This window comes from Rutidosis leptorrhynchoides, chromosome 6, assembly GCF_046630445.1.
Source record: "Rutidosis leptorrhynchoides isolate AG116_Rl617_1_P2 chromosome 6, CSIRO_AGI_Rlap_v1, whole genome shotgun sequence".
Taxonomy (NCBI): Eukaryota; Viridiplantae; Streptophyta; class Magnoliopsida; order Asterales; family Asteraceae; genus Rutidosis; species Rutidosis leptorrhynchoides.
Genome location: NC_092338.1, coordinates 337016211 through 337088299, shown reverse-complemented (window position 1 = coordinate 337088299; position 72089 = coordinate 337016211). Strand labels below are relative to the sequence as shown.

Genomic DNA, 72089 nt, shown 5'->3' with positions numbered 1-72089 from the left:
ATGTTCGAAAATCCGGAACCGGGACTAGAGTCAACTCTCAACGCTCGACGCAACGGACTAAAAATTACAAGTTAACTATGTATATAAATATAATATAATATATAATTAATTATATATATTATATATATATTATATTTATATAATAAACCGTCGGCAGACTAAGATCCAAATTGGAGTGAGCTGGAATTTCAAACTCCGCGACTCGCGGAGTTTGAAGAGCAAAAATGCCGCGAGTTGCGGAGCAGCCAAATTCGAAAATCCCTATAAAACCCAACGAATTCTGATCGTTTTTAATATCCATAATCTATCTCTCTCTCAATATATACGTAAATATATATATATATATATATAATTTATATTTTAATTTTAATTTTAATTTTAATTCTAATAATAAGGGTATGTTAGCGAATGTTGTAAGGGTGTAAGTCGAAATTCTGTCCGTGTAACGCTACGCTATTTTTAATCATTGTAAGTTATGTTTATATTATTTTCATTAATGTCTCGTAGCTAAGCCGTTATTATGCTTATTTAAGATGAAGTAATCATGATGTTGGGCTAATTACTAAAATTGGGTAATTGGGCTTTGTACCATAATTGGGGTTTGGATAAAAGAACGACACTTGTGGAAATTAGACTATGGGCTATTAATGGGTTTTATATTAACTAAACAATACCTTGTTAATTTAATATACAAACTTATAATTTGACGTATTTATATATAACCACATACGCTTGACTGGGTACGGTGGGCGGGATATCTATAAATACCAATAATTATTCATTTTACCGGACACGGAACTGGATTACTAGTTAATAGACTTGTTGAAACAGGGGTGAATTACATTCAAGGGTAATTGGTGTAATTGTTAACAAAGTAGTAAAACCTTGGTTTACACGCAGTCGATAACCTGGTGTATTCATTAAACAAAGTATTAAAACCTTGTTACAATTCGAATCCCCAATTAGTTGGAATATTTGACTTCGGGAATAAGAATAATTTGACGAAGGCTTTCGCTCTTTATATTTATGATTGATGGACTACTATGGACAAATCCGTATGGACATATTAAATAATCCAGGACAAAGAACAACTAACCCATGGGAATAAAACTAAAATCAACACGTCAAACATCATGATTACGGAAGTTTAAATAAGCATAATTCTTTTATTTCATATTTAATTTCCTTTATTTTATATTTAATTGCACTTCTAATTATCGCACTTTTATTTATTATCATTGTATTTAATTGTACTTTTAATTATCGCAATTTTTAATTATCGCAATTTTATTTTATCGCACTTTTATTTATCGCAATTTCATTATCGTTATTTACTTTACGCTTTAAATTAAGTTGTATTTATTTTTAATATTTTACATTAGGTTTTAACTGCGACTAAAGTTTTTAAAATCGACAAACCGGTCATTAAACGGTAAAAACCCTCCTTTATAATAATAATATTACTTATATATTTGTATTTTTATAAAATAAAACTAATATAGCGTTAAGCTTTGTTTAAAGATTTTTTTTTCCTGTGGAACGAACCGGACTTACTAAAAACTACACTACCGTACGATTAGGTACACTGCCTATAAGTGTTGTAGTAAGGTTTAAGTATATCCATTCTATAAATAAATAAATATCTTGTGTAAAATTGTATCGTATTTAATAGTATTTCGTTGTAAAATTTAATAGTATTTTATACCCCTTAGCTTTAACTATTTCCTAGTAAAATATAAGCTATTTCATATACCCCTTAGCGAAAACATCATACTCACTTAGCTTCGTGCTAATTCCCTCCATCTCCTCCCTGCAGGTTGGTAACTTTTGTAGATAGTGCTTTTTGGGAGAAGACGGGCATGGTGATGTTATGTTTGACAGGATTAACTCTGATGTGCTCTTTTATAGTTTAAATTGTGTTCTTTTGAAAACAGATTGTAACTACATCTTCTCCGTATAAACATGTATTTTGTAATGACACGTGACACTGGTTGTCTTAGTAATAGTTAATATTTATTTTGTAATTAATAAAAAAATGCTTCCGCCACGTAGTTATTATAAAAAAAACAAAAAATATAGCGGTGTCACATATATACACTCCAATGATCAGCTCTTAGAAGCCCATGTGAGTCACCTAACACATGTGGGAACCATCATTTGGCAACTAGCATGAAATATCTCATACAATTACAAAAATATTAGTAATCATTCATGACTTATTTACATGTAAACAAAATTACACATCCTTTATATCTAATCCATATACCAACGACCAAAAACACCTACAAACACTTTCATTCATCAATTTTCTTCATCTAATTGATCTCTCTCAAGTTCTATCTTCAAGTTCTAAGTGTTCTTCATAAATTCTATAAGTTCTAGTTTCATAAAATCAAGAATACTTCCAAGTTTGCTAGCTTACTTCCAATCTTGTAAAGTGATCATCCAACCTCAAGAAATCTTTCTTATTTACAGTAAGATATCTTTCTAATAGAAGGTAATACTCATATTTAAACTTTGATTCAATTTCTATAACTATAACAATCTTATTTCGAGTGAAAATCTTACTTGAACTTGTTTTCGTGTCATGATTCTGCTTCAAGAACTTTCAAGCCATCCAAGGATCCTTTGAAGCTAGATCTATTTTTCTCATTTCCAGTAGGTTTATCCACAAAACCTGAGGTAGTAATGATGTTCATAACATCATTCGATTCATATATATAAAACTACCTTATTCGAAGGTTTAAACTTGAAATCACTAGAACATAGTTTAGTTAATTCTAAACTTGTTCGCAAACAAAAGTTAATCCTTCTAACTTGACTTTTAAAATCAACTAAACACATGTTCTATATCTATATGATATGCTAAATTAATGATTTAAAACCTGGAAACACGAAAAACACCGTAAAACCGGACATACGCCGTAGTAGTAACACCGCGGGCTGTTTTGGGTTTGATAATTAAAAACTATGATAAACTTTGATTTAAAAGTTGTTCTTCTGGGAAAATAATTTTTCTTATGAACATGAAACTATATCCAAAAATCATGGTTAAACTCAAAGTGGAAGTATGTTTTTCAAAATGGTCATCAAGAAGTCGTTCTTTCGACTGAAATGACTAACTCTTACAAAAACAACTTGTAACTTATATTTCCTATTATAAACCTATACTTTTTCTGTTTAGATTCATAAAATAGAGTTCAATATGAAACCATAGCAATTTGATTCACTCAAAACGGATTTAAAACGAAGAAGTTATGGGTAAAACAAGATTGGATATTTTTTGATTGTTGTAGCTACGGAAAATATTGTAACAATTCTATATAAATCATATCCTAGCTAACTTATATTGTATTATACATGTATTCTTATATATTATGTAATCTTGGGATACCATAGACACGTATGCAAATATTTTGACATATCATATCGACCCATGTATATATATTATTTGAAACAACCATAGACACTCTATATGCAGTAATGTTTGAGTTAGCTATACAGGGATGAGGTTGATTCCAAAAATATATATACTTTGAGTTGTGATCTAGCCTGAGACGTGTATACACTGGGTCGTGGATTGATTCAAGATAATATATATCAATTTATTTCTGTACATCTAACTATGGACAACTAGTTGTAGGTTACTAACGAGGACAGCTGACTTAATAAACTTAAAACATCAAAATGTATTAAAAATGTTGTAAATATATTTTGAACATACTTTGATATATATATGTATATATTTGTTAGAGGTTCGTGAATCGACCAGTGGCCAAGTCTTACTCCCGACGAAGTAAAAATCTGTGAAAGTGAGTTATAGTCCCACTTTTAAAATCTAATATTTTGGGATGAGAATACATGCAGTTTTATAAATGTTTTACGAAATAGACACAAGTAAATGAAACTACATTATATGGGTGAATGATCGAAGTCGAATATGCCCCTTTTTGCTTGGTAGCCTAAGAATTAGTAAACCGATCTACTAATTGACGCGAATCCTAAAGATAGATCTATTGGGCCTAACGAACCTCATCCAAAGTACCGGATGCTTTAGTACTTCGAATTAGTTTTTATCATGTCCGAAGAATTTTTCGGAATGATAGGGGATATTCTTATATGCATCTTGTTAATGTCGGTTACCAGGTGTTCACCATATGAATGATTTTTATCTCTATGTATGGGATGTATATTGAAATATGAAATCTTGTGGTCTATTATTATGATTTGATAATATATAGGTTAAACCTATAACTCACCAACATTTTTGTTGACGTTTTAAGCATGTTTATTCTCAGGTGATTATTAAGAGCTTCCGCTGTTGCATACTAAAATAAGGACAAGATTTGGAGTCCATGCTTGTATGATATTATGTAAAAACTGCATTCAAGAAACTTCTTTTTTTTTTTGAAAGGCAAGCTTGCATCAGCGTATCATTTATTTCAATGACACTTATCATTTGCACACATACACGCGCTTTCGGGCAGGAAACCCGAACCACACTCTGAGGATCCGACCCTTAAACCAACCCGAGGGGCAGGCGGGCCGGACCTTAGTCTCGGAGCGGGTCTGTAAAACCTTCCCTTTGGGCCACCTTCAAGGAATATATTTCAATTCCTAGAGCGGGTGATGAGGTTCGAACCCGAGACCTCTAGCCCTGCGAGTACACAAGTGTAACCGCGGTACCGCTGGACCGAAGATCCGTTGGTAAGAAACTTATTTTTGATGTAATATATTCTTATTGTAAACCATTATGTAATGGTCGTGTGTAAACGGTATATTTTAGATTATCATTATTTGATAATCTACGTAATACTTTTTAAACCTTTATAGATAAAATAAAGGTTATGGTTGTTTTAAAAATGAATGCAGTCTTTGAAAAACGTCTCATATAGAGGTCAAAGCCTCGCAACGAAATCAATTAATATGGAACGTTTATAATCAATATGAACGAGACATTTCACTAATGAAAGGAAAAAACAAAATCAATCGGTTAATACATACCTTATTGTGTATATGTTGATGAAACATATGAATCCAAGTTGTGATTCATCCCAGAAATTGAATCGAACACGAGAATGAAGTAATGTTTCTGAAACGATTGAATCGAATCTAATGATGTAGACGGTTTTATGAAACCGTTTTTATCCAATAAACTGATATATATTTGCTTCTCAAAACTGCGAATTGGTTTAATGATTTAATGGAATTGAGAAGAAAAAAAAAGAAACGCAGGTAAATTTTGAGAGATGGAGAAAGATAGGGTTAGAAAGAAAGAAAGGGTTTAAGAGAAAGATACGGTTTTTGTGAATTAGTTTTAAAAGGGACGAATGGAAGTGTGACAGATGGCATATTTTGAGTGTATTGCAAAAAAAAATTAGACCCGAATGTAGGGCAATTTGTAGACTGACACGTCAGCACAGGCACCTGCTTTATTAGACCATTCTCAACCGTGAGTGTGACGTCACAGGCAGTTTGGCTAAAAAATGCAAACAAAGTGCAAACTGACGGTGATTAGGAACTGACATTTTTTAACCGGTGTGTCAGTTTTTTGTGTCAAATATTGATTATGGTGATGTGGCAAAATCTGATTGGAAATGAGGTTGGAAAAAATAAATTAATTATAAAAAATATATATTAATTAAATATGGAAAATCATTGATTGGTGGAATATGCAAACTGACGAAAAAAATTTACGTTGAGGGCTCGACTAGCGCCCCTAACTGACGAAAACTGACGCCCGTTAATAGCCGTCAGTTTTCGTCAGTTAGTGCCAACAGGGACTGACGGAGTAAACTGACGCTCCGTTGGGGGTGGTCTTATATGTTATAGATTGGATCAGTTATCGATTCTAAGTTTTGACGTAACTTAATTAGTTACTTTCAATTATGTAATTCGATAGTTCAAATCACGCTCAAAAGTTGTGAAAACTTATGTAACATAAACAATCCCCATAAACAATGGTATTATATATTATATTATATACCTATATCTAAAAGGTAAAGTGAACATGAATAGTACTATTCATGTTCCACTTTCCCCAAACTTAACCCCTTAACTTTTATTAACATACAAATCGAACCCCCCACTTTATACGTATATTTTTCTCAAAACTTCACAAGCTTAACCCCTAACTTTTATTAAAATAAAATCGAACCCCACTTTACTAACTTTTTTTTTTTTTTACTAATATTCAATTTTCACAAACTTAACTCCCTAACTTTTATTAAAATACAAATCGAACCCCCACTTTATACGTAAATTTTTTTCAAATTTCACAAACTTAACCCACTAACTTTTATTAAAATACAAATCGAACCCCCACTTTACTAACTTTTTTTTTTTTAAATAAAACCCGAACGCTAAAAGCAGCAACTTTCACAAAAGGAACAACCCTTCAATGTTATGTCGAAAAAAATTCTTTTTTACAAAATAGATCAAGACTTTTTTTTTAACTCGCATTCAAAACGGAGCCCCCGGCGCGAAGCGAGGGCTCCACAACTAGTTAGAAACTAACTGATGCATACTTTTGCTAAAAAAAAAATGTACTGTATATGTAACCACCGTACTAATGCTCAACAACACACATAAAAAATGCAAATAAAAAAAAAAAAAAAAAGGCACGCGCGGCTGCTAACAAATCTTGTTTCTATCAATATAGTGTTTTTATGTTAAAATAATTATTTCGAAGATGCAACAACTATAAACAAACTTTCATCTTTCTATTGTTAATTTTTAATTATCTTGACTTTCGTGATGTCTAAGTAAGATAATACTTAAGTTGATTATTGATACGGTTAGGCAAATTAGTCATTAAATTAACAACTTAAATTTTAGTTTAGTCAAAGTTATGTACAAAGATAGAAGCAATCGTGGTACAACACTTTAAGCATGATAATTGATTTCCCAAAAATTCCCATTTCAATATATTTTTTTAAAACAAAAATGAAGGTACCATTTACATGCATACCTAATCCATAGAAATATTAGCTTTAACTTTATTTTTGGGTCCAATAACTTCTATTGGCCAATCATTGGTTTTATAATAAAAAGGCATAATTGGGTAAAGGTCAAAATACTTATAAAGTGGTTGATGAAAACAACATAATATATTTTTTACACACCTCTTGTTGATTGGGAGAGTGAGAATGGTCCATTACCTTTAACATACTTTTCATACCATTATTTAAATAGAAATAACAAACAATAAAACAATCTCATGATATGTACAAATTTTTTTTTTTTTAAAAGGCAAGTAAATTTTATTAAAAAAAAATAAACAGTACACGAAAACTAGCAAGGAGCTAGACAATAAACACAACAACACACAACCGCAAAATTAAGGCGCGCACACACACTTAATCTCGAAACTATAGAAGGCGCACAATCACGAGGGCATTAGAGGCGAGGCGACACGACAATAAGCAAAACTATGATTCCGAGTTCGATGACGCGCAAGAAGAGAATCATGAGCAGCAACCAATATCCCCATCCGAGTCATTCATCACATCCTCGATAAAGTATCTATCATGCCAACGAAAATTGTCACGAAGTCGGTTACGCTTCATATTACACCTACCTCACACATGTTTAATAAAATGACTTTTGATTAAAGGAGGAGATTTTTTCTTTTTAACGCGAAAACGAGCTACCGCGGAATATGCTCGACATTCAATTTTTTCTGGGCTAAGGTCACCCATGTTTCTTTCACCTGAGCCCAGCTCCAGCCCAATTGGGGCCTGATTGTCCATATTAGAGGCACTTGTATAATCTGGCCCAGTAGGAGATATAGGCCCGGGTTGCTTTTGACAACAATACGCCATGGGTTCCTGATGAAAAGTATCTTTGACATTAAAACAATTAAATAACTTTGTCTCCTCGAAAACTGGTTTACAAGCTTCTTCATTTGTTTGAAATTCAAAAGGACAGTCATTTTTATTGAAAACATCACAATCACTTTTGCTTTTTGTATCGAGACCATCACAATCACAATCACTTTAAACGTTTGTCTCGAGACCTTCACAATCACGTTTGAGATCCGAAAAGGTAGAACCAGAATCAGACCTTCGAGATTCACATCATCCTCAACTTTCACCTATTCGGCGTCACCTTTGGCCGGAACGTTTTCCGGCGAAAATGGAACTTGATTCTCGAGCACTACAGCGCCCACATTGGAAGACGCATTCTGTTCCCTCGACAATTGCACCTCATCTGACATCTGTTCAACCACTTCCGGTGAAGATACCGGCGCCGGAGGATCGACGGACGAAGCACAAAATTCGATTTCACCATCCTCCACCTCGTCGACGTTCACTTCAAATACACAATCCCTTTGTTCTACCATATCAACGACAACTTCGGGTAAGGATACCGGTGTCGGAGAAGCGACAGACGGAACCCTAGACCCATTGTAGTCAGGCGACCTAAACTCACCTTCTTCCACCTCATCAACGTCTTCAGCAGGTACACACTTACTTTGTTCATCAACAGGGATTCCATTATTATCAACAACAGAGGATCGGTTAAGCTCACCCATATTTAATGATACCGTATTCTCACTTGACGATTCCTTATTCTCACCCGACAGTTCATTGTTACCCACTAATTTGTCACAGGCCAGTTCAGGTTGCAACCCGCCATTAGTGAAATCGACACTCTGTCTGTTCACTTCAACCAGAGTCCAATAAAGCCGTTCATTGTTGAAATTAAAAACGAGGTTATGATTGCTTACCGAATCAGGGAGATCGAAAATTATCCACTTACCCCCGAATTTTATGTCGATGTGGTTAGAATTAGGAATCTGCGATACCTTGGGGTTACGATTAATCCCTGCAAGTGATTCACCAAAAGTTTTTCCTTCCCATCTTGACGGCTTCAATGTTCCCTGATTCCAGGGAGCTTGTGGGAACTCGTCTAGCCCATCAATATTTAGTTTGAAATCACGATTTTTACTCGATGAATGTTTAGCTTCATTCCTCTCCAAAGCTTTGTAAGCACGAATCCATCTTCCATTGACTTGAATGGTGTTTAGCAATCTTGCAAAAGAATCGATATCCTAATTGCCTTCAAAACGGACATACCCGAATCGTTGGTGTGATGACCCGGAAATTTCTGACCAAATTTAAACTTATTCTTTGTATGATTAACATTTCCGACACGATAAGCAAAGTCTGTAAAACTGAATCTCAAAATTTTTGAACTATTCAAATACCTTTCGGTTGTTCTCGACGATTCGCGAACAATTATATGTATATAGATACATATATATATATATATACTATAACTTGAAAACGTAACAATGTATTAATTGTTTAATACCGTACATTAAACTTATTGGTTTAAATATTTATTTGAATATATATGATAAGTTGAAATATTAATTGTATGAATAACTTGCGACGTATATTTAAAACGTGTTTATGAATGTTGAAAATATATATTAACTTGGTCATAAAACGATTTGTTATTATATATATATCAACAAATCGCGAGACAATGATTTATAGAAGTAAATGACCAAAACACTCGAAAGTTTAAGATACACTTTGAATGATATAGTTTATTGATAATTTAAGACTATATTTTGACAAAGGTACGAGTCACAAAACGTAAATTGCGAGTTTTCTAAGCGTACGAAAATGCGTTCGAGAGACCGAAACCGGGACATAAGTCGAGTGACAACATACGAGTCATCAGAACGAAAATTACAAGTCAACTACGCACATGAATTTAATATAATATATAATTAATTATTTAATTTATATATATTATATATATTATATATAATTATGTCGAGAAACAAGAAAACAAAAAATATGTGAGCTGGATCTGACGGCCATGCGATCGCATGGGAAATAGGCATAAAACCCATGCGAGTGCATGAGCTCATGCAAGTGCATGAGATTTGCACTAAAATCCCATGCACTCGCATGTGCATCAGAATCAGGAATTATGCCTATAAAAGGCCAGTTTCTGCTCGATTTGTTTTACACAAATATCTTCTACTCTCTCTGTATTATTATTATTATTATTATTATTATTATTATTATTATTATTATTATTATTATTATTATTATTAAGATTATTATTATTTATTTTATTATTATTAGTATTATTATTATTATTATTATTATTATTATTATTAATTATATCACTTAAAATACTACGACGAGGTCATGAGCATGTCACTTTCAAAATGGGTTTTCAAGCGGGATAGAGCTAAGGAAACTATGGGTTATTACTAAGGAGGTTATGGGTATTGTTAGAGGGTATTGTTCGCAAGTCAAACCTAGTATTTATCATCTCTGTTGCGTCTACGTATTTTCCTGCAATATTGAATCTCAATATTGATACGTGAGCATTCATATCTTATCTTTTATATATTAATAGTGTATACATGTCTAGTGCTCGAGTATATATTTATACATGCTTGTATGCTAAATTTCGTCGTTAAACAGTTTATAATGAATCACGAATTAAATACATATATTACTGGTAAAAGGTATATGATATACATGTTTTCGGAAAGCTGGCGAAAAATCAATAACTTTTCATTTAGTAATCGCGTAATTTCGATTAACGAATCAAAATATATGGTCAACTGAATTATAATTGACGTTAATTGGAATTGCTTTTGAATCTGCAATTAATATTTAAACAACCTGTTTATGAGATTGATAAAATACTACTAGCCAAGTAAATGAATCCTTATATAAGGCACGTCTCGTTTTGTTGAACAATTGTCAAAATTGACTTTTTGAAATGACTTTTGATAACTTTTGTATGTCGATCTCGAGCATTAGGATTGTGATACACTATAACCCAACCTAGTTTATTAGACATGTATTGACCAACATATGTTCTCTAGGTTGAGATCTACGGTTAATTTTGCATTCCGAGTTTCGGTCACTTTTTGGTGAATGACCTTATGTGCTGCTAAGGTGAGTTTCATATGCTCCCTTTTTAATTGCTTTTACAATCTATATTTTTGGGCTGAGAATACATACACTTTATTTTAAACGCAATGGATACAAGTACATACTAAATTCTACACCGAGTTTGAACCGAAAATCCCTTAGCTTTGGTAACTAATAACTGCCAGTTATAAGAACTGGTGGGCGCGAATAGTGGTATATGGATCCATAGGGCTTGACATCCCCGTCCGAGCTAGAGCACTACCCTTTTAATGAACGTATGCTATTTGAGAAGCGTATACGTTGGTTTGCGTGTATTATTGAGATTATTATACAAAGGGTACTTATTATATAGACGTTAAAGTTTAGTTACCAGGGTGCTCTGTTACGTAGAATCTTTTGATAAACGTTTCTGGATGAAACAACTGAAATCTTGTGATCCACCTTTATATACAGATTATGCGCAACATTAAAACTATGAACTCACCAACCTTTGTGTTGACACTTTTAAACATGTTTATTCTCAGGTTCCTAGAAGTCTTCCGCTGTTTGCTTATACGTTATACAAGCTATGTGCATGGAGTCATACATGCTTTATTCAAGAAAACTTTGCATTCACAAAATCATCACCGTGTATCTTATTTTGACTGCTTTGTCAACGGATGTAGTATTGTAAACTATTATATACGGTAATTGTCTATACGTGGAAATTATCAGACGTTGAAAACCTTGGATTTATATATTCATTTATGGTGTGCCTTTTTAAAAGAATGCAATATTTACAAAACGTATCATATAGAGGTCAAAACCTCACTATGAAATCAATGAATGATGTATTCGTCCAAAGGGATTTGGAAGGATCGTCACAGTTGGCCAATCGACAATCTCTTACGTGAAAAGTACACGTCTTTGAGAGTCCCATAGTTCTCGAAAACCTTCCGGCAATCATCACGAGACCATGTATCCGAAAAATTGAAGATTAAAAATGAATTAACTCGATTATCACTCGACTTTGTAAACGAAAAGCCGTTTGGCTTCGACATTGAGATTACATCATCGACCGCCAGAAGATCTACCGAGGAAGATGACGGATTGTGTTTTCTTAAAACAAATTAAAACGAGAGAAGATGAACTTCCTTAGGAAAAGAGAGATAGACTCAATATATAAAAAATGATATGTACAAATTTTTAAAAAAATTTATAGCAGATCTTGATTAGATCGCACACAAATGAGTCAAAAACAAATTTGACTTCCATAAGTAACATGAATGAAAAACTCATGTGTTAACCCATTATTACTGTTTCTATTATACTTAATAAAATTATTTTTTTTCTAGAGAAAAAAACTTTTTTTTATTCCTATTTCTATTCCTATCTCTATCAAATTAGAATAGTAAATGTGAATCGGTGATACGGATAAATATAATAGTTCTTCAATTTTTTGTTTACAAATAACTAACCATATAATATAATTATTAGAAATGAAGATTGTTGGGTTGTGAATCTGAAACCGGATTGAAACTAGAATCGTGTGAACACTTTCTCAATAAAGTATTTTATAAAGGAAGTCAAAGTGAAAGTCAACAGAAGTCTCAAGTTAAAAACAGAAGAAAGTAAAGTACAGGGTCCTGAATTGTAAATATGTATTTATGAAGGACTTGAGTAGAACATGGTGTAACGTTTTCTGTTAGTAGTTGTTAAGTTGTTAGGGTTAGATGGTTGAGTACATATAGAAGGGGTTATCTGTATTCTAGTGAGTTTGTTAAAAATTCAATATTCAGATTGTAAATTGAGGTGATTACAAATTGTTTCAATGAATCAATGGTTCACAATTGTGTTGTTCTCATGGTATCAGAGCGTATGAACTTCACATTCAACCATTCATTGTTCGTCATTTCAATTTACGTTTCGTAGATTGATTTCTTTTTGATTCCGATGATTCGTTGCTGTATTTTGATCTCAAATTGCTGTTTTTCGCTTTCGCAAGTCTCAATTTCATGGATCCACAGGTGTTTCAAAATCCGTTGTTCGTGCATCCTTCCGATGGACCTGGATCGTTGTCGATTCAGGAAAAGTTAATCGGAGCTCAAAACTACCGGTCATGGCGTAGGTCAGTTGAGATCGGACTGTCAACAAAGAGAAAGTTAGGGTTTGTTACTGGCAGTGTGATCAGATCTACAACAAATGCTGTTGAAGCTGAGCAGTGGGACACGTGTAACAATATGGTGATAAGCTGGATCATGAATTCAGTTTCTGAATCGATTGTTAAATCAATAATGTTTGTAGGAACTGCATCTGAAATTTGGAAACAGCTTGAAAAGAGATTTGCACTTAGTAATGGATCGAGGAAGTACAAGTTGTACAAAGATATGTATTCTAGTGAACAACTAGGATCTACTGTTAGTGAGTACTATACAAGAATGAAGTGTATTTGGGAGGAAATTGATTCAATGAGTGAATTGCCAAGAATTGAGAATGTAACACCTGAGATTGTTGCTTTCTTGGCTGCCTTGAATTTGCAGAAAGAGGAACAACATCTTTTCCAGTTTCTGAATGGATTGGATGAACATTTTGGTGCTCTCAGAAGTCAGTTGTTGCTTATGACTCCTCTTCCTAATGTTGAGATGGCGTGTTCCATGCTTCAGCAGGAAGAGTCACAGAGAGAGATGTTTTCACATTCAAGTGTTGAGACTACTGCACTGTATAGCAAGTCTAGTTCTGGTGAAAAGTTCAGTGATAAGTGTGCTATTTGTGGACACAAATGGCATGCACCTGATAAGTGTTGGGAAAGAATTGGCTATTCAGCGTGGCACTACAAAAGTAAACTTGCTGCAAAACAGTCTAAGGCTAAAACTACTTTTCCAAGTAAGTCAAAGAAAGTGGCTGCAAATGTTACTCAAGGAAACAATGTTGTTTTCACATCAGAACAGTTTGAACAGTTGCTGAAGTGTTTGCAATGACTCAAGGTAATGGAGGTGATTTTGATGATGAACTTGATCATCACTTTGCAGCAGGTATTACTTCTAGTAATGCTAATTGTACTCAATGGATATTAGATACAGGGGCTACTGATCATATGACCCCTAGTACTAAAGATTTAAAGAGTTTAAAAAGTCTTTTGTTGAAACCACACATAAAACTTCCAAATGGGAATACATCAGTCATCTCACATATAGGTCAGGCTAAACTTGATAATAGTATGGAATTGAATGATGTACTAGTGGTTCCTGCATTTAAGTTTAGTTTGTTGTTTGTCCCTAAGTTGACTAAGGATAAACCTTATATTGTGATATTCTTTTCACAATTCTGTGTTATCCAGGACTTGACAACAAAGAAAGTGATAGGACTGGGTGAAAGGAAAGAAGACTTGTACTACCTGGTGAACAGTCCTCTTCATCAACTGGACAAGAATCTTGTTAGCTTGTTGTATGCTTCTGTAAATAATCTCAGTTTGTTTACAATAAAGGATGGGTGTAGTGTGAATTCAAGTAAGCTTGTAATGTCCTATAGTTTGTGGAATCATAGACTAGGGCATATTTCAGATACTAAACTCAAGTATATTTCTTTTGTTCCATCAAAGTTAGTTGAGAACAATGAAGAAAAGTGTTTACATTGTCCAATGGCAAAATTTACAAAATTACCATATCAGTTGAGTGATTCACAAGCTGTAGATGCATTTCATCTTGTACATATGGATATATGGGGTCCATATAAAGTACCAACTCAAGGAAAATATAGATATTTTTTTACTCTAGTTGATGATTACAGCAGAACTACTTGGATATATTTGTTAGTGCATAAGAATGATTGTTATAATGCTTTTAAGTCATTTGTGAAGTTTGTAGAAAATCAGTTTAATAAGAACATAAAGATTGTAAGATCTGATAATGCATTAGAGTTTGTGAAAGGTAAATTGGGAATTCTGTTGAGAGAAAAAGGTATAGTACAGCAAACATCTTGTGCAGATAGGCCTCAACAAAATGGGAGAGTGGAAAGGAAACATAGGCATATTCTTGAAATAGCTAGAGCCTTAAGATTTCAAGCACATTTACCATTAATGTTTTGGGGTGATTGTGTTATGACTGCTGTGTACCTTATTAATAGAATCCCATCTTCAGTTTTAAAAAATAAAACTCCTTATGAAGTGTTACTTAAAAGTCCACCCACATATGATCATTTGAGAGTTTTTGGATGTCTAGTGATGGCTAGTAATCCTGAGAGAAATACAGATAAATTCAGTGAAAGAGGTGTGCCATGTGTGTTTCTGGGATACCCTGCACATCAAAAGGGATACAAGTTACTGAATTTGTTAACCAAGAATACATTTGTTTCAAGAGATGTTGTATTTTATGAGCATATCTTTCCTTACTCTGCTGATTTTGTTAATAAAATGTTGAAACCTGTACCTGCTGTGTTCTCTTCAACACCAGCTGATTATGATGTACATTTGGTTACTCCAAATGTGTCTTCAATTAACCAAGAATCACAGCTGGATAATCAACAAGCTAGTACTAGTTCCTCAAATAATCAGTCAACAGAAGTCAGAAGGTCAACTAGACAGTCAACTATTCCAGTCTGGCATAAAGATTATGTTTTTTCTCAAAATCAAACTAGGTTATCACATGTGCCTGTTGTAAATCAAGTGTCCTCACCTTGTCTTGTAAAAGAGTTCTAATCCTATGTTACTGCTCTAATGGCACATTGTGACCCAAAGTCTTTTAAACAAGCTGTGGGGTGTCTAGAATGGTGTGAGGCTATGAACTCTGAATTGAAGGCATTAGAAGATAATGGCACTTGGGAAATCACTGATCTTCCTCAAGGAAAGAAAGCAATCAAGCAAGCCCCTAGGCAATGGTTTGCTAAATTGTCAGCTGCTTTAGTTGAATTTGGATTCAAACAGTCAAAAGCAGACTATTCATTGTTCACTAAAAAAGATTCGGACAATTTTACAGCTGTTTTAGTGTATGTGGATGATCTGTTGATTACAATTGTGTTGTTCTCATATTTCGACCCACTTGATCACGGGTACACGAAATCAATATTAGGATAAGACTAGTATAAACAACTTTCTTGACCAAAAGAGAATTGTTCTTTGCAATTGTAGAGAGTAAAATCTGAGAATTTGAGAGTAGAAAGTGTGTAAAAATGTTGAATTTCTGGAACCTTTTTCCAGAAAATGAAGAACTTATTTATAGTGAGTCAAAAGGTACAATCAAAGAGTTGCAACTCTTGAAAATGGGTCATATTGATATGACACATCTCTTGATAATCAACCCTTTGAAAAGGTGTTAAAATATGCTTTAAAACATGTTAAAACCGTCCCTTAACTTCCAGAAAACCTGTACAACTTTTGGTGAACCGAAGCAACTTTTAAGTCAAAAGTTACCACCCTTTCAGTGCAGCCCGTATGTGGTACGGCGTGCTATTTCACTTCTGCCATTTTCAGTCACAATGTGGCATGGCGTGCCACTTTCTGGCACGGCGTGACACCCCTGTTTTTGGTCAGGTTCGCATGGTATAAGCCTTTCAAACATTATCAAGCTCATTTTCGATTTCCGTAATCTATCTCACCCTTTACGAATGTGTACTCCACACTTCACCAAATTCGTTTAGAGTATCGATAGATTACAAATACTTTTTACCTAGTAAATCCAATAACACCAAAATAATTCGTTAGATCACACTAAAAATCACCAACAATAATGACATGGAATTACATTATGAATTAGTAATATTTACACTGCTTGTAACTGTATATTAAGTAAATTAAATAGTTAACATAATTACTCACGTATGTAGTTACGTAAAACGGTGTAAATCAATTTTTTTTGTATTGTATTATTATATGTTTATAATAATCAATGTCTGCGGAGCCAAGGTCATTTCCTCCCTCTACGGATACTTTGATTGGGAGTGGATCCTCAAGTGCACTTAGCTTCAAGAATGAAAATCGGTCGGGCAAAAGAATTTACCGGGGGATCATTGATGGTAAAATGAAAAAAGCGGCTACATATGTTTGTTAGTTTTTGTCTCGGTATGTTTCGTTGATGTTTTTGTTTATCTTTTATGTGATTAGGTTTCATGATTTCCTAGTGGGGTTCATGTTGTTCTATTGTAATTTTTTTACGACTTCGTTTGGATTCCATTAAGTGAGGCTCGGGTATAGTTAGTTACTTTGTTTTACTGCTTTCTAGGTTTGAGCCTCCGTGGTTTCATTCTTGTATTATTGGTTGAAGCCGTTTTCCTTTTGGAAAAAGTCTTCGTTATCTATATGAGTTTTCGTGTTTTTCGCAAAAATAAATAAATAAATAAATATATATATGTATATGTATATATATATATATATATATATAATATGTTTATAATAAAAAGAATATTATATATTATATGTTTATAAAGAGTAGTTGTCAACAATAATGCATGGAGTAAACTTAACCTCTAATTTAATTATTTTATGCGAGGTTTCGGAATATAAATAAACTTTAGCAAATGTTAGGAATTAAAGCCCAAAATGAGTAACATTCAATGAAACCTAATCCCCACATATATTGATTAGATAATATTGCATAGGAACAATTTAATAGAGTCAATATTCTAGGTATATAAGTATATAACTATACTATATTAATCAAATACTTTATATAATTTAACTCTATTCATTACATCTCACAAACAAATATATGATTGTTGTGGTTAATGTTTTTATCCCGGAGGGTATATAAAAGGAAGAAACTTCTATTGATGGAAAAGAATCTTGATGTGGCAATGTATTAGGTAGTGACAAGGAATGGATGTTGACCCATCAACAATACCAAACAATTTCATCTTCTAAATAATGGATTGTATGTCTTTATTGTTGTGATTATACATAAGTATAAAAAAAAAAAAAAAAATTTTTGTTTTGTTTTTTTTTTTTTTTTTTTTTTTTTTAAAAGCCAAACTTTTATTAAAGAAAAAGAATTACAAAGGAGGGTCCGAAGACCAATATAGGAAACTCGTACAAAAGGCCTATGCTAAGAACAACACGAACAAATTGCTATGCTAAACACGACAATAAAGAAGAGAACAAAGGCTATACAATGTGAAGCTGTAGATATTCTCGAAGGTTAGTATTTATGTTCAGGAAAAAGCCTTCATCTACCGAAATCCGCCCAGGCGGGGAGCAACTTGTAATAACAAGCAGGAATAGGAATCAAAATGCAGTACTGTAACAAACAGCGACAAAGCACTTGACCCTACCCCTCTTAGCCCCTGCCAAGGAAGATAACGTAAGAATCCGGCATAAAAAACCTGAAAATTAACCTATGCCAACTTTTGTGTGAATAGCATCGAACCATCTCGGATTGGTTAACCATTTTGACCAGTCTAGATTGCCTTTCTTCCAACGACTATTAATCCATTCGAAGCTCTTAGATTGGATTTCAGACACGATTTTTGAAGTGCTAAGATTCTTTTTACCGAAAGCTCGATCATTACTATGTAGCCATATGTAATAGCTAGTAATCCATACAACCGATTGCCAAAGAGCGGAACCTAAATTAGTGCTAATCTGAGCGTTTGAAACGTTTGCAAGATCCGATAAGCTTGTGATGTGTAATTGATCTAAGTTCCACCATCGTTTAATTCTATCCCATATGTCAATAGAGTTTGCGCACCTCACAAGAGAGTGAAGGAGAGTTTCCACATCATCATCACATACCGGGCACCTTACGAAGTCAAGATCAATGTCTTTTTTGTCTAGCTCGGTACGGACAGGGAGCTTGTTTTGTTTCGCTCTCCAAATGAAAATTCCAATTTTTTGAGGAACGGACGAATTTAGAACAGTAGGGGTAAGAGGACCAAGAGTAGCAGCGGCTAAAGAGTTCAAATGATGCATTAAAGACTCGGTGCTAAATAAGCCATTTGGGTTAAATTTCCAAGTCCAACTAGGGTGTTGATTATTTGAAAACTTGAATTTTTCGATTTCAGCAGTAAGAGAAGCAAGCTCGTCAGCTGCTCTCCATCCAGGAAGGGTGCTCCAACTCCAATTAAAGACGATGCCTGAATCTGAAAAGCAAACACGGTCTGAGATAGATGCGTCTTTTTCCTCCTCAAGTCTAAAAAGTCTCGGGAATGTAGCGCATAGGGGACTATCACCGATCCACTTGTCTCTCCAGAAACTTGTACCTTCACCATTACCTACATCTTTTACAAAGGCATTAGAAATATCACACCCTAACTTATTTAGGGTGTGCACGATATTGATGATATCGAACCAAGTGCGACCCGAAATTTTTTTTTAAATTATTTGTGGTTAAATTAGAAAAGCACCCTAACCCACCATTAACCCCATAGATACTCTTTATAATTCGTACCCAAAAAGTGTTTTCATTTGTTAAAAAGCGCCACCACCATTTCGTTAGAAGAGAAAGATTCTTTAGTTTTAACGAGTTGACATTTAAACCACCGAATTCATAAGGCAAAAGTATTTGATCCCATTTGACCCAAGCCATTTTTTTTCTCATCTAAAGATCCACCCCAAAAGAAATCATGACGTATTTTTTCAAGATCTTTTAATACACTTACCGGGGCCTTAAACAGAGAGAAATAATATTGTGGAAGACTACTTAGGACCACTTTAATGAGGGTTAGACGACCACCATAAGAAATGGTTTTAGCCTTCCAATCGGATAGCCGTTTTTTAAACTTATCGAAGATAGGTGCCCAATTTTTATGACTTTTTAGATTTGCACCAATGGGAAGGCCGAGGTAGTTAAAAGGGAATGAACCCTCTTTACATCCGAACCAAGTGGCAATATTATTTAATTCAACTTTAGAGGCACCAATTATGTACACATAACTTTTATTAAGATTAATTTTAAGACCCGATAACTCTTCAAAACATTTAAAGACCCGATAACTCTTCAAAACATAGTTGAAAGGTTATTAATGTATTTAAAGGTGATTAATATAGATTGTGCAATGTATGTAATGAATTTGGAGAACCTTACGATATTGTATTATCAGAAACAAATGGTTTATATCAAACTGTTCGAGAGCTTCCAAATTGTGTGTAATGAGTTGTTATTTATTGATATTGTATGTAATTTTTGATATTTATACTTTCGTATAAGTTGTAATTGTATGTATTGTATGTATGTATTGTGTGAGATGACACGTTACATTATTCTAGTTAGACACATTACATGTTTACTTGAACAATAACAATAAATTTAAATTTCATCACATAATGCAACATCTGTGTAAGTTTTTATTTTTCATCTCGTCTTTTAGAAATTTGTGAAAATTTTATCAAAACCAGAAAAAATTCTTTCTTACATGTCTCTTCATTTATTTGATCAATTTTTTTTTTTAAGTTCTTCTTTTTCATCTTATACTTTTTCTGTGTCCTATGCCTCAAATAATAAAACTCTCAATGACGGAGTAGTTCAAGCAATAAGTACGCTATAACACAACAATCAAGAGACGGGGTTTAGAAACGTCAACTTCAACAGGTTCAAAGATGATCGGTCATACATGGATGCAATGGGGGGAAAGAAGGATGATCTTAGGGATGTTCTTAATGAGAAAAGAAAACAGAAACCGGATGAGCTGGGCAAGAAGGAAAGAGTGGTGGTTATTAATGATGATGAGAGTACAAAAAATCAAGAGATATTACAGAAGGCAATTATTGGGGAAGCAAGAAGTCGTGATATTCTCAAAAACATTTGGAAGATCCTTAGGGCAGAAGGGCTTTGTGAGATAGAGATTAAGTTCTTGGGAGGACTAGACATAGCAGTGGTGTTTCCTACCATAGATGAGGCGATAAAGGCAACTGAAGCTAACCATCCCATTTCAAGATGGTTAATCAAGATCAGAATCTGGGACTTTTCATGTTGGCCAGACGGGAGAATGTCGTGGATTAAAATTAGTGGTGTACCCCCACCATGTTGGTCAGAAAAAACCTTCACTTATATTGCGGAGTGGTGGGGTACAGTTTATTTACACGAGAACTGCACCCTGGAGGGCAATCAGAGTTTAACGTATGGCAAAGTGTTTGTGAAGTTGCATGAACCTGAGGTAGTCAAAGGATCACTAGTTCTAAAATTTAAATCCAGAAATTATTTCATAAACGTTGAGGAAGAGATCAAGAAGGCTCCGGATATTGCTGTGATGTCTGAGAGTGATTGTGATGATTCGGAATACATGTTTGATTCCGAGTCGAATATTGACACGGATCTAGTCTCAAAAGGTGAAGATATCATGGGCTCTTCAGAAGATGAATTCAGTTTATTCAATGAAGTTTTAAGACAGGAAGATGAAGATTATGATGGGAACGACCTGGATGGTGGTGATGATCCGGCAAAGACCGCCGGAAAAGGTGAAAATACTATAGATGATGAAAGGTCCGAATTTTTTGGGATAGATGAGCTTTTCGTGGATGACGAGGAGGTGGCCGACAGGAGTGCAGACGTGGGTGGCGATTTTGCTTCTTCCAAGGTAGGCAATAATGGCGATGACAGTTACGAAAAGGTGAAAGATACCTATGAATTTGAAAGGGCAAAGGAGGTATTTGGGGCAGAAACTAATGTTGGGCCAGAATTAAATGTTCGGCCAAATTTTAATGTTGGGCAAGTGGATATGGATCCCAATCCTCAGCAAGCTCAGTTAAATGAAAATGATAACATGGCAGATAATATTAATCGGCCCAACATCGGAATTAACTCTCAACATCGTGACACTGGGAATTTGAGGGTAAATGGTAATGACCCAAGATTTATTCCAAACTCGAGTTACAATAAATCAACTAGGGCTGGGAAATCCAATTCGAGCTTAAACTCCAAGAAATCGAAAGAGACAAGGGCGAATTCAGGTATTAGAGTTTCGAATAAATCTGTTGAAGTTTCCAATTGCAGCGAATGTTATTGGCAGAAGATGGGGAATTGCAATGCTTCCTCTAGGATTATGCGATTCAAAAGCATGGCTAGATGCGGTGTAATTAAGGAGAAAGCAGCAGTTTATTGTTGAAAGGACCCGTCCTAATCCACCTGGACGAAGTCATCAACATTTGGTCCCATTGCGATGATCGGCTCCAAGTAATGTCCTTATATTGAGCAAATGCACAGCGGAAGACTTAATTCGTACCTGAGAATAAACATGCTTTAAAGTGTCAACCAAAAGGTTAGTGAGTTCATAGGTTTATCATAACAATCATTTCAATATGTTAATAGACCACAAGATTTCATAATCATAAACATGATACACTCGCAAGTATATGTAAAGCATTCTAAGTGGTTGAGCACTTGGTAACCATACTTAACATTTAATCAACGTCGCATATTCCCTTTATTATGAAATCTCACTACACCGTACCAAGTGTAGTCACCAAAACGAAGTACTGTGCAACCGTTGAATACTGGTCGTCCAGTCCGGTTGGGGTTGTCAGGCCCGATAGATCTATCAACAGGATTCGCGTTTACAATACCCATGTAAATAGTAGTTACCAAGCTACAGGGAAATATGCCAGTGGTACAACTCAACGTAGAATATATTTTTAAGTACTTGTGTCTATTTTGTAAACATTTATAAAAGCAGCGCATGTATTCTCAGCCCAAAAATATATATTGCAAAAGCAATTAAAAAGGGGAGCAAATGAAACTCACTTTTGCCTTGAAGGTATTTAATTCGACTTGGTCTCCGATAGATATCACGAACCTAACCATATATATAATATATCAACATATTTTCTTTTTAAGTAATCGTTACATATATATATATATACTTTTAATACTTTTAATATTTTCTTAGTCCGTAGTTAGCAGTCCGATGTTAGTGATCCACAATTAGTTGCTTAAATAAAATAAATAAAGACCCCATCGTATTCGTATTGATCAGAATTAATCTCGACCCATGGTACCATGTTGTCAAATGACGTGTTGCGTACATAAAGTACCGTGTTGTCAAATGACGTGTTGCGTACAATCATGAGGTCTTATGATTAATCTTCTCGTGTTGTTTACGGGTGGTCCTGAAATATATAAAATCAAATCATAAGTAATTATATATAAAATATCATATTAATTAGAAAAGATATGATTAATTTACTTTTTCTCCAAATATTTTCGTAGCTAAACTAGCTTCGGATACCCAATCTTGTTTTAGTCGTAGTTTCTTCATTACAACTCCGTTTTTGTTGGTTCAACTTGCCACTTCCTTGGATCGAGTTAAATTTTAAGAATATGAACTGAAAATACCTTAGTTTGCATTCGAAATCATAGGTTATAGGTCAAACTTTGGTGAAACTTATGAAAGTGATCATTTTCCATCATAAAAACAACATTTAATGACCATTTTCCTAAAAATACTTACACTTTGAGTTAAACCATGAAATTTTTATGTGTTAACATATTCATAAGAAATATCATTTTTCCAGAACATGAACTTCCAATTCAAAGTTCAAGATGGTTTTTAATTCTCCAACCCAAAACAGCCCCCGGTTGCACTCCGACGACGTAGATTCAGTTTTTAAGATGTTCTTTGTAAAACCAAGTTATATCTTGTTAGGTTAGTATATCATTATGATATATTACAGATATTGAAGTGTTTTAAAAGTCAAGTTAGAAGGATCTATTTAGTTTGCAAACAAGTTTGAAATCATTCAAACTATGTTCTTGTTGTTAAAATTTTATACCACAAAATAAGATAGCTATATGAATATGAATTGAATAAGATTATGAACATGGTTACTACCTCAAGTTACTTGGACAAAGTTACTGCAAAATATAAGAAATAATCTTGAAATCAAAGAGTGGTGGAGTTAGATCAAAAGGTTGGAAGTAAACTTCTTCAAATGGGTGGTTATTTTGATGTGTTCTTGAAAGAGTTTTATTATGGTGTTTAAGGCTTGTAATTGAAGCTAAATGATGGGGAAAATGCTTGGAGATGATCAAGTATAAAGTTAGGAGTATTTTGAGAGAGAAATGAGGGTGTAGGTATGAGAAAATGGAGTGAAGAAATGGTGTTCATTTATAAAAACGTTTTTAGTTTATAAAGAAAGAAAAGGATTCCTAATTTTGTTTTCTTACTAATAATTCATACTACTTGACAAATCCTAGTTACCTCATATCTAGGGCAGTAATAATGTTGATTAGGATGTTGATTTGATGTGTATATACCAATAGTAAATACGTATAGAAGTTGGGTATGATACGGATACATATACCCTAGATATACATATAGAAATCTTGAGGAAACGGAACGAGAATTCAAATATAGCTATCTTTTGTGAATATACTTATATTGTTTTATGTATTTAAGTCCTTAAAAAGTGATTAAATACATTATATATACGATACATGTATAAGCATTATAGATTATAAGTATATATATCAAAGAATGTTACGTATAGTTATCGTTTTGAAAACTTAAGTTAGTAGTTTCAAAATATACTTATAACTCATTGTCATTAGTACACAATGAGATGTTAAACCATCCTTAGATCATGTTAAATATATATAAATACATATATATACACAAACGTATAATTATCGTATGTTATATAGTTCGTGATATCATCGGTCATATTGGACGGTCAAATGTTGTGTAAAACTCTTTTTAAAAACACAAGTCTCAATAATTTGGATTGCTTATCATGTTGGTATGGTTTGATTTATGTAAATATTAATCTCATAAGTATAATTTGGTCGGAAAATTCCGGGTCATTACAGTACCTACCCGTTAAAGAAATTTCGTCCCCGAAATTTGATAGAGGTTGTTATGGATAAAAATAAGAAGGTTTTCATGACAAATATAAGGTGATAATGGAGTTTTATCATCATTGAGTAATGTAGATAAAACGATTCGATTATGCGAAGAATATAAATGAGACTATCGTAAAAGAGTGAGATGAGTAAAATATATTCGTCTTAACCGATGACGTAGTTATGATTAATTTCCGGGATTTAAGGTATTTAAAGAGAATCTTACGTAATAAGATTTGGTTCTTTGGTGATTAAGGAAATCAGGATCTTCTTTGATTATATGCAATAATCTGTTTCGATTGCTCTGTCGGATATTTCACTATAAATTCACCCCTTCGTTTCCTTATTTTCCACGACTCCCACCTTCTATTCTTTCTCCCTTGATTCTTACTTTAAAGCATTCATCAATATGCTCCATCCAGTCCTGATTCTTGATATACTCCTAACTTTTATATCTGTCATTCTTCTTTTTCATCTACCACCAAAAGAATCTATTTACTTCTACTATACTCTTGTGTTTATAGTGTTTCTAATTCTTCCGTGTCTCTATATTGCTATCTGCATCGATATACACGGTTTGTAATTTCGGGGGTTTTATCGAAGTTTATATTCTTCATTATTTTTCGGAGCTTCATGCTTTCGTTTTCTCTTCCCAACTTCGAGTCAAGCGAGTAATGGTCCGGAATTCGTAGATATGAAATTCAGAATGAACATAGCTAATGCTCTAAGAAGAAAATGGTAATAGAACGATTTTGATTTGTTAAATTACCAGAATACCCTGGAGAAGACCGAGTCATCCGGAAAAATATTCTCTTGATATGTTTAGAGATTAGATAGAATGTAAGAGTCGTGTAAATGGCACATGATGACGGTACTGTGAATCATCATGCTTCATTAGAAACTCAGCATGACTTACTGTAATATAATGACGTTGATCAAGTGTCATTATATTATACTAATCCATGCTTCAGTTCCCAACACTACTTCAAAACATTCATATTTTAAACTCGAAGGTTTCAGAATTTAGAAACTAACACAGTTTCTTTTATGTTGCAGATATTACGGAGAGATAAATGATCTCAGATAAGAATAGTTGTGAAAATATTGCCAGAAATATGGAGGATATTTATAATAGAACATACGAGAATATCTTAGAATTTCTAATATCAATGGATGATGAAGAAGATTTGTCTGTGAAGGTTTAGAATGAGAAATAAGATGTTTGCTAACGATTTCAGCAGGCACAGAATCATTTGGATTCTTTGAAGGCAAACTTATTCTTTGTGATTTGTCCACGGCTTTCTTCATAGTTTCGCATAATCCGCTTTTCGGTACTAAATTTTCTATCGAGCGTTCCTAACACTCCTTTCTTTATCATCAAATTTTTGGCCATTAAGATCATCTACAACATGCCGCTTCGTCAGCATTTTTAAAGTTAACTGATCTGGGTCATCGGTTATCAAACCGAGGTAGTTTCAGGAGAATTGTGTTTTTAGAATGATTAATCGCTGATGGTAATATTGTGGAATATAAAAGGTTCCCCAGTAACAATAAAGAGTACGCATATATATCACGGTTGTAATAAAGTTGTTTCGGATGAAAAGTCGGAGTTGACTTACTGGAGCTGTGACAAAATTAGCTACTTTGGAAAGGGATTGCAAAACGATCTTCGGTAATAACAATGTCAAAGGAACTAGAACAAATACGTGTCAAACGTTTACTCAGTTTCCGAGGGTTTTTCAGGTGCATAACTATATGCATCAATCTTTTCTTCCGTAGATGAAGTGCGGTTGGTTTATCCTCTCGATTGAGTTGTTTTTAAGAATCATGATAGATTTGAACGCTGATTGTAATCGTCGAGATACAATGAGGTTTAAGATGAAATCAAGTGGCAATCTTGAAGAAATGTTTAGTTTCATATGTTATAATCAATATTTTAATTCATTTTAATTGTCCAATGTCATTAGTCCACAGTCGATAGTCCACAGTAACAGTCCAATAATTCATATATAGTTTAATATATAATATACGAATTAATTAATACGTGTCGTGACCCGTATATGTCTCAGACTCGATCACAACTCAAACTATATATATTATTGTAGAATCAACCTCAACCCTGTATAGAGAACTCGATCATTACTGCATATAGAGTGTCTATGGTGATTCCAAATAATATATATATATATATATATATATATATATATATATATATATATATATATATATATATGCATCGATATGATATGTCAAAACATTGTATACGTGTCCCGATATTTAAAGGGTGTAAAATAATTACAGAAATTAAATGACGATAAATAAAAGTGCGATAATTAAATTGCGATAAATAAACTGCTATAAGTAAAATGTAATCAGTTAGCTAGGAACAGTTAGCTGGAACAGTTAGCGTGGATTCTTAACAAAATTTTTCATAGTTAATTTGTTTGTTTCTAACAGATTTTATTTTGTCATATGTTTTCTTCATATGCCACTTGTTGGATTCTGGGAAGTCAAAGTCCAAATATGAAATTGAATGAAAATGGTTATTCTGCGGTGAACGGATACGTATATCGGTGGTTGTAAGTAGGATAGTAAATGACTGTTGAATCAGCTTCGACGAATGTACAATGTAACTTATTAAGATGAAATCTAATTATTCCTCGGGTATTACCTACCCGTTAAAAAAAAATTTCACCATTAATATTTTGTACAAAAGAACTTTTAATTACAATCTTTATGAAAACATATATATATATATTTTCTTCAGATGAAATCATGAATTTAATGAGTTAATATGATATTAATCTCATTTGCTTTTCGGTTTGAGCTAGAATAAGAAATCTCTAAAACTTTTTGAAACCACATATTCTTCGCAGAATATCAATGAAGTTATGGATCAATACTTCATCGTTCATTATTGTTGGTACTCCTTGGTATCTATGGTGCGTATGATGTTGATGTTTGTGGGACAGATTATGATGTCGAGACGTGTGATGCAGATGTTGTTTGTTAGTGGTGATGATGGTATTGTTGATGTTATTGATGGTGGTGCTGATTATGCTGATGGTGCTGTTGCTGGTGTTTGCAACCTTCGCACCATGTTCTCCAAAGCCGTCACGCGAGCGCGAAGTTCGTTAACTTCTGCTAGTACACCGGGATGATTGGTGGTTGGAGCGAGCGAATGAACAAGATTTGTAATATGGGATAGTATATAATCGTGACGAGATACTCTAGAAATGAGAGAGAAAATGATGTTTCGAATAGGTTCGTCGGTAAGTGCTTCAGGTTCATCGCCAAGAGGGCAATTTGGTGGATGGAATGGATCACCTTCCTCTTGTCTCCAGTGATTTAGTATATTACGAACCCATCCCCAATTCATCCAGAATAGATGATGGGAAATTGGTTGATCCATTCCGGTGACGCTGCTTTCGGAGCCCGAATGGAAATCCATATCGGCATAACTTTCGGAATTTGAAGAATTCTAACTAGATGCGGAATCCATCTTGTATAATGGGGAAAATGAATTTTTGGTATGGAATAGATTATAGGAGTTAGATTTGGTACTCTTCAATACATAATTTACATATGTATATATAATACCAAAATCCCGTAAATTACGGAGAATCTTTGAAAAGATATCAGTCAAAGTTCGCAATAACAGATATGCTAAGATAAGAATTCGTCTATACACTATCAATGCAGTAAATGTAGTAAAACGTGTCTAGACTTATGAATGATAAGCAGGTAATTTCCTAAGGATGATAAGCAGATGATTTCCGACTAGAAATGATAAGCAAAACTTTTGACATGTAGACACGGTCGAAGTCCAGACTCATTAATGCATCCTAACAACTACTAGTTAGACACACTAATGCAAGACCTGGTTCGCTACAACCACCGCTCTGATACCAACTGAAAGGACCCGTCCTAATCCACCTGGACGAAGTCATCAACATTTGGTCCCATTGCGATGATCGGCTCCAAGTAATGTCCTTATATTGAGCAAATGCACAGCGGAAGACTTAATTCGTACCTGAGAATAAACATGCTTTAAAGTGTCAACCAAAAGGTTGGTGAGTTCATAGGTTTATCATAACAATCATTTCAATATGTTAATAGACCACAAGATTTCATAATCATAAACATGATACACTCGCAAGTATATGTAAAGCATTCTAAGTGGTTGAGCACTTGGTAACCATACTTAACATTTAATCAACGTCGCATATTCCCTTTATTATGAAATCTCACTACACCGTACCAAGTGTAGTCACCAAAACGAAGTACTGTGCAACCGTTGAATACTGGTCGTCCAGTCCGGTTGGGGTTGTCAGGCCCGATAGATCTATCAACAGGATTCGCGTTTACAATACCCATGTAAATAGTAGTTACCAAGCTACAGGGAAATATGCTAGTGGTACAACTCAACGTAGAATATATTTTTAAGTACTTGTGTCTATTTTGTAAACATTTATAAAAGCAGCGCATGTATTCTCAGCCCAAAAATATATATTGCAAAAGCAATTAAAAAGGGAGCAAATGAAACTCACTTTTGCCTTGAAGGTATTTAATTCGACTTGGTCTCCGATAGATATCACGAACCTAACCATATATATAATATATCAACATATTTTCTTTTTAAGTAATCGTTACATATATATATACTTTTAATACTTTTAATATTTTCTTAGTCCGTAGTTAGCAGTCCGATGTTAGTGATCCACAATTAGTTGCTTAAATAAAATAAATAAAGACCCCATCGTATTCGTATTGATCAGAATTAATCTCGACCCATGGTACCATGTTGTCAAATGACGTGTTGCGTACATAAAGTACCGTGTTGTCAAATGACGTGTTGCGTACAATCATGAGGTCTTATGATTAATGTTCTCGTGTTGTTTACGGGTGGTCCTGAAATATATAAAATCAAATCATAAGTAATTATATATAAAATATCATATTAATTAGAAAAGATATGATTAATTTACTTTTTCTCCAAATATTTTCGTAGCTAAACTAGCTTCGGATACCCAATCTTGTTTTAGTCGTAGTTTCTTCATTACAACTCCGTTTTTGTTGGTTCAACTTGCCACTTCCTTGGATCGAGTCAAATTTTAAGAATATGAACTGAAAATACCTTAGTTTGTATTCGAAATCATAGGTTATGGGTTAAACTTTGGTGAAACTTATGAAAGTGATCATTTTCCATCATAAAAACAACATTTAATGATCATTTTTCTAAAAATACTTACACTTTGAGTTAAACCATGAAATTTTTATGTGTTAACATATTCATAAGAAATATCATTTTTCCAGAACATGAACTTCCAATTCAAAGTTCAAGATGGTTTTTAATTCTCCAACCCAAAACAGCCCCCGGTTGCACTCCGACGACGTAGATTCAGTTTTTAAGATGTTCTTTGTAAAACCAAGTTATATCTTGTTAGGTTAGCATATCATTATGGTATATTACAGGTCTTGAAGTGTTTTAAAATTCAAGTTAGAAGGATCTATTTAGTTTGCGAACAAGTTTGAAATCATTCAAACTATGTTCTTGTTGTTAAAATTTTATACCACAAAATAAGATAGCTATATGAATATGAATTGAATAAGATTATGAACATGGTTACTACCTCAAGTTACTTGGACAAAGTTACTGCAAAATATAAGAAATAATCTTGGAATCAAAGAGTGGTGGAGTTAGATCAAAAGGTTGGAAGTAAACTTCTTCAAATGGGTGGTTATTTTGATGTGTTCTTGAAAGAGTTTTATTATGGTGTTTAAGGCTTGTAATTGAAGCTAAATGATGGGGAAAATGCTTGGAGATGATCAAGTATGAAGTTAGGAGTATTTTGAGAGAGAAATGAGGGTGTAGGTATGAGAAAATGGAGTGAAGAAATGGTGTTCATTTATAAAAACGTTTTTAGTTTATAAAGAAAGAAAAGGATTCCTAATTTTGTTTTCTTACTAATAATTCATACTACTTGACAAATCCTAGTTACCTCATATCTAGGGCAGTAATAATGTTGATTAGGATGTTGATTTGATGTGTATATACCAATAGTAAATACGTATAGAAGCTGGGTATGATACAGGTACATATACCCTAGATATACATATAGAAATCTTGAGGAAACGGAACGAGAATTCAAATATAGCTATCTTTTGTGAATATACTTATATTGTTTTATGTATTTAAGTCCTTAAAAAGTGATTAAATACATTATATATACGATACATGTATAAGCATTATAGATTATAAGTATATATATCAAAGAATGTTACGTATAGTTATCGTTTTGAAAACTTAAGTTAGTAGTTTCAAAATATACTTATAACTCATTGTCATTAGTACACAATGAGATGTTAAACCATCCTTAGATCATGTTAAATATATATAAATACATATATATATACACAAACGTATAATTATCGTATGTTATATAGTTCGTGATATCATCGGTCATATTGGACGGTCAAATGTTGTGTAAAACTCTTTTCAAAAACACAAGTCTCAACAATTTGGATTGCTTATCATGTTGGTATGGTTTGATTTATGTAAATATTAATCTCATAAGTATAATTTGGTCGGAAAATTCCGGGTCATTACAATTGTTGTAAAACTTGTGGTAGGAAATCGAAATTAAAACCCCATAAATTGTCAAGTGTAAACAAGTCAAAGCAGAAGGTCGGTAATGATATTGGGGTTTCCTTCAGTAGCAAAGAGCTTAGGGCTTATGGTGAGCAAATTGGCTTGGGGTGGCCGCCTGCAAAGCAATTATAATTTGCTGGTAATGTTTCCTTCGTTTTGTATTTACTTTTTATGAAGATACTATCCTTAAATGTACGTGGGTTTGCGGTTGAGGGTAAATTTGGTTAGGTTAAGGAGATTTGTTTGTCCGAGAGACCTTTTGTTGCGGCTTTTCAGGAGACTAGGTGTCATACAGTGAGTGATTAGTGGGTTGAATCCTTATGGGGAAATGGGAACTTTGGGTATATTCAGAAGGAAGTGATTGGGAAATCAGGAGGGTTACTACTTATCTGGGATAGAGGATGTTTTGAGGTAAGCAATGCGATGGGGAGTGAGTTTTTCCTAGCTATTCGAGGGAAATGGAAATCAAACGGCCAAGAGTCTCTGATTGTAAACATTTATGGTCTACATGATGATGAAGGAAAGAAGAATATGTTGGATTCTTTATATAACCTTTTGGGAGATATTGACTCGGCATGGTTAATTTGTGGTGATTTTAATGAGGTACGCGATAGTTCTGATAGGCTTAATTCACAGTTTGTGCAATATCGTGCAAATAGATTTAATAGTTTTATCTCGCGAAACAAATTGATTGAAATTCCAATTAGTGGGAAACGATTCACCAGAATTAGTGATGATGAGACCAAATTCAGCAAATTAGACAGATTTCTAGTCACGGATAAGTTCTTGAATCTATGGGATGATTTGTCTATCATTGCCTTGGATCGTAAGCTATCGGACCACGTGCCTCTAGTCTTACGAGACAAGGTAATTGATTACGGTCCTAAACCTTTTAAAGTGTTCGATGTGTGGTTTGAGAAGGAGGAGGTGGGGGAGATAATTGCAGAAGCTTGGTCCATGCCGGTTCGGGGGTTTAAAAAGGATTGTATTTTTAGAGATAAATTAAAGAATGTTAAAGCTTGTCTTAAAAATTGGAGCATCAAAACTTTTGGTACTCTTGATAGTGAAATTAATAGTTTGAGAAAGGAAGCTAGCGAGTGGGAAAGTAAAGCCGAGAATAATGATATCACCGAGAATGAACGATCTATTTGGCTTGAATGTCGAAGGAAGTGGATTGAGAAAGAGAAAATTAAATCGAATATGTTAAGGCAAAAAGCACGCATTAGGTGGATACTAGAAGGGGATGAAAACTCAAAATTTTTTCATTCGTCTATTCGTCGCAGGTATAACAATTGTAATATCTGGGGTTTAAATTTAAATGGAGTTTGGAATGAAGACCCATCGGTGGTTAAAAATACAATTTTTTAATCACTACAAAAAACTGTTTTGCGAGACTAACAGCAGCAGGCCTTTTCTGATGGGCCATATGTTCTCAAAATTGGGCCTGGATACTGGTAACAGTAACTCGGTCCAGCAAGGTCGAAACAACCAGCAGGCCCTGCTGTCTGATCAGATGCCGAACAGTATTGGGCCAGATGATACTAGCGTGGGCCGTCTATCTGCACCAGAAGCTATGGCACTTGAGGAAGAATTCTCGGACACCGAAATTTGGGATGCGGTAAGAAGTTGCGCTAGTTCAAAAGCCCCGGGGCCAGATGGTTTTAACATGAGGTTTTATAAAAAATATTGGAGTATAATTCGGCCAGATCTTACAAGTGCGATAAATTTTTTTTGGGAAACCGGTGAGATCTCTTCAGGGTGCAACGCGTCCTTTGTTACTCTCATACCAAAGAAACAGGAGCCTTTGAGCCTTAATGACTACCGTCCAATAAGTCTCATTGGTAGTTTTTATAAGGTCGTGGCTAAACTCCTATCGAATAGGCTAAAAAAGGTGGCACCATTGCTTGTCGGTTATGAACAGAGCGCCTTTATAAAAGGGAGGAATATCTTGGATGGGATGTTGATTGCAAATGAAACGCTTGACTATTTGAAAAAGAATAATCTTGCGAGTCTCGTTTTCAAAGTAGATTTTGAGAAAGCCTTCGATAGTCTTAATTGGAACTTCCTTTTGGAAATGATGAAGATTATGGGTTTCGGAGAAAAGTGGCGAAATTGGATTCTCTCGTGTCTAAAATCGGCGTCTATCTCAATATTGGTTAATGGATCTCCGACTAGTGAATTCAAACTTGAAAGATGGGTGCGGCAAGGTGACCCTTTGTCACCTTTTCTCTTTATCATCGCGGCGGAGGGACTAAATTGGCTTACGAAAGCTGCGGTTAGAGCCAACTTGTTTGCGGGTGTAAAAGTGGGTGTTGATAATATTCCAATTTCCCATCTCCAATACGCTTACGACACCATATTCTTTGGTAAGTGGGATAGGAGTAACATTGAAAATCTTATGAAATTATTAAAGTGTTTCGAACTTACCTCCGGACTAAAAATTAACTATCATAAGAGCAACCTTTTCGGTATTGGGGTGGGGGCTTGGGAGGTTGAGGAGATGGCTAGCATTTATGGGTGCAATGTTGGTAAGTTCCCGTGTATGTAACTGGGTCTCCCGGTGGGGGCAAAGATGAACAAATCATGTTACTGGGAACCAGTGGTGGAGAAATTCAAAAAGAGGTTGTCGGATTGGAAAGCGCGTGCGATGTCTTTTGGTGGGAGGTTGACGCTCATTAAATCGGTCCTCAATAGTTTGCCATTGTATTTCTTCTCGCTCTTCCGTGCTCCGTCCTCGGTGCTTCAAAAACTTGAGAGTGTAAGACGTAATTTCTTTTGGGGTGGGTCGGGGGTGGGGTCAAAAATTTCTTGGGTAAAGTGGGAGAATGTTATTCGTCCCTTTGTGGAGGGTGGGCTAAATGTGGGTTCTATAAAAGCTGCTAATCTGGCTTTAATCGGTAAGTGGTGGTGGAGGTTCCTAACCGAATCCACTTCCTTATGGGTTAAAGTTATTAGAAGAATTTATGGGTCATCGGGGTTACTCAATTCTGGGGCGGGGGGGAGGGGGGGTCACTTAAATTATCTCATGTGTCTACTTGGAGTGCCATTGTCAAAACAGGTCATGAACTTGATAAGCTTGGAATTGGTTTCACCAAGTCATTTAAAAAAGAGATCTGGAATGGCAGGGACACGTTGTTTTGGCTTGACTCATGGTTGACTGATATTCCACTTAGCGAAAAATACAGTAGGCTATTTAGATTGGAGCAGGTTCCGGACATCTCAGTTCAAGACCGACTGTTATGGAATGGCGAGGCGTATACAGGTTCCAGGAATTGGAGGCGAAGTCCACGGGGTAGAACGGAAGCAGAATTAACTGATTTGGTGCGATTGTTACAGGGCTTTTCGAGTACAAATACGGGTGATGATCGATGGGTTTGGACCTTTGGTGCAAACGGCTTCTTCACAACCAAGTGCCTTTCAAAGTTGATTCGCTCAAAAATTAATAACTCGACTCAGGTGGGGAATGCAACTTTGAGAAATAATTTAGTGCCGAAGAAGGTGGGTATCTTTATTTGGAGGACCTTGTTGGGTCGAATCCCTGTATTGTCGGAACTTGACAAAAGGGGAATTGATCTACACTCCGTCCGATGCCCACTTTGTGATGACGATATAGAGACGGTGGCTCATGCGGTTCTTCATTGTAGAAATAATGTTGAGATTTGGAATCGAGTGTACGATTGGTTTGGCTTATCTCGTGTAACCATGGACTTTAGCAACGTTTTTCGTGGTCAAACATCCTTGCAAATCTCGGAAGAGGGGGCTAAGGTGTGGCAAGCGGTTGAGTGGACATGCGGTTATCTCATATGGAAAAATAGGAACAAGAAAGTCTTCAAGAGTTCGAGTTGGAATCCACCGGTGGCTTTAAACGAAATACAAGTCAAGTCATTTGAGTGGATCTCAAAAAGGTGCAAAACTTTAGAGATCGATTGGCATTCGTGGTTATCAAATCCGAAAAAATTCATTGTGTGACCATGTTGTGTTGGAATTACATGTGGTGATTTAGAGTAGGATACTATCTTAGCATCCTCTTGTATAGTGTGAGATGTATGGTTGTGTGAACTATGTATTGTGTATATTTTCTTTGAGTAATAAAAGTTTTCTTTTCAAAAAAAAAAAAAAAAAAAAAAACACAACATTTATGTAGTAGTCAACATAGATAATCATACAAATCTTTGTACCAGTAGTACCATTTGCATGTATAGTTGTACACTCTTGAAGAAGCAATTGGCAAGTTCTGAAAGTGAAAGAAAACCTTTAAAATACCCTTCTTTTTCTGCACATAAGACCTCCTTTTATGAAAGAAAACTTTGTCTCATTTGCATGTTTATTGTTTTGATTTTATTTTAAATTTAAAAGCTAGAAAATTAACCAAATAATCAAAAAATATAGTCAATTGGCTATGATATTTACTAGTACTTGCAATATTCTGAGGAGCCCAAAAAATCAACCAATAACAAAACGTAGGCGGTTAGAGAGTGGAATAGGAGTCAGTGATTTCTAGTGGGTTCCTGCCAACACATTTTCTTGATTTTTATATGTAAAACAAAAAGTAATCAACTTTAAAATTATATTTTATTAATTTCTGTTTGTCTTCAAACCCCACAAGTTTTTTTTTTTTAATTTTCTTGAATATTTTTTAAATAATTTATGTTTTGTCTTCAAACCCCACAAAGAGAAGAAATAAAGGGTTGTTATGCAAGGGTACAAGATTCATCATTTATGTACTACTAGCCTATGTATCTGCTTCAAAATCTGTCTATAAAAATTTCTTTTCATCCTAAAAAATACTTTTATAAAATTAAAAATCAAGTTTCTTAATAGAGAAGGAGAAACAACATTGAAAAAGACCCCATGAAAGATTAAAAGTTGAGAATGCTAAAAGGAGAGACAAAAAGTAGAGAGATAAAATTGAATACTACTCAGATGTTACCTTGATATGATAGCTTTGATCTTCTTCTTCATCAAAAAATCATCTTTTTGTTGTTTTTTAGACACTCATTAGTTCACCTGAGAAAATGTAAGGTTTTTTTTTTCTTCCTATTATTATGTTAAACCCTTTGAGGTTTTGGTGTTTATGGTTTTTTATGATATGGGTAGTTGTTTATTTACTCAATTTTGTATACAGATTTCAAAATCTTGAATCAAAATGGCATAAAAGAAGTTTTGCATGGCAAGTCATAGAGTTGGAGAAACTGGTTTGTCAGACTCAGGACCTTCACACCATCACCATCACCACCAACACATGCCATACTCTGTTCTTCCTGCTTATAATCCTCCTAACACTGGCTTCATGTACACTAATTTTTACATAATTTTGTAGAAAAGATTCAATCTTTTCATGTTTTTGCATAGTTATATTTAAAAAATTCAAAACTTTTTCACATGGGGTTCATAAAAATTGTTTCTTTATATGTAATACTACGATCCTCTGTTTTTCTTTGACATTTTTCTTCATTTTTTTCAGTAACCAAGAAAGTTCATCTTTTAATTTTGGAGAGCTAGAAGAAGCTATTGTTCTTCAAGGTTACAAGATCAATAATGATGAGAACAAATTACGTATGAATTTTATAATTTCTTCCTTTAGTTTACATTGTACTTTTTTTGTGACGTTAGCTAAAGCATAACAAACTTCACCCACAAGAACCCACACTAGTATGTGAGAAAAAATCTATTTTGAAAGTGTCAAAAATGATGATGATATGTTCTTCTTGCTCTTCTTGAGTAAGGATTCAAGTAGGTAATAATGCAAAAAACATATACATTTGATACCCTTTTTCCTACCTAAAAGTGTGATTTTTTGTTTTTAATTTCTTTGAAGATGATCCTAAAAAATATGTTTTTTTATTTATTTTTGTTATCTTTCTTGCAGCTTTATATACAACAGTACCAAGACCAGCAGCTACTTTGGACATGTTTCCTTCTTGGCCTATCAGAGTTCATCAAACGCCTCGAGTAGTTTTTTTTTTACCTTAATAACCCATCTTTGACCATTTCTTTATGCCATTATTTTTTCATTCTTATAATTAGTAAAAACATAACTTTCATCTTCAGCTTCTTTGAACAAGTTATCCTTTTTATGGTACTTAATCAAATAATTTGAGTTTCTTGTGTTTCCCTTGTCAAAGATTTGACCTTTATGTCATCTTAACATGTCTATAGGTTAATATTGAGTATGAATTTAGATACCATTTAACTAGTATTACCTCTGTTTGGGTTTTAGTTCTTTTTTCTTCAAAATACCCTGTTGGATTTTTTAGGCATTTCTGTGATTAGAAGAGGGTTGATTAACTTCTAAGCATGTTCAAAATATGATCAAGCATCTAATTTTTTTTTCCCACATACCCATACAGTAAAGGTTGGATTTTTAACCCACTTTTGTGATTGAAAGAGGTTTTATAGTAATTTCATGATGAATTTTAAATACCCATTCTAAAAAATACTGTTTATCCCTGGTTTTTAGACTTTTTAAGGTTTCTCACATTCCCATATTATATAAAGATTGGATTTTGATATTTAAAATTAAAAGAAATCTTCAAGAAAATCCAATATGAATAACACACTACTAGCAAGTAGTACTATTTTTTTTTGAGCTTTCTGTTTTTTGTGTTTTAAAAAACAGGGGAGTAATTCTAGTACAGATTCAGGATCAGCAGTAAATGTTGCAATTGCAAGTAAACCAGAGGCTCACTGTCATACAGAACCAGAATCTCCTATCAGTAGTAATAGTAGAAAAACATTATCAGAACAACAATTGCAGCAACAACAACAACATCAAGAAATATTTCGACAACAATTGCAACATCTTCAAATACCAGAACAATTAGAGATGGAAAGTGAAGGGGGCAGTCCTGTAACCACAGGAGGATCATCACATTCTCAACAAACTCCTAAACCCTTCTCAGAAAAGGTTACATTTTTTTAATACAAGTTTTATTTCTTTTTCGTATTTTTTTACGAACAATTTATTGAACCTTAAACATTATAAACCGAAAGAACATATATAGGATATAAGTCCCTTTTGTCATGTTGCTTTCTTTTGCATTATACCCTTTCAATAATTAGGAACAACATGATGGTCTTAATATGGTATCATGATTTTCTTTGACATCATATGCATGACACCATGAAATAATAGGATGTTGATAATATACTTTAGGTTAGGATACTTAATAAATGAAGTCTGGAGATGTAAAAAAAATGTATTCAAATATCCCAACAAGCTATTTTAGAAAATCAAACAAGAGGTCATTGTAATTCAGATATGCATCCCTGACATGTAACAGTGACTGCTATAGAAATAGAGTAAAAATGCAGAATCTTTTTTGTATGTATTTTTCATCTTTAAAATGATGATTTTACTAACAAAATTTCATTGATTATAAAGGTTAAGATCAATATGTAAATATTAATATAAAAATTCGTGTTAAGTTTGTAACTTTTTATTAAAGAAAAAAACGGAGTAGTAAAGAAATGATGAGTTCACTTTAATATTTTTAGTAGTACTACGTAGTTAATGACCTCATAATTAAGTTCATCCACTACACCCAAGAACTGTTGGTAGTATTTTTATCTTTTTATAGTAATGATTACTCAAATCCCCAAAACTTCAGTTTAAGTCCTTTCTTTTCTGGGAACCCTAATCTTCCTTTGATTAAATTAATTACCCAATATTAAGTTTCGATTATAATATATTTATATTTATCTTTATTATTATTATTATTATTATTATTATTATTATTATTATTATTATTATTATTATTATTATTATTATTATCTGATATCATAATTTTTTTTTATAGTTGCTTAATTTGATTATTATATTTTATCAAAAAAGTTTATATGAAAATGTATAACTGAAGTCAAATTAAAAAGTTGATAGGTTTCAGAAATTATAGATTGTTTTTTATAGATAAAAAAAAACTAAAATTAATGTAAAAAAATGTATTTGTTTCATAAAGCATTTTATTTAAACTTAGATATTTTTGTAGCTTACAACTTAAATGCAAACCACCAAATCTTTTCAAAGATATACTGTTCCAAATTATTTAAGAAAAAAAAAAATCCTAATATGGAGTAAATAACAAGTAGCTAGTCAGGGCTGTGGGCTTGTTTCAGGCCTAAGGATATTTTTTGCCTCTTTGATAAGTGAAAATGTTACCAATTACATGTAATATAAATAATGCTAAATATTACAATTTACAATAATAAATTAAACAGCAGTAATTTTACTGTTCTAATTGGTTTTGATGCAGAGGAAGGGAATTGGTTCAACATCAGAAAGAACACTGGATGCCAAGGTTCTTTAACTACCTACATTTTAAACACAAGCTTGCATAAGTAAATTTAACCATATTAGCAAATATAGTTCTTGATATGATATCATATGTATTTTTATTTGTGTATTTTTTTACTGCATAATAATAAAATTAAAAAGTGGCTAAAAATGTGTCAAATTGTTTGTAGACATTGAGGCGCTTAGCTCAAAACAGAGAAGCAGCGAGAAAAAGCAGACTTAGAAAAAAGGTTTGTTAAATCATGATCCTAATTTAAATAAGCTAAACCAGATCCTGTTGGTGCATATTCGTGAATCCCTAGTTCTTATTCGTTGTTGCTTAACTCTGTCTTGTAATGTGTTCTTAATGATTAATCGTTACTTTGCGTTCTTATTAATTACATAATCGTATTATTGCTGAAGTTTCAGTCGGACGACTGTAGATTCAGTCGAACGACTGACTAGCTCAGTCGGACGACTGTAAGACTACAGTCGGCCGACTGTCGACATCTGGTATTATATATACGGGAACTCTGGAACAGATTAGGGTTACGCATTCTCACTACCCTCTCCGATTCCCTTCGTCCCCATTCGTCTCCGACCACTTTTACCACCGAAATAACACCATCAGGCCACGTCTTAACCTAGGATTCGACCTAGATTCGACTTAGACGCTTATCGCTTGACCCGTTATTCGATTAAGCTTGATTTCGTGTTTCCGCCACGATATCCGGACATAGACCGACCTCTAGATCCGTAGAAAGTCATCTACAGACTGGTATCAGAGCTGGAATCGTAGGATTTGGTCTAGTTTAATCGAATTTTGTGTTTTGTGTGTTTTTGGGTTTTACCCGAAAATTGTCAAATCCGGTCATATTTTACGTTAAAGTTGGTTGTTTTTTGGTTGATTTAGGTTCGGTTAAGTCTTTTCGAGATAACCATCGGTTTGCATTAGGCCTAAAGTCCCAAAAACGAGTGGTGGATCGAAAAGTAAGCTAAAAACCCAAAAGTACGACCTGCTACTGCAAGAACGTCACTCTGACGACTGAGCACATTCAGTCGAGCGAGTGAGACTAGGTTTAGGACACCCGAGCGAACGAAAGTCGACACCCGAGCGAGTGAACCTTCAGTCGGTCGACTGAAAGAGTAATACCAGGGGCAAAAAGGGCAACGAAGTGCTGCCCAATTTTCCCCAGACACCCGAACGAGTGACATTCACCCGACCGACCGAACAACTTCACCCTTACGAGTGACCTTCACCCGTACGAACGAAACCTTCACCCGGACGAGTGAACATATACAGTCGGACGATTGAAAAAGTAATACCAGGGGCATTATAGTCACGAAGTGCTGCCCAAATTTAGTTAGTCACTCGTACGACTGAGAGACACCCGGACGACTGAAGGGACAATCGGACGAGTGTAGTTTAAACAGAACTCAGAATTTGAAATTTTTAAACTTGAACTCATTCACTTAATCAAACCAAACATGTCTGACACTAATGATCAACTAGCACAACAGTACGCTTTGGCAATCAATCCCGGTTTACAGAAACTGATTTTGTCCGAGAGTTTAACAGGTTCGGCTAACCGTAGTCCGAAACTCGAGAACTTAAATGACTTCTTAGATTGGAAGGGACGCTTCCAAATCTACTTGAATGGTATCGATGCAACTCTCTGGGATTATATTTTGATTGGCTACGTATGGCCAACCGTGGTTGTGGGAAATGACTTACATGAAAAGAACAGATCGGAATTTCAAGCCGAAGAGAAGGCTGCGTATGCACAAGAATGTAAGGCATATGCCCATCTTACGCAAGCCTTGTCTCCGGAAATCTTTCATCAGTTCAAGCAGTACTCGACATCCAAAACTCTTTGGGATGCACTTGTAGCTGCAACAGAGGGTTCCGAGGGGTACAGAAAAACCAAGGGTCAGTTGTTAAAAGCGGAGTGGAAAAGGTTTGCAGCTTTACCAGATGAGACCTTAGAACAGACTGTTACGAGATATAGGCATCTGATTAGTGAATTAAAAAGTTATGGACTTACCGTGGATGAACAGAAGGCAATAAAACAGTTCAAGCTTGGGTTACCGTTGAAGTGGGACTACATAGTCTCTCAAATTAGTACAACTACTGGAGAAGGTCCAGGTGGGATAATGACTTTGTATGGTTTCACATCAAAGTTGATGGAGAAAGAATTAGAAATGCAGACTAGGGAAGCAAGACTTAACGGTGCTCAAAATCCGAAGTTATACAGAGCAACCACCGGTATCTCCTCGATTCCGGTGCAACATGCCCCACTCCAAACTGCTTACATGTCTGCGAGCTCGTATGGTACATCTTGCCCATTGCCGCCAGTACAGCAATCTTATGTTCAACAACCATCGCCTCAAAGTGGAGAGAAAAGAAAGGCCTCAGAGGAACTTCAGTTACCTTTGATGCATCTAGACAATTACAAAGGCAAAGCGCCTGAGGTCATTAAGGAGGAAATGCAACTAGCGGCTGTTGTGGTAAACTGTTGCAATGAGATGATGGCAGGTAGTGCGGTTAATAGCCATTTGAGTGCTGAGGATTTAGAACAAATAGATGAAGATGAACTTGAGCGGATGGACATTATCTGTGCTATGGGAATTGTTATCAGAAGGGCGAAGAAGTATCTGAAACGGACTGGACAGACGAGTTTGAATGGCAACAAAGATTCAAAGTTGGGTTTTGATAAGAATAAGGTTAGGTGCTTCAATTGTGGTGAGTACGGACATTTTAAGAAAACTTGCACTAGACCTCACAAACCAGGGTTTCAGAATCCGTTTGCTCCTAATAGTGGGAATGTTGACAGGAAAGTAGTTACCATTACTGACGGACCTAGGGAGACTGTGTGTGAAACATCATCTTCTGCAATGAATACAACCTATGCTGATGAGGGATTTGAATGGTCAATTGGGTTGGGTGATGCTGAACATGCTAATGTAGTTTTTATGGGTAAGTCAGAATCTGAGAAAGAAGCTGAACGGTTAGAAAGAGTGAAAGCTGGTTGTTTGGGTAACAGTGATTGTGCTTGTTATGTTTGCAAGTGTGAAGCTCGAGTTAAACGGGCTGATGAGATAGTGAAATTGTGTTTGAGAAAGAGAGTAGAAAAGGGTCTTGCTGAGAAGTTTAAAGCTGTGTTGTCTGATGTGTCTTCTGATTCGTCTGATCATGAGCTTATTGGGTTGGATTTTGCTGAGGGTAATTGGTTTGAAAAAATAGTTGATGGTAATGTTGCTGCTAAGGGTAAGGGATGTGATGGTAATGCTGCTGATAAGGTTGATGAATACTCGGATGGTACCAGTTCAGAGTCTGAGCTGGAATCGGAAACGGAGTATCAGGAATCAGGTGGACTGAAAGACAACTGTGCCTTCATGGCAAATACTTCTGAGACACCTAAGGTACCAAATGATTCTACTTCTGCTTGTTTAAAATGCCATGCTTATGAACTAGAAGTAGCTAGGTTAGAATCCATTGTAGATACCTTGAATAAGATTCCCACTACATGTAGTGAATGCCCTAAGTATGCTAGTGTAGTTGATAGCCTTAAAAAGGAAGTAGCTGTAAATAAGAAGGATTATGAGGATGCCCTGTTTTACTTGAATAAGCAGCAAGATTATGTAGATAAGATCAAGAACCTAGAAACTAAGGTAGATGGTTTAACTGCTGATGCTCTTTTGAATAAGAGAATTTTAGATATGAACCTTACTGAAATGGAAGTACTTAAGACTGAGAGAGAATCCTATAAGAATAAGTACGAATGTGAGAAGGCTAGGCTTGACAATTACCAGAGAATGTCGTATGTGCATGAGTTTCATTCGCACAAGAACGTAGGAAAGACCGGGCTTGGGTATGACGGGATTCCTCCACCTCTAATGGGTGACTATTCCAGTACCCCACTGGAGAAAAGTGGAGAGAAATCCGGCAAACCCACAAAAGCCGAGGTTTTAAAAGTTGAACCAAAGGACCAAATCTTTATTGAGGGTATTGTGGAAGACAGTCAAACTGACTCTGAGAGTGAAAGTGAGACTGTTGAAGTGAAGAAACCAACCCCTGTTAGTAAGCCAGTCACCATCCTTAAGAATCCTTCAAATGCTAAAAAGGTGACTGAGCAGAAACAGAGACCGAGAACCGTAAAACCTGCTGATAGATCTAAGCCCTCAAACAAGAAAAGTACGCCACCACCAGTTGTGAAGTTCCAACAGGGACTAAACCATGAGCATGAATATGCTTCTGGCAAAAGAGTAACTGATGGTAGTGTACCCAAATATATACCACCAGGTCGTAGACAGCAGGCAAAACCCCAAACCAAAACACCGACCAAACCTGTTTCACCAAAACGACAGTCCACACCTACCAAAATTCAGGTCCAAAGATCCCGATATCGAGGACCGCCTTCCGTGAATTCTGATGACAGCTACCGAGCTGCCGAAACTACTTGTTATACGTGTGCGACCTCAGGTCATAGGGCGGGAATTTGTCCATTTAAACAGACCCCAAAAAGGAAGGTTGACCTCAATCCAAGGCCAGTTTACTGGCAGAGGTCAGTCTCTCCGTTGTCAGACCGTGACCGAAATGATTTCCAGACTGCCAATTATTATAGAAAACCTGTTGTTCAAAAAGTCTGGAAACCGAAAAGTGAAGTAAAACGAGAGGGCAACTCTAAAGGTCCGTCTGGATCTCAAGGGAAATGGGTTGAGTTGCCGGTTGTTGGTGTTGATGGGAAACCCACTGCCATTCGGGCATGGGTGCCCATTGTGAACTAATCATTTACTGTTTTGTGCAGGTCGCTTACAATCCACGTACCAGCACGTGGATAGTTGACAGTGGAGCGTCCAGGCACATGACGGGGAATCTGGCTTTACTTTCTAATGTTAAACCAATAGACGGTGGACCAGTTTCTTTTGCTGGAGCTGAAGGGGGTAATATTACTGCTCAGGGCATTCTGTCAAATGGCTCTGTTAGTTTTGATAAAGTGAATTATGTGGAGCAGATGTCTCACAATCTGCTGTCTGTTTCCCAAGTGGCTGAAAAGAATTACAAAGTGTTGTTTGATGATAAGAACAGCTACATTCTGAAGAAAGAGTTTGAGATTCCTAAAGATATGATCCTTATGACTGCGCCGCGACACAAAGACTTATATATACTTGACATGAAGAAGGCCACTGCTGCTGTTGGTGGTCAACAAGCTTTTGTCTCGAAAGCTTCTGAACAAGAGTCAGTGTTATGGCACAAGCGTATGGGTCACTTAAGTTTGAGGAAGATGAACCATCTGGCCCACAAAGGTTTGGTTGAGGGGCTGAATGTTAAGAGTTTTCATATTCCGGATGGTTGTGTTCCGTGTAAGAAAGGGAAACAGACAAAGAAATCTCATCCCGCGAAAAAGTTTCATTCGATTAACATTCCTCTAGAGTTATTACATATGGATCTTTTCGGTCCAATTAAGCAGAAAACACTTACAGGGGAAGTTTATTGTCTTGTGGTAACGGATGAGTACTCACGATTCTCGTGGGTTGTGTTGTTGAAACAGAAGTCGGAAACGTTTGAGCAGATCCGACTGTTAATTTTGAAGCTTGAAAGTTTGTACAACTTAAAGGTAAGGAAGATAAGGACTGATAATGGTACTGAATTCAAAAATCAGTACATGGACCACTTTTGCAAAGAGAAAGGGATACAACAACAGTTTAGTCCTGCGTACACCCCACAGTCTAATGGTGTAGCTGAGCGAAAGAATCGTACGTTAATTGAGACTGCTAGAACCATGTTAGCGGACTCGGGCCTTCCTATTAACTTTTGGGGTGAGGCCGTGAACACTGCTTGCTATATCATGAACCGTGTGCTAGTTGTTAAGAGGCACGGGAAGACTTGTTATGAATTGCTACAAAATCGGAAACCTAACATTAAACATCTAGAACCGTTTGGTGCGCCGTGCACTATAATGATCAAAGATACCGGTGGTAAATTTCACCCGAAAGCTGTTACTGGTATATTCTTAGGTTATGGGAATCCGAATAAAAGGGTGTATAACACAGAGACGAAACGTGTTGAAGTTCACTATGAGGTTGAGGTGCCTAAGATGGATCCAAAGGCTATTACAGTTAAGGGTTTTGCTTGGCACTTTGACTACAACGATCTCTTTGACTCGTTTAATCTTCCTCCAGAAGTTACTGATGAAGATTTAGCTGCACAGTTTTTGTGGGAGACTCGATCTTCTGCAGCGAATGTTCCTGTTACTAGTGTTCCTACTCCTGTTCCGAATGCTAATGTTCCGTCTACTTCCAATTCGGTTCCTGAGTTGGAAAATACAAGTGATTATGAGGCTGAGCAATCTGTTACTGGTAGTGAGTCAGAAGAGGAAGAAGAACAGCCGGTTCCACCTTTAGTCGAAACTTATTCGGGTCCCTATGAGTCTTCAGGGTCCGAATCAGATGAAGCACCCCGCAGTGATGTAGGGGGAGTACGTAGATCGAATCGAAATATTATACGTCCGTGTCGATTGAATGATTATTTTGTGGATGATACTGGTGTTCCGGGTAAACCTCCTACCGAAGCCTCAACTTCGGAACCTACTGAATCATTAAGTGCTAATGTTGTGACAGCTTTTTACTCGAAACTGAATCGATCGGGGAGGATCTTCAGACATGCCCATTCTTGTTTTGTGTGTCAGATCGAACCGAAAGATGTTTACGAAGCCTTATTGTATGATGATTGGGCTTTGGCAATGCAAGAAGAGCTGTTGCAGTTTAGACACTTAGAGGTGTGGAAGCTTGTTAATCCACCTCACGGTTGTAAGCCGCTGGGTTTGAAATGGGTTTTGAAGAACAAAAAGGATGAGCAGGGTATAGTAGTAAGGAATAAAGCAAGGTTAGTGGTCAAGGGATATCTTCAGATCCCTGACATTGATTATGATGAAGTTTTTGCTCCAGTGGCGAGACTGGAGGCGATTCGAATTTTCTTGGCATTCGCTTCTTACAAAGGTTTCAAGGTTTACCAAATGGATGTCAAGAGCGCGTTTTTGTATGGGAAGATTAATGAGACTGTGTATGTTGAGCAACCGCCTGGTTTTGAGGATCCGCATTTTCCAGAAAAGGTTTACAAGTTAGACAAAGCTTTGTATGGTTTGCATCAGGCTCCGCGGGCATGGTACGCAACCTTGTCCAATTACATGATAGAGAATGGTTTTAGGAGGGGTGTTATTGACCAGACGCTCTTCATTAAAGAAAAGGGGAAGCATTTGATGTTGGTACAGGTTTATGTCGATGATATTATTTTCGGGTCTACAGACAAAGGTATGGTTGATGATTTCGAGGAGATCATGCAGAGCAAGTTTAAGATGAGTTCTTTGGGGACAATCAAGTTTTTCCTCGGTCTCCAGGTTGCACAAACAGATAAAGGCATTTTCTTACACCAGACGAAATATGTTGCCGATATTCTTACTCGTTTTCAAATGGAGGCTGAGAGACCTGCTAAGACACCTCTTTCGGTTAATCACGGCATCTCACCGGATATGGACGGTGCGAAGGTTGATCAGACTTTGTACCGGGCCATGATTGGGTCCCTTATGTACTTGACGGCGTCTCGACCGGACATAATGTTTGCGGTTTGCCTGTGTGCTCGTTATCAGGCGAACCCGAATGTTCATCACATGTTGGTCGTTAAGAAGATAATGCGCTACTTGAAAGAAACGCCGAGTTTGGGTTTGTGGTATCCGTGTGCGGATGGGTTTGAGTTAACAGCGTACAGTGACTCGGATTATGGTGGATGCAAAAAGGATTTCAAGTCAACTTCTGGGGGTTGTCAGTTTTTAGGAAAGCGGTTGGTCACATGGCAGTGTAAGAAGCAGACTGCGGTAGCTCAATCTACCTGTGAAGCGGAATACATTGCTGCAGCAAGCTGTACATCTCAAGTTATCTGGATCCAACAACAGCTGCGTGACTACGGTTTGCAAATTTCTAATACCCCTATTTTTGTTGATAATACTGCCGCCATAGCGGTCACTAAGAATCCCGTAAACCATTCAAAAACTAAACACATCGGGATTAAATACCACTTTATAAGGGATTGTTATGAAAAACGTTTAATTGATGTAGTTCAAATTGGGACTACTGAACAGAGGGCTGATCTGTTCACAAAAGCTTTTGATAGACCACGTTTTGAATTTTTATTAACTGAAATTGGACTAAAGCTTTTAAAAGACATGGTTCCCGACGAAGAGACTGAAAAATAACTCGAGTCATAGTCTTTTCTGTAACATTACTGCCTTTTACTTTTGTGTGTTTATTTATTTTCTGTTTGTATAGATAAAATCCAAAAAGCCAAAAAGATTTTCGGTTTTAGTATTTTAGGGGGAGAAAATCGCAACATCAGAAAATATAAAAAAAAAAATATAGAAAATGGAAAAAGAGTTATTTAACCTTGTTGGGAGATGAGGAAATTTTACTGATCATGTATGTTTAACGATTCTAAGCGTATGTAATATAGGTTTTTATCAAAGGTGTATTGGTAAGTCTTACTGACCTAATCTTGGAATGAGGTGATCACACGAACAACCAAGTAAATATCTTGACAAGGAAATCGTGGAAAGGTTTATAGCGGTTGATGGTAGTCACTTAACTACCACAGGTGCGTATGAAAGAAATAATTGTTGGGGAAATCAACAAAAGGTGAGGGTATCCCCTATTGAGACTTTCTCTGCGAGACAATTAGCGCTGGGTATTAAGTACTTGCAATACAATACTCAGAAAATCAATACAAGGCGATGTATTCTGTTATGCGTGCACACTGTTTCTAGTTACCTTACATGCCAAGATTAGGAGAATCGAAATTAATACTCAAATATGCACTCAAAATAGTAGATACTTAAGTGTACACCGAGGTAAACATATTTCAGATAAACAGACAATCATGGGCTGTTGAAAAGCAATTGAAGACACATTTATTGAAGACATCATGTTCAAGATACACAAAGACAACCGTTGTTTCAAAAAAAAAAAAAAAAAAAAAAAAAAAAAAAAAAAAAATTGAGATGAAAAATGAAAAATGAAAAATTGAAAAAAATGAAAAAATTAGTAGAAAAATTTTGAGACAACTGGTTGGTCTAGAAGACATTTGAAGTCAACAGTTCTGAAGAAGACAAGGATTCAAATCATGATCAATCGTCAAGAACGAGATTGAGATGAATTCTACACACGAAGAATGTTCATGTTTCAGATCATTTCACGATAATACCAAGGTGTATTCTTAAGTTTAGGCAATCAAGGAGATATCTCAAAAATCTCTGAAGTTATAGGTTAGGCCATCATATGCGATTATTATTCCGTTTCCCAAGTAACTTTAATAATAATTAGAATACGGCATAAGGGGTTTCTAGCGACAGTGGTCAACTTCTTGACGCATGTATTCAGGATACTGGTTCTGTGAGATCTAGCCGAGCTAATTGTTTCAAAGTGTTAAGTCAAGGTAGAGGCTCATGGTCGACAGGGATATTCCGAAAATTACTGTGAGAACCTTCCTTCACAATTGGATCCAAAGTATGCACTCGTGGTAACGGACAGCGTCGGGATTTTCGTGCTCAATTGACTACCGTAAACATCGTGCGATCTGAAATGAGGACTGACTCTATGATCTAAGCAAACATAGTAATATGTCAAAGTAATTAATATAACGTGATCATCAAAATGTCTGGGGTGACAGTCAGTAATTCTAGTCGTGTGCTAATACCAAGAGCTGAAGATAAAACTTATAGGTACTTAAATCTTATGAAATGAACGTTCATAAACTACAACTTAATGACAGTTCTGATCCCTGAATTATCAAAGTTATCTATCTCACAAAAATATGTTCCTTAATGTTTGCTAGTTTCATATGTAGATTTGTTTCATTTATGTTTAATTGTTCTTCAGCTATGTTTCATTCAGAAAAATACAAAAAGATTTTCGCTTATTTTGGTTGTTAGCGTAGTAAGACTGATAAGAGTCGTTTTTAATGATGTCTCTTTGTCGAAATGGAACTTAATTATGATTGGAATTCTAATTGGACTAAATGTGATGAATTTTAATGTGAAAGATCAGTCCCAGGGGGAGTTTTGAGCAAACGGTTTGGGAAAGTGAAGTTTAAAGAAAAAGTTGATTTTTTGAATTTTGAAGCTACAGTCGAGCGAATGAAGGGTTCACTCGCACGAGTGAGACTTCAGTCGAACGACTGAGAGTGAAAATATGGGATCAGTGACTGCTGTACACTCGTACGAATGAGGTTCTCACTCGAACGAGTGAGATGTCACTCGGACGAGTGTGGCAAAAATGTGAAGCGGCTGACGTACAGTCGTACGACTGTGTCTGTCTGGTATATAAGGAGATGAACGACAGTCGATTCAAAATACTTGAAAATTGGCGAATTTTATCTGGGATTTCGAATTTGAGAAAAGAGCTTTTGCTTTCGTTTTTATTACTCATCTTTGTCTTGTGATTTCAGCGCTCATATTCAGGTACTTTAACTCGTACAGATTCGCAAGTTATGGATGATTTTGTGTTTGAAAACCCAAGTTTAAATTAAGACTTTTTGAACCGTTGAATCATCAAATTGGTTTGTGCTTTACGTTAAGCGGCCTATAAAGGCTATTCGCTGTGAATTACAGGTTCTAAAACATCGTATTTGACCAAATCTTCCATCGGACCCAAACAGATCTGATGAACTTCAGTCGGACGAGTGACGTTCGTCACTCGCACGAGTGTGAATTTCACTCGAGCGAATGAATTGTCACCCGGATGGGTGAATCTACACTCGGACGACTGTACTTGCTATTTGACCAGGCCAAGATTCTTGTTTCACCCGTACGACCGAAGTCTTCACTCGAACGAGTGAAGTGACACTCGAACGAGTGTACCTGACACTCGCACGAGTGTAGATGTTTCAGTTTGACTTTTAGGGTTATTTCGTAACGTTTGGCCTGGTTGCGTAGTTCGTCCTGATGTTATGTTTTGTGATTGGTCATGCTCTAAGTCTCTAGTTTCTGTGAATTGTTTGGTTCTGCAGATATGTCTGCTACTACTGAACCTACTGCCTCACGATCGTCTGAGGAGACTCAGGAAGAAATTCCTATTGTTCCGTTGTCAAGGGACTTGCCAGGTTTAAAGGCAAGCAAAGAGCAAAACGTCTGTGCGTACTTAAACGAGACCAGTGACGAATCCAAGGCCTATGGGTTCGTCGACATTATTCTTTTTCTGAAGCGTTCGAGAATCTTCAACGCTATTAGTGTTGAGCGTACTCCATACTACTCACACCAGAGGAAGTTCTGGGAAACTGCTGAGTTAGTGACTGAGGATAACAAGCCAGTGATTTTAGGGCTTGTCGATGGGAAGGTTGTGCGTATTTCTACGCAAATCATTAGGGATGTTATAGGTTTTCCCGATTCTGATGAAATGCCGACAATGCTAAATGTGAAGAAGGTCAGGAAGTGTTTGAAACGATGTGGGTATGCGGATGACATCGTTGTTGGTGCTGTGAAAAGGACGCGGTTCTGTCCTCAGTATCGTTATTTGACTTACGTGATTCTTCGTTGTTTGAGCCCTCTGAAGGGAGGTTACGATGGTTTATCTGCGGTTTTGTGCTCGATGTTTGTTGCGTTAGCGTTAAATCATCCGTACAACTTTTCGAAGACTATTTTCGATAACCTTGTCAGCAATCTCAAGGCTGACACAAGGTCACAGTACCTGATGTACCCTCGATTCCTCCAGATCATAATAGATAGTCAGGTTCCTGACCTGCGTAAAATCAAGGAGGATGTTATTGAGTTGATTCACCTGAACGCGGTTGGTTTAACGCGTTATCAACAAAAGAAGAAGGGGACGGCTGATGTTCCGTTTAAGAGGTTGATTGGTCACTTAGCCAATCCAAATTACGTTTGTCCAGAGGGTGATGCTTGTCGTCACTCAGACAGTGAATCAGATGTAGAGGAAGAGATTGAAGTTGTTGGTGAGCAAGAGGTTGATCAACCGCCTCAAGCTCAGCCAGAAAATCGTCCTGTCGACGGTGGTCAAGGTGAGGAGTTGCCGGCCGAAACGGCCGAGGCGTTGAAGCGAAAGATGGAGGAAACTCCACAAGTGTCAACTAAAGCTGTGAGGGTTAAACGTATGAGGTTAATGAAGAAAGTTCTGAAACCTGGCGAGTCTTCGTCAAACATCCAATCTCAATCCCAAACCCAAACAAATCCTACAACAGAAACACCTCCTGTCACTCAAACTCCAACAGATCCAATTCCACAACCTCCACCCACTCAATCAACTCGAACCTTAACCCTAACCAACCCTGATGTAGCCTCGTTAAGTCAGCGATACGCTACGCTGTGTGAAAACTTTGAGCAGTTTCAAAAAGCTGCTGAAGATGAGAAGAAGAAACGTGAAGAAGAGTTCAAGTGGTTAAGGGCAGCCTATGAGGCCCAACAGAAGTTGATTGAGGCTCAAAGGAAAGAGATAGATGAGCTGAGAGCGACGTCGGATAGTCACGCTTTAGCCCTACCTCGGGCTGAATCTTTGGCTCAGACGGCTATTAAACGACTCGAAGAACTAGAACAGAATCTGGAGGTGGTTGAGACTATTGAAGAGAGAGGTGGACCTAGCCAGTTTGGGGATTTTAACGAACAGCTCGACTTGGAAGTGGCAAAAGGGTATGACACCGACCACCCTTTACATCCGACTCCGTTACAGGTTATAACTGTCGCGGAGTTCATAGCAATGCAAGATAAACTAAATCATTCTTCTGTTTTTGATGATTTAGAGGAGGGGGAGATTCCTCACGACCTCTCTAGGGAGGACATCGATCGGCTGGTGCGTCTAGAGCAAGAAGCGAATTTATATGCTGACGCAAATGCAGCCTCGTCGTCGTCAAAGGTCCACTTTGATGATGATTCTTTTGAATCGGTTGGAGACAGTGATGATGATTTTGTTGATGAACCTGCTCCTGTTGGTGAAACCGATAATTCTTTTGATGATGTTGTTATAGAGGATGAACCGGTGGAGGATTACCCACGGTATGAGGGAGTTGATGATGATCTCCCTACTTTTGCTGATTTTGAGAAAATGAATGAGGAGATTTTGAACAGAAAGTGTGAAGAGAAAGAACGAACAGAGGTGTTACCGGAAGGGTTTTTGCCGGTAAGGTTTTTGAAAGAAAAGGTAGAGGTTTTGGAAGCGCAATGGAAAATTGCTTTGCGCTGCAGAAATTATTGTGAAAAGCCGAAACTCGAGCCCAATTGGTTGAAGTATGTGACCAAGAAGGACGAGCACATGGGCAAAGGGAAAGTCCTAGCTTGGGCCTGGATTAAAGAGTTGAATTGTTATGCGATCAAGAAAGAAGGTGGAGTGGATTACATGAAAAACCCTTGGGATTTTAAGACTCTGCCTTACTATGAATTCATGCAAGTTGCCAGGCTACGGATGTTATATCAGGAGTTCAGTGGACTCTCCGATATCTTGGCAAAGTGGATAAAAACATCTTTCAAATCAAAGAACTTCGAGGGTTTCCGACCTCAGTTTCCAAAGATTTTTTATCGCACAAACAAGAAAACGGGCCTAAGACGTAAGATTGTGAAATATGATGCGGTGCGCTACATGAGACAAGTACCAGTGAAAAAGATGCCGCAAAACTTTAGCCCACGTTTTCGTTGGTGGTATTATGACGATCGCTCAGAGGAAGCCGTCATTGTGTTGGAAAAGACGAAGGGGGATGACAATGATACGATCCGTGTTCTCGATCCGGTCTGGCTCAGGAATTGTTCCAAAGCTGACATTCATACTTTGCATTTCAGTCGGATGATGTATCGACCCCAGAATCGTGTCCAAGCAGGACAGTTTAGCAAAGTCGCCAAGGTTTGCTATCTGCGAGGCATGAATGCCGATCCTATACAGGGTTGAAGACAAGACAGATACTTTATATAGAACTAGGTCTTAGGGGGAGTTTGTTGGTGCATATTCGTGAATCCCTAGTTCTTATTCGTTGTTGCTTAACTCTGTCTTGTAATGTGTTCTTAATGATTAATCGTTACTTTGCGTTCTTATTAATTACATAATCGTATTATTGCTGAAGTTTCAGTCGGACGACTGTAGATTCAGTCGAACGACTGACTAGCTCAGTCGGACGACTGTAAGACTACAGTCGGCCGACTGTCGACATCTGGTATTATATATACGGGAACTCTGGAACAGATTAGGGTTACGCATTCTCACTACCCTCTCCGATTCCCTTCGTCCCCATTCGTCTCCGACCACTTTTACCACCGAAATAACACCATCAGGCCACGTCTTAACCTAGGATTCGACCTAGATTCGACTTAGACGCTTATCGCTTGACCCGTTATTCGATTAAGCTTGATTTCGTGTTTCCGCCACGAGATCCGGACATAGACCGACCTCTAGATCCGTAGAAAGTCATCTACAGATCCCTATAATATTGTATGTTTTCAAATGTACAATTTTCAGGCATATGTTCAACAACTTGAGTCTAGCAGAATAAGACTGACTCAGCTAGAGCAAGATCTTCAGCGTGCTCGATCACAGGTTAACATTTTAAACCTAGAATGTTATAAAACCATGACTATTGTATCGTTATCAAACCATCACAAGATAGCCCAGTGGTTGGGGCCATGAGTTCCTTGCAAAAGATCTCATGTTCGAATCTTGTCTAGGACGAATATATTGTGGTGAACAGGGAAGGGTAGAAAACAGCCAGAGAGTAATCCTACCGAGCTGCGTACATCAGAGTATGGGGTCGGATTACTCGCCCTCCCGGGTAGCCCTACCCTGAAAAACTTTCTACCTCTTATTGTGTTGTTATCGAAAACTATTGTTTTGTAGGGATTGTTCATGTGTGGTGGAGCTGGTGGAGGCAACCTTAGCCCTAGTGAGTATATAAATTATAAATAAAAATATAAATATATAAAAAAATTAATTTGAGACTAACATAAGAAACAATTTTTAATGAGTAGGTGCAGCAATGTTTGACATGGAATACGCAAGATGGCTCAATGAAGATCAAAGACATATGGCAGAATTGCGGAAAGGGTTGCAATCGCATTTATCAGATAGCGATCTACGTGTCATAGTCGATAGCTTTGTTGCACATTATGATGAAATTTTTCGGCTAAAAAGTGTGGTTGCTAAATCCGATGTTTTCCACTTATTTACTGGCATGTGGGCGACCCCAGCCGAACGTTGCTTCCTTTGGATGGGCGGTTTTCGGCCCTCTGAGCTTATCAAGGTTAAATATTTATATTTTCATACAACATGATAAGCACAAAATTTTGAACATTTGATCACTTTTTTTTTTATTTTTTATTTATTTATTTATTTATTTATTTATTTTTTTTTGGATTTTTTGTATTAGCAAACACACCCTTTTTGTCCACGACGGGACTCGAACTTATAACCTCAAGGTTGACAAGTTCCCTTGATACTGATAGGCCATAAGCCCTTTGGTTCTCATATTTGTCTTACGTGATTTATCTGTCAGATGTTAGCGATTCAGCTTGACCCGTTGACAGAACAACAAGTAGTTGGAATATATAGTTTACAACAATCCTCACAACAAACCGAAGAAGCCTTGACGCAAGGATTAGATCAACTGCATCAGTCGTTAGTCGACACAATTGCTAGTGGTTCTGTTAACGATGGGGTCCACCATATGGCGGTCGCAGTTGGAAAACTTACTAATCTTGAAGGCTTTGTTCACCAGGTAAATGCATAAAGTTACATGAATTATACAGTTGTTTATACTCTGTATATAGCATATATAAGTACTTTTACTATCCTGAATACCAGTTAAATAACTAACTTCTAATTATTTTTAGGCCGATAACCTAAGACGAATGACTCTACATCGACTACATCGGATACTGACAGTTCGACAAGCTGCAAAATGTTTCTTGGTTATTAGCGAGTATTATGGCAGGCTACGCGCTTTGAGTAATCTTTGGGCATCCCGACCACGCGAGTAAGATCTTGAATCTATCATGTATTTTATTTTTTCTAGTAATTAATGAGTCTTTAGATAACTCGATATCAAAAAAAATACTACCAAAGAGCAGAGCCTAAACATATCGAAGTGTCCTTTTCAATCATGAGGTTAAGAGTTTAATTAGTCTTGAGATAGGATAATTGTACATATTTGTGGCTGTGGATTTGTGTTTTAAAAATGAATAATAGTTAATTTTGTATTTGTAGGGCTGTGATGAGCGATGAGAACTCATGCCAAACGACGACGGATTTGCAAATGGTGCAATCTTCTCAAATTCAGTTTTCAAACTTTGGGTGAATGGAAATGGAGATGAACTTCTTGATGATTAATGGGCATGCATGCATGCATGACTTTTATTTGTTATGTTTAGCTAATCTCAGAGGATATATTAAATAGATTATTGAGTTCTTAGCTTATATTTTCATTTTACTTAAGTTAATTACCTATTATTCATTGCTTTTGTTTTATACCATAGATAGATCTAACTTAAATTATACATTTGGTTATTTGACTATATACATTTGAACTAGCTAGCCAGTTCACCTAGAATTCGTAGTGCAAACACTCAACAAAGATTACACATTGCAAAATTCTATGCTGCCTAAGACCCCTCTTGATTGTGACTAACAATTCAACTAGTCCAAACACCTAAAATGTGGCGTTCTACGGTCGCAGGACACCAACAATGACACCGCTTGATCCTCGTGTGTGATTCACGACTAGATCACTTATTAAAAGGATTATCACCAAAATGCCCTTTTTTTAAGCATGTTGACTGACAGCCCTTAAAAAAAAAAGTTGACAATTTGCCCTCGCAAGGCGCAAGACTCCTTACGTCCTTGCGACCTTGCGTCTTTGCGACCTTGCGACATTGCGACCTTGCGTGTTTCCTTAAAAGAACTAGTTAAATGAAACTTTTGCGTTCACTGTTCCCTTACAACCACAATCATACGCCAACTGCTCTCTGGTGCCCTTTCGCTCGTCACTCGCAAGATCATCATCAAGCTTGCTTACGTTCTCCCAAACACTCGCAAACCACTCGCAAAATCATCATCATTATCTTCACGTCATCCTCCTCACATCTTCATCCTTACTAGGTCATCTTCATCCTTCCATCTTCGATCTTCCCGAGTACAAGCGAGCTTCTACGCCACCAACATCATCGAATCACCATCATCGCTCACTATGTCTCAAGAACAGGTTAGATTTCTTAGATCTATGTTATATTATTCATCGATCTACTTTCGAGTTCTTATATTTATGTGCTAAAACAAAGTTTTAGCACGCCAACTGTTCGATAAATTGTGTCAACAAAATGTGTTTGTATTTTGTGTTTTTGTTTGTATATTATTGATATTGCTTACGATACCCAGGTATTTTTGCTAGATTTAAGTTGTGTAACTCTGTTGATATATAGACGCAAGACAATCCTTGCGTCTTTGCGTATGCCTCACATTGTACGCAAGGTGATATTTGCGTCTTTGCGTATGGTATAAGTTTAACTTTGCATATGCATGCAAGGTAGACCTTGCATCCTTGCGGCTCGTGTATAGGTTACGCAAGGTACACCTTGCGTCCTTGCGTCTCAAAAACCCATACGCAAGTTATTTCTTGCGTCCTTGCGTCTGTGTGATTTTCTTCTGATGTTCTTCTGACTTTTATAGGGCTATGTGGAAGGTAAATTGACCATGAAGAATATGTTGACCGTGATTCCTCAGGTCAAGAAAATGTTGACTGTACAACAAGAAAAACTATTTAGAAGTACATGCTTTGGTCCCTGGTTAGATCTTTCATACACGGGTAATGATCCTGGACTAGTACATGCCATGCTCCAACGGAAATGTGAGCGTTCATCAAAATTGGATGCTAGTAAGTACCCGGAAGAGCAACAAGATATATGGTTTCATTTTTCTCCTAATTTTATGATTAGATTTGGTCGGCGTGAATTTTGTTTAGTCACCGGATTTTTGTTTGGTAGCCGGACGGACATGGCACATTACATCCCTCGAAATTATGAATCTAAGACCGCACCCATTAGACGGCGTTGTTTTCCAGAGCGTGCCGATGCCAGCAACATTTTGGTTAGTGATATACAAAACATCCTTATCAAAAAACAAGGTGATGTAAAGGTTCCCAAGGTTAGTGACGATGATATCGTTCGACTAGCTATAATTTTGATCGTAGAGAGAGCGTTTATGGGGAAGCAGGGGCAACATGTTGTTAGTAAACAGTTTCTATGGTTGGTTGAAGATTTCAATAAGGTGAACGCGTACCCATGGGGGTCTCGTATTTGGGATGCTACTTACTCAGCTGTTAGCGAAGGTTTTGAGGTTCGAGAAAGCCAATTAGAGAGTGGGGGTGGAAAGGCGTACACTTTGGCTGGTTTTATGTGGGCATTTAAGATTTGGATCCTCGAGGTATACCGTCGTACCATTAAGAGTTTTGTAACCAAAACTGACAAGGATGGAGTACCAAGAGCTTTATTTTGGAAGCGTTCATCTGCTGAAACCTTTACAGTGTCTGACTACCTAAAGCTTTTACATATAATGGTTAGTTAATGAATGCAATTGCTTTTTATATAGTGTATATACAGCAGTTTATGTTTGATCTGATCAGTTTTGTGCATCGCAAGAGGACGCAAGATACACCTTGCGTCCTTGCGTCGGACGCAAGAATGTGCTTGCGTCCTTGCGTGTGGTCCATAGGTTTAGCTTGTTTCAGGCGCAAGAATCATTCTTGCGTCCTTGCGTGTGTCGCAAGTTTACACTTGCATTCTTGCGTCAGGACGCAAAATAAACTTTGCGTGCTTGCGTGTAGACGCAAAATTAATTTTGCGTGCTTGCGTCCTTTTATATTTACTAATATAAGTTCATTTCAGGATGATTGTCCGAAGAAAAAAAGACCTTTTCGTTCTCTGCAGCCATCTGAGATAGAAAGAGCTTGTCAATGGTGGATCCAGAGTTCCTCTTACTTTCAAGGAGAGGTTGTTGAAGACGAGGAAAATACGCAAGATGATAATCTAGTTGATGATGAGTTGGGTGGAAGTTTGAAGGAATTATTGCAGGAGGAGTCAGAGCAGACCTCGGCCCCTCATCCAACACAAAAAACAAACAATTTGCAGGAATTATTGCGTATGGTTAATGTGTTGACTAAGCGGGTGAATGATCAAGAAAAGGAGTTGGCTGATTGTAAAAAGAAGCTTGATGATCATGAAAAACGTTTAATGGAACAGGAACACCAGGAACACTGTAAGACCCAAATATTTATTGTACATAATGTATTTATGGTGTACGATGCTTGTATGAAGTGTACGCAGCATGTACGTGTTGCTTGCTCGAACGTCGAAGGAAACTGGACGTTGTCTGAAGTGACAAGGTGTGTACGTATCTTTTCAACCCCAAATAAAGTTTGAGTTGATGTTTCAAATCCTTACCATTGGAAAGAAAATCTTATTAAGTTTCCAACGATATTTGATTCATAAAAAACGGAGCTACGGTCAAAAAGTTATGGCCAAAACAAGAAACTGAAAACTGACCTGAAGGTTGGAGCGGCGCTCCACCTTATGGCGCGGTGCTCCGAATGCGTCAGAAGCAATTTTCAGCTTTTTTATAAGGTTTAAATGAGGGGTACTTTGGTCTTTTTATTTAGGGTCGGTTTAGGGTCACCAAAACTGATCTAGAACTCCATTGGAGCTCATTTCTCACCCACACAAACACTCTCATCCATATCTAGAGAGAGAGGAAGGGTTCTAGAGTGAGAGAGCTTGAATTGGAGAAGAAGGAGTTGGATTCTCACCAAAGCTCGGGTTTTAAAGTTGTTCATCTCGCTCCTAGCTATGTTTTGGTAGTATTGGTAAGTTCTAACTCCGAATTTCATTTGTTAGATTTGATATTCAAGTTAGGGTTTGAGATTGTTAGTTGTAAAACCCATTTGGTTGATGAAGAGGGTTTATGGAAACTTGCTATTTTGATATTTGGCGGGTTTTGGGTTGGTTAATGATTTAACCATGTTTAAGACTTGTAAATGGTGTATAATCACTAGTGTTAGTGATTATTGGTGTTTTGGAAACCATTAGGGTTCTTATGGTTGACTAATTTTGACTAGAGTCAAAATTAGGGTTTGTTGATGATTATGACTCAATTTCCGATTTAATAAGGTTTATAAACTTAAAATGGATTAAATTGAAGCATAGAACCGAGTTAAATATGTTTTGGTGTCAAAACTTGCTAATGGCGTGATATTGACTTCTTATGGGTCAAATTAGGGTTTAAGTGTCATTTTGGGCAAGATAGGTGTTTAACACCTATGATTGGGTTTGATTGGCATATTAGGACCATTCTCACTTGTGTTAGTGATTATTGGTTAGTTTGGGCGCGTTTGTGCTTGAAAGTGCATTTGGGTCGAAATTGCACTAGTTGTCAATTTGGGTTGATTTGTATATCCACCCTAATTGTGTTACTTGTTATGTGATAAATGGATTAGGTACATTCCATCGGTGATTGCAGATTATTCGGTTGCATTCTTCAAGGCGACAAGGTGAGTGTTAATATCCTATATGCATATGTATGTGTAGGATGGGTGCGGGTCGGGTGAAGGGGTTCTCGCTTATAGAGCTCGCTTCTCGTATAGGTGGAATTGTTGGACTTGTGTATAGGTCTAATTGGCACGGTTGTGCTTTTTGGTTGACCACTTTGGCGAGGTGCACACTTTGTGTGTACGTTATCACATGGGCATGTGATGTGGACTTATATAACCCCAATGACGAAGGGTTAATATAGTGAGTGGAATAATTATATGTGTAGGTATATAATGTATCTATTTGTTGTAGCGTGAAATGTGTAGTGTCGAGGTGCTAAGACACCACGTTTCACGTGATGAGTGAAGCATCGAGGTGTTAAGATGCCACTCGGGGTGAAGCATCGAGGTGTTAAGATGCCACCTAGGGGTGTAGTGTCGAGGTGTTAAGACACCACTCCCTAAAATAATGAGTGAAGCATCGAGGTGTTAAGATGCCACTCGGGGTGAAGTGCCGAGGTGTTAAGGTGCCACCCTAGGGGTTAGTGATACGAGGTGTTAAGTACCCTAACGGATGTTATGAACACCGATGGCGTTTTCGCGAGCGCCATTCCCTTGTACGATTGGTTAACCATGGTTATTGTGCTGTAACCGTAAGAAAATTATATTATTCGAGATATATATATATATTGTATACATATAATGTTGTATTGTCGTGATGTAGCTAACCCTCCGGGTGTAGCTTATTGGCATTGTTTACATCGTTGTTGGTGAACTTATATTTTGTTGATGTATCCTTAGCTCGTTGCTTAGTGATCTTACGGTATGCTTAGACTAGCTTACCTTTATGCTTGGATGCTCCGGTATGCGGTATTTGGTTTTGTGTAGAGTGTCCATTTTATGCATATATATGTATGTAGTATATTCTCACTCACTAAGCGTTAGCTTACCCTCTCGTTGTTTACCTTTTTATAGATTTGCATGGATGCGGTGGCTCGGGTAAGCGTGGGACTAGTGGACTCGCGTTGTTGCTTTAGAAGGCTTGCTTTTGGATTGATTAGGATTGGGTAGCGTATCCCCAATCGCCATGCTCGGCTTTATTTTGTGTTAAAAGTCGTGTGGTCGAAAACTTGAAATTGGTACTTAAAGGGTAATTTGGGCATATGTGGGCCCGGTGTCGTAAAACCCTTTTTATTGATGGAACGTGTTAGTTTTAACTATTATAATATGTTGTGAAACCGTTTAGTCTAAATGTGTCGGGAAGTGGCCAAACATTTTCGCATTTGGGATTTTTTGGGACAGCAGCCTGTCCAGGCCCTTTTGCGCGCCGCGCGGGGTCATGGCGCGCCGCACCATTTGCTGCACAAAGAAATTTTTTTTTATTCCACGTTATTGGTTGGTTAACAGGTTGGGTTGTTACAAGTGGTATCAGAGCATGGTCTAAGGGATTTAGGTGACTTAAGATAGGTGCCTAGACTTAGACTTCTGTATGTGCTAAAATTGTTGCGGGACTTGTAGGATTACGGGTCGGAATGGGTTATAGTTAGTGCCTTGTTTGTAAGTGGACTAACGTTTATATTAGTAATGCGGATATTATTAATATATTATTGTGTTGTGATAATAATTCTCGCGTGTGTTTTTATCGCGTAGAATTTTGTTTGTGTTTGCTTATATCATCGAGCGAGGCGGTCGTTGTATTAACAAGTTGATACGGCGTGTATGTGTAATAAGGACTTGCAAACCTTATTACGGGTGCAAATCGTGTCTAACAAGTGATGTACGATGAGTGTTTAGCAAGATGGGGCGGTGTTGTGCGTGTAGTTTATACGTTCGTGATCTAATCGTTTGCATTCCTTAGAATGAAAACGGAAGATGGATGCGGAATGAGTGAGCCTATTCACGAAGGGAAGGATGAGTTAACGTTAAAGATTGAGGCCGTGTTTGAACAATATGTCTCGGTTTTCACCGGCAAAGTTAGGGAAGTAACCAAGGAGTTGGTCGAAGGACAAATGACGGAAATGGTCCGAGACCAAGTGACTAAAGTTGTAAAGGAAGAGTTTGAAAAGAGGTTTCCCAAACCTCGAGGTAGTGATGATGAAGATGTACTTGCAAGGTTAGGATTACATGGTGCTCATGGTAAGAGGGCACGAAGTACGCCTGAAGGCGTCGGGAATGTGAAGAAGAAGAATAAGAAGGGTTACAAGCTTACGTACTTTAAGTGTGGGGAACGGGGTCATTTGGCACAAGATTGTACCGTGGTGCCTTTAGGCTCAATCAGGTGTTTCATTTGCCGGATGGAGGGACACCGAAAGTCAGAGTGTTCCGAATCGCATGACGATCGGGTTAGGAGGTTAGAGCGCGAATACATGATGGGAAGTGGAGCACGGAAGCCCAACAGTTCTACATCAAGTACTTTTAGTACGAAATTATATGTTGTTCGTTTGTAATAACATGCGGTATGTGCGTAAGTCTTAGTTAAACTTTATTCTCCGTTGGAGATAATTCGTAGCAAGCGGGCGGTTTACGTTTATGGTTCCGGTTTCCTCTCAGCAGAGTGTATAAGTGGTGTGTTGTGCCTTGATCCTATGGTGCGAATCCTTGGGTGCTTAAGCATTTTGGTTGGTATCGGGTCGTTAAGCTCGGTTGAGTGAGACCCTTAAAGTCTCAATGGTGTTGTGCATGTTATTGATATGGGTGACGTTCCTAATGGAAGTACCCTATGGTGACGTTTGATTGTCGGGCGAAGGGCGTAAGACTTGGTGCAACCAAGCATTCCTTAGTATTTGGGAAATGTTTCTACCAAATCATGGAAATGGGTTTTGGTGTTCGGTCGTTAAGCGCGTGTTCGCTTTCGTGTTGAAGTTGGTGAACCATGAGGTTCGTCGGGTGGATTGAAACTCTTGAAATCGAGTGTTGATCTCGATGTATGTTGGTAAAGGAGTCTACGTGACGCGACATTAGGTGCCTTTTTATACCTACTAGCGTGGTGTTCGACTCCGATTGTGTTGCGGTTACATTGTACTTAGGGTACCGAAGTGAAACCCTTAGGTACATGAGTGATCGGGTGAAATTCGACAAACTAAAGCAATTGGATGATTGCGAGTGTATAGTTACTGTAATTTGTGGTACACTTTTCGTTCGAAGTGTTTAAGGATAGGTTAGGATCCTTGGTATGCTCAAAGTTGAAGCAAGACATGGTGATGGGCCGTGCGAACCCAATTATTGGTAAAGTCTACCTTTGGTAGCATTGTGCGGGTGTACGAGATGCGGTTATGGAACGTAGTTCCAAGTGGGGGAGTTACACTCCAGCACGCGGAGGTTTTAGTGTGAGATTTCGGACAATGCTTTTGGTAGATCCGAAATTTGTGTCGGGACCTAGATTTGGTCGATTTGTGGTAGAGTACAATTTCGGTTAAATTGTACCTATGATTTTGGATTTGAATTATCACCAAGGTGGTAATGTGGTACATCTCGTTGAGATATAATGGACGGGTATGGCGAGCAAGGTGAAATCCCTCAGTTAAGGGATGTGCGTATCGGATCCTCTTTTAGAGAATTAATGTATTGTGCCTATGTTTGATATAGGTGGTTCTTGCTCGATTGTGTGAATGCTTAGTGGTATCCGTTAGGATTTACTATGGCGTAGCAGAGCGCGATGTTACGCTACTTGTCGTTCGAGGCCAAAAGGGCATTGATTGATGAAGCATGACCTTCGGGGTCCGCTGACTTCATCATGGTATTGGTGATTGATGAAGCATGACCTTCAGGGTCCGCTGACTTCATCATGGGATCGTTGATTGGTGGAGCATGACCTTCGGGGTCCGCTGACTTCATCATGAGATCGTTGATTGGTGAAGCATGAACTTCGGGGTCCGCTGACTTCATCATGGGTGTAGTGTTATATCAGTGAAGCATGACCGTTGACGGGGTCCGCTGACTTCATCCGGTGTTGAGATTTGGGAAGTAGGTCGCGTGTAGTTTTCTGCCAGCCTTCATGTTGTTGGATGTGTGATCTATTGGTTATTTTATACGCCAATGGTGGAGTCGTAAGGACCACGTTGTGTGAACTAACGGTGGTTTTATATGCCGATGTTGGGGTCGTGGGGACCATGTCGTGGGATTAGTGAGGCGATAGCCGTGTTTAGCTCACATGTTGTTACGGGTGTGACAATAGTCGATTTTGTACACCTTAGGTTTAGTGTTGCCATAGTCGTTTTGGCCACTTTTGGTTTTAGCCGTTGCTTATGATGTTAGGATAGTGGCGTATTGGTTGTATTGCGCACTACAAAGGATGTTTAGTGGTAAGTGTAATCCGTAAGGATTCATGTGGTTCGATCTTCAACGTTCGGATCGTTGACTTTAGGTTGACACTTGGTCACTTTTAGCGTTGTCCTTGGTAAAGGTACGCTAAGAAATTGATATCTCGGTACGAGATTGGTTGAGTTTTTCCCAATATGGGGAAAAGAGCAGGTTTTAGTGCTCGGATAGTGGTTTTGATAAATCGCGGGTGACGATTTTAGTTGTTAAAGGTGATTCATTGGGAAGAATTGTCTAGGAAAGTTCGGATTGGAACTTAGGATTGAGGGCCGTTGAGTAGTTCCGGATTGGTTAAGTGGAGAAGATCACGAGGACGTGATCGTGTATAAGTGGGGGAGAGTTGTAAGACCCAAATATTTATTGTACATAATGTATTTATGGTGTACGATGCGTGTATGAAGTGTACGCAGCATGTACGTGTTGCTTGCTCGAACGTCGAAGAAAACTGGACGTTGTCTGAAGTGACAAGGTGTGTACGTATCTTTTTAACCCTAAATAAAGTTTGAGTTGATGTTTCAAAGCCTTACCATTGGAAAGAAAATCTTATTACGTTTCCAACTGTAACGACCCGGATTTTTCCGATCATTTTATACCTATGAGATTAATATTTACATAAATTAAACCTTACCAACATGATAAGCAATCTAAATTGTTGAGATTTATGTTTTTAAAAAGAGTTTTACACAACGTTTGACCGTCCAATTTGACCGATGATATCACGAACTATATAACAAACGATAATTATACGTTTGTGTATATATATGTATTTATATATATTTAACATGATCTAAGAATGGTTTAACATCTTATTGTGTACTAATAACAATAAGTTATAAGTATACTTTGAGACTACTAACTTAAGTTTTCAAAATGATAACTATACGTAACGTTATTTGACATATATACCTTTAACCTATAATACTTATACAAGTATCGTATAAATATATATTTAATCACTTTTAAAGGGCTTATATACATAAAACAATATAAGTATATTTACAAAAGATAGCTATATTTGAATTCTCGTTCCTTTTCCTCAAAATTTCTACATGTATACCTAGAGTATATGTACTCGTATCATACCCAGATCCTATACGTATTTACTATTAGTATATACACATCACAATCACTTTATTAGCAGCCATGAGTCAGCCAATTTTGGATCTTAGCATGCATGATTAATCAATTTGGCATATTACAAGACTTTTGCACAATATTATAAATTTATACATCTTTTCACCACCATTTATACTCCATTCCAATTTCATTTTTACTACACATTTTCTCTAACCAAAAACACACTCTTAGGAACCCTAAGTGTTCTTCACAATCTCAGAAAATAACCATGAAGATCTAGCTTCAAAAACAACCCTTAATCATCATAAGAAAATCCATTCAAGAACACTTCAAAAATCCTTCCAAGTAAACAAGTTTACTTCCAACCTTTCAATCCAACTCCACCACTCTTTTGGTTCTAGGATTTTTCTCATCTTTTACAGTAACTTTGTCCAAGTAACTTGAGGTAGTAACCTTATTCATAATCTTATTCAATTCATATTCATATAGCTATCTTATTTTGTGGTATAAAATTTTAACAAGAAGAACATAGTTTGAATGATTTCAAACTTGTTCGCAAACTAAATAGATCCTTCTAACTTGACTTTTAAAACACTTCAAGACCTGTAATATATCATAATGATATGCTAACTTAACAAGATATAACTTGGTTTTACAAAGAACACCTTAAAAACTGAATCTACGTCGTCGGAGTGCAACCGGGGGCTGTTTTGGGTTGGATAAATAAAAACTATCTTGAACTTTGAATTGGAAGTTCATGTTCTGGAAAAATGATATTTCTTATGAATATGTTAACACATAAAAATTTCATGGTTTAACTCAAAGTGTAAGTATTTTTAGAAAAATGATCATTAAATGTTGTTTTTATGATGGAAAATGATCACTTTCATAAGTTTCACCAAAGTTTGACCTATAACCTGTGATTTCGAATACAAACTAAGGTATTATCAGTTCATATTCTTAAAATTTGACTCGATCCAAGGAAGTGGCAAGTTGAACCAACAAAAACGGAGTTGTGATGAAGAAACTACGACTAAAACAAGATCGGGTATCCGAAGCTAGTTTAGCTACGAAAATATTTGGAGAAAAATTAAATTAATCATATATTTTCTAATTAATATGATATTTCATATATATTTACTTATGATTTGATTTTATATATTTCAGGACCACCCGTAAACAACACGAGAAGATTAATCATAAGACCTCATGATTGTACGCAACACGTCATTTGACAACACGGTACTTTATGTACGCAACACGTCACTTGACAACATGGTACCATGGGTCGAGATTAATTCTGATCAATACGAATACGATGGGGTCTTTATTTATTTTATTTAAGCAACTAATTGTGGACCACTAACATCGGACTGCTAACTACGGACTAAGAAAATATTAAAAGTATTAAAAGTATATATATATATATATATATATATATATATATATATATATATATATATATATATATATATATATATATATATATATATATATATATATATATATATATATATATATGTAACGATTACTTAAAAAGAAAATATGTTGATATATTATATATATGGTTAGGTTCGTGATATCTATCGGAGACCAAGTCGTGATAAATACCTTCAAGGCAAAAGTGAGTATATAGTCCCACTTTTAAACTCTAAATATTTCGGGATGAGAATACATGCATTTTATGATTTACGTTATGGACACAAGTGATTAAAAATATATATTCTACGTTGAGTTGTACCATTGGCATACTTCCCTGTAACTTGGCAACTACTATTTACATGAGGTATTGTAAACGCGAATCCTGTTGATAGATCTATCGGGCCTGACAATCCCAACCGGACTGGACGACCAGTATTCAACGGTTGCACAGTACTTCGTTTCGGTGACTACACTTGGTACGGTGTAGTAAGATTTCATAATAAAGGGAATATGCGACGTTGATTAAATGTTAAGTATGGTTATCAAGTGCTCAACAACTTAGAATATTTTTATTAAAACGTTTATATATGAAATCTTGTGGTCTATATTTATAACGCTGCCGGCATTAAACCTATATCTCACCAACTTTATGTTGACATTTTAAGCATGTTTATTCTCAGGTGATAACTAAAAGCTTCCGCTGCAACATGTTGAATTTAAGCAAGATCTTGAGTATGCATATTTGTGTCAAAAATAAAACTGCATATCGGAGGATTTGTAATGTAAAATATGTTGGAAGTCGTATTGTTATTATCACATGTAAAGTTTGTAAGTCTAAGATTATCGCTAAACGATAATCATTATTAAGTTGTTTAAACCTTGTATTTGTAATAAAAGCTATGGTTTGTATTGTAAAAACGAATGCAGTTTTTGAAAAATGTCGCATATAGAGGTCAATACCTCACGATGAAATCATATGTTATTGTATTTGTCCTTATGGTTAAGGTTGGGTTATGACATGTGGTATCAGAGCGTTGGTCTTAGAGAACCAAAAAATTTGCATTAGTGTGTCTTATCGAGTTTGTTAGGATGCATTAGTGAGTCTGGACTTTGACCGTGTATGATTTCGAAAACTATTGCTTATCCTTGTTGGTTAAAAAAAATTAATATGTAAATATTATGTGGTACTAACGTGCTAGTTGTTATGTGATAGATGTCTGGCTTAGAACTTGTTATCACATTCAGCGACTCCGAACCAGAATCTTCAAATGGTGTTCCAGTCATTAACCTGTTCGATGATGAAAACGATACCTTTGGGGAAGACTCACAATTTTCGGATGAATCAATTGAAGAGGAACCGGAAAGTGATCATGAGGAGGAAGAAATACAGGAAATATCGAAAGACAAGTTTGAAAGAGGAAAGAAACGAAAGGCTACTGAATTGGAAAATCCAAATCCCAAGTTTAGTGAGGATGTTGTGGCACCAACTCCACCAGACACTTCCACCCCTATTCCCGCTATTCCTATTAGTTCTATCCCGACATCCAGTTCTTCAGCCCTCTGTAACGTCCTCCCAATAGGGCCTGGAAGAAACGTTACTAATATCAAATAAACCAACATATTATAATACGAGAACAATACTAAATGAGAAAATTTAACTTTATTGAGTACGCAGTGGAAAATGAAATGTCGTTACAATAATGGAAATAACGATAAAGTAATTGTTCATATGCAGAGGTAATAAATGCGATATCTCTTGATCCTAAGTCCAAGTAGCATCACATAAGTAGTAGATAAGAAAGCTTGAATCAAACAGCACATGAACAAAATATGCTAAAGTGTCAACCAAAAAGGTTGAGTGAAGTTCATAGGTTTAACAAAAGTAGTTATCGTTGTTTTTAGACCACAAGATTTAGTTGTAAAGTTGATCTCCCGCAGGATCAAAAAGTAGATCTCGCAGATCCAAAAGTTATGCCAGTGCGTGATATTTAGACTAAACATTCAAGTTTGCCCCATGATAAGTTGTGTCTGTCCTTGTCGGTTTTATTTCATTATCAAGTAATACAAAGACTTAGTCAAATGTATCGGGGACGTTACTCCCGATAGGCCTACCCCCAATAATTAAGCATGCAATCAACGAGCAATTAAAAATATCACTGTAGGGACTTAGTCAGACATAGCCGGGTATAGCATAGTTTTAGCAGTTGGTACTTGTGTCTAAATTGTAAATAGTAAAAGCAGCATGTGTCTCACCCCGTAAAGTAAATAAGTTGTGCACAAAGTAAAGTGGGGCTATGAATTCACCTTAGTAAGTAGAGAGAGAGTTATTCCTCAGAATAAAGAGTTGAACGAGTGAGCAGGAAAGTCAACCTATTGACATTTAAGAGTAGTTAAGTGTTTTGCCCATGTTTAAGTTTGAGTATTTGTTTAAGTATAGTTTGTTTTACTAAGTTTCTATTCCTAGTAAGTTACTATTTTTATAAAGTTTCTATTTTTAGAAAGTTTCTTATTTTACTAAGTTTCTATGACTAGAGAATTTCTACTTTTATCAGTGTTTTCCATTTTAGGATACTTGCCGTATTAGATAAGCTTCCAATCACCCCTTTCCCTTCGAATGGCTAATTTAGATCTAGGGGCTTGAGCCATAGGACCCTTTAAATCGGAAATCCAAACCCTCTCCCTAGAATCTCGTAGAAACCATTCGTCAAGAAAGTTCGAAGATCTATACATCTCTAATACATATCCCAAAATGTTTTTGTGCTACAATATAAGTAGTAGGTTATAGGTGCTAGTAATAGTAATAGTGTATACATGTTAATTATTAGTATAAGTAGTATTAGGGTTTCATTAATTAGGGTTAGTTAATTAAAGTAGCAATTAATAACTAGGGTTTAGTAATTAATGTCCTAGGGTTTCATAAATGTTTAGAGTTTAATTAATTAGGGTTTAAGAATTATAGTTTAGGTGTAATTAGGGTTTAAGGTTTTAATATGTATTTGTATATATAATTCGTATATGTATGTATGTATATATATATATATATATATATATATATATATATATATATATATATATATATATATATTTACATGTATATATGTATATATAAATCTAGGTGTGTTTATGTATATACTTATGAATAACAAGTTTATAATATGAATATGAATTAACAAAGATCAAAGTTTATGTAAATAGTTTAGGGTTTATGTTATACCTTTGAAGATTCAAGATAATTAACAAAGAAAAGATGAACACGATGAAGATGGAAGATCAAAGCCTTGAAAATCTTGAAGAACTCCTTGAAGATTCTTGAAGAACACGAAGAACAAGCTTGAAGATTCGAATACCACAAGAGAGGGAAAGGGAGAGATTGTTTTTGATAGAGGATTTTGGTGTGATTTGTGAATGAGAAACTAGGAGTCTAGGAGTGTTTATATAGTGCAAGTATTAGAGTGTTAGTCAACATAAGGATGTTCTAATTAATGATTTTATTTTGTTTTATAATTTTTAGTCAACAATAGGTGGTACTAGTTTATAATTAGTCAACATAAGGATGTACTAGTTTATACTTTATTTTTAGTCAACATAAGGATGTACTAGTTTAAGATTCTTTAGTCTCATTATTATTACTATTATTATTATTATTATTATTTTTACATTTACTACATGATAAGTATTATTTTCTTTTTACTAATTCATGACTTGTATATATTTAGTTCCCAATTGTTTTATTATTTATATAAATGTCACTTTTTATTTATTACTTATAGGTTATTAGTTATAATATTACATAAATGCATAAATTTTAATTAGCAGTGAGTGTCGACTAACAGTTTATTATTTTCATCTTTTATTAACTTGTCAATTTTTACACAAAGTTAATTAATATGTTTTCTAACTCTTAACACTTAACAATTGTTGATTAAAGTTTAATCATTAAGTTTTAATTATATTGTTTGGGCTTTTAATATTGGAAAAATATAGAATGGAAAAAATGAGGGTCGTTATAGTACCTCCCCGTTATTGAAAACTTCGTCCCGAAGTTTTTAGGTAATTTCCTCGTTTGCATCAGCAGTTGAGAAGAGATGGGGATATTTCCGTTTCATATTGTCTTTGCGTTCCCAGGTATATTCGGGGCCTCTACGCGAATTCCAACGGACTTTAATGATAGGTATGTTGCTTTTACGCGTTTGTTTGACCTCTCCTTCCATGATTTCTATAGGTTCTTCAACGAAGTGCATTTTATCATTAATGCGAAGATCATTCAAAATGATGATGTTATACAAGTCATTTCAGTAAATTGGATACATGAAATGTGTTATGAATAGTATTGAGCTCATTTAAAACCTTGAGCATTTTATGCCACAATATTAGGGCAGACAAACAGAGAGGAGTTCGTGAAAATCACAGTCATGAAATTTGATAGAGATCTTCATTGTTTACAACAAGAATATTTTAATGATGAATATAAGTTGAAAAATAAAGTTTTATCACTATTGAATAATATGGATAAAACGATTCGTTTATATGAAGAGTATAAACGAAGCTATCATAAAAGAGTGAAATGAGAAAATTAAATGTTCGCCTTAACTTTTGACGTAGTCACGATTGATTTCCGGAATTCAAGGAATTAAAGGAAATCTTCGTAATCTATAAGATTTGATTCTCCGGTATTTACGAAATTTTGAGATTTGTTTGATTAAATGCGGTGATTTGCCTCGATTGATGTGTTTGGAATTTTGCTATAAATTAGCTTCTTCCGTTTCATTATCTTCACCACTTCTATACTTTCTTTTTCAATTCAAACTTCCAAAAGATTAAGAAAATGCTTAATCCAGTTCTGATCCTGGTTATTATATTGACCATCTATGCAGTCATTCTTCTTTTTCTTTTACCACCAGAGGAATCTGTTTACTTCTACTATGCTCTTGGGGTTATAGTATTTTTAATTATCCCATGTCTTTATATTGCTATACGCATTGATATACACGGTTTGTAATTTCGGAGTCGTTATCGGGCTTTATATTTTCCCTTATATGTCGGAGCTTTATGTTTTTGTTTCTTCTTCCCGACTTCAAGTCAAGCGAGTAATGGTCTAGAATTCATAGGTATGAAGTTTCGAATGATCATAATATATAAAGTAGAAAGGAAAGGT

General features: G+C 36.2%; 3 protein-coding genes across 3 annotated transcripts; 2 read left to right on the top strand and 1 right to left on the bottom strand.

Moving 5' to 3' along the window:
• The first annotated feature begins 12910 nt into the window (after positions 1-12910).
• On the top strand, positions 12911-13873 carry LOC139854744 (uncharacterized). The gene has a single exon (XM_071844030.1). It carries the CDS (start codon positions 12911-12913, stop codon positions 13871-13873), a length of 963 nt encoding a protein of 320 aa, XP_071700131.1.
• Positions 13874-18210: 4337 nt separating this feature from the next.
• On the bottom strand, positions 18211-19405 carry LOC139854743 (uncharacterized). The gene is made up of 2 exons (XM_071844029.1): positions 19234-19405; positions 18211-19091 (listed from the first exon to the last, which is right to left on the bottom strand). The coding sequence occupies exons 1-2, from the start codon at positions 19403-19405 to the stop codon at positions 18211-18213; spliced, it is 1053 nt and encodes a 350-aa protein (XP_071700130.1).
• Positions 19406-36388: 16983 nt separating this feature from the next.
• On the top strand, positions 36389-55940 carry LOC139851379 (transcription factor TGA9-like). Its single transcript, XM_071840408.1, has 12 exons — positions 36389-36596; positions 36769-36860; positions 37174-37256; positions 37924-38211; positions 39557-39601; positions 39768-39827; positions 54070-54147; positions 54445-54490; positions 54576-54847; positions 55100-55321; positions 55437-55579; positions 55810-55940. The coding sequence occupies exons 1-12, from the start codon at positions 36472-36474 to the stop codon at positions 55898-55900; spliced, it is 1545 nt and encodes a 514-aa protein (XP_071696509.1). The 5' UTR covers positions 36389-36471; the 3' UTR covers positions 55901-55940.
• Positions 55941-72089: the final 16149 nt, after the last annotated feature.

Excerpts from the sequence above, each read along its gene's own strand:
- LOC139854744 (XM_071844030.1), top strand. The coding sequence starts at position 12,911 with ATGGATCCACAGGTGTTTCAAAATCCGTTGTTCGTGCATCCTTCCGAT.
- LOC139851379 (XM_071840408.1), top strand. The coding sequence starts at position 36,472 with ATGGCAAGTCATAGAGTTGGAGAAACTGGTTTGTCAGACTCAGGACCT. Across the intron at positions 36,597-36,768 it reads CCTCCTAACACTGGCTTCAT|TAACCAAGAAAGTTCATCTT; the intron begins GTACACTAATTT and ends CATTTTTTTCAG. Across the intron at positions 55,322-55,436 it reads TTGAAGGCTTTGTTCACCAG|GCCGATAACCTAAGACGAAT; the intron begins GTAAATGCATAA and ends AATTATTTTTAG.
- LOC139854743 (XM_071844029.1), bottom strand. The coding sequence starts at position 19,405 with ATGGCTTGGGTCAAATGGGATCAAATACTTTTGCCTTATGAATTCGGT. Across the intron at positions 19,092-19,233 it reads GAGTATCTATGGGGTTAATG|GTAATGGTGAAGGTACAAGT; the intron begins GTGGGTTAGGGT and ends TAAAAGATGTAG.